The 72,089-nt window shown below is 35.3% G+C and overlaps 5 protein-coding genes across 7 annotated transcripts in view; 3 read left to right on the forward strand and 2 right to left on the reverse strand.

Annotated features, from left to right (window-relative positions):
* The first annotated feature begins 351 nt into the window (after positions 1 to 351).
* LOC138329146 (uncharacterized) lies at positions 352 to 22,134 on the forward strand. Its single transcript, XM_069275909.1, has 5 exons — positions 352 to 902; positions 4,976 to 5,090; positions 18,259 to 18,333; positions 19,146 to 19,225; positions 21,991 to 22,134. Exons 2-5 carry the CDS (start codon positions 4,987 to 4,989, stop codon positions 22,032 to 22,034), a joined length of 303 nt encoding a protein of 100 aa, XP_069132010.1. The 5' UTR covers positions 352 to 902; positions 4,976 to 4,986; the 3' UTR covers positions 22,035 to 22,134.
* Positions 22,135 to 32,142: 10,008 nt separating this feature from the next.
* Positions 32,143 to 39,275, reverse strand: LOC138329147 (molybdate-anion transporter-like). Its single transcript, XM_069275910.1, has 2 exons — positions 39,170 to 39,275; positions 32,143 to 34,093 (listed from the first exon to the last, which is right to left on the reverse strand). Exon 2 carries the CDS (start codon positions 33,999 to 34,001, stop codon positions 32,643 to 32,645), a length of 1,359 nt encoding a protein of 452 aa, XP_069132011.1. The 5' UTR covers positions 34,002 to 34,093; positions 39,170 to 39,275; the 3' UTR covers positions 32,143 to 32,642.
* A 2,651-nt stretch (positions 39,276 to 41,926) lies between these two features.
* On the forward strand, positions 41,927 to 47,494 carry LOC138329149 (tRNA (guanine-N(7)-)-methyltransferase-like). Its single transcript, XM_069275914.1, has 6 exons — positions 41,927 to 42,302; positions 44,396 to 44,559; positions 45,300 to 45,484; positions 46,016 to 46,129; positions 46,995 to 47,096; positions 47,317 to 47,494. The coding sequence occupies exons 1-6, from the start codon at positions 42,211 to 42,213 to the stop codon at positions 47,461 to 47,463; spliced, it is 804 nt and encodes a 267-aa protein (XP_069132015.1). The 5' UTR covers positions 41,927 to 42,210; the 3' UTR covers positions 47,464 to 47,494.
* A 3,966-nt stretch (positions 47,495 to 51,460) lies between these two features.
* LOC138328906 (nuclear pore complex protein DDB_G0274915-like) lies at positions 51,461 to 52,258 on the reverse strand. The gene has a single exon (XM_069275622.1). It carries the CDS (start codon positions 52,256 to 52,258, stop codon positions 51,461 to 51,463), a length of 798 nt encoding a protein of 265 aa, XP_069131723.1.
* Positions 52,259 to 55,642: 3,384 nt separating this feature from the next.
* Positions 55,643 to 72,089, forward strand: part of LOC138329148 (bile acid-CoA:amino acid N-acyltransferase-like) — an 18,001-nt gene continuing 1,554 nt past the window's right edge. The window contains exons 1-9 of one of the 3 annotated variants that reach the window (XM_069275913.1): positions 55,643 to 55,793; positions 60,211 to 60,547; positions 61,714 to 61,977; positions 62,419 to 62,588; positions 62,705 to 62,818; positions 63,305 to 63,390; positions 64,179 to 64,263; positions 64,648 to 64,897; positions 71,252 to 72,089. The exon at positions 71,252 to 72,089 is cut by the window's right edge and continues 1,554 nt beyond it. In XM_069275913.1, coding sequence (XP_069132014.1) covers positions 60,211 to 60,547; positions 61,714 to 61,977; positions 62,419 to 62,588; positions 62,705 to 62,818; positions 63,305 to 63,390; positions 64,179 to 64,263; positions 64,648 to 64,897; positions 71,252 to 71,352 — 1,407 coding nt within the window. In that variant the 5' untranslated portion in view covers positions 55,643 to 55,793 and the 3' untranslated portion in view covers positions 71,353 to 72,089. Of the gene's footprint in view, positions 55,794 to 58,750; positions 58,956 to 60,193; positions 60,548 to 61,713; positions 61,978 to 62,418; positions 62,589 to 62,704; positions 62,819 to 63,304; positions 63,391 to 64,178; positions 64,264 to 64,647; positions 64,898 to 71,251 lie in introns of those variants that run through there. The other 2 variants (XM_069275912.1, XM_069275911.1) reach the window with 2 other exon arrangements.

The following is a 72,089-nucleotide window of genomic DNA, read 5'->3' on the forward strand; positions in this document are numbered from 1 at the left end:
AAATAATCAAACTTCTGATGATCCATTTCAAACTAAAAAAAAATATTATTTATTATACAAATTTTATAAAACCGGTAATTCTTAATATATCACTATGCCCAGTGAAATCACGGCGATGCATGCCTGACTTGTATATTACAATATCATCTGACATGCAATATCCGGAATTCCATGCGGGTCTATTGAGTAATGATTTTATTGCAAATCAAATATCTACCAATAATAGACTTTTCTTTAATTGTCAGGACTCCGGTTTATCACTTTCCTGTCATTCAATACTTAATTCCGTTGGAAAGGAAAATCCTAGTTTTGATCAATGACAGGAACTTGTGTTGCATTAAATTCAAAATATATTTTCTATCTCTACAGGACGTGTTTTTGTGATGAAAACTGAATCTGACAGTCTGGCTGACGGAGGCAGACTTAAACGCACTCCATATATAATGTACATGTCGATGTACATATCATGGAATGTAATGGTTGTAGACGTTTGTCAGTACTACGTTCAGCTTAATCTTCTTTAAAAAAGTCCAACTCTTCAAAAAGTCCCATGGATTATTCGAAATGCGGTATTTATAAACATCACATGAGATGTTAATGGAAGGGGTTGCCATTGGATACTTACGACGGTTGACAGGATCTTACGCCTCTACTGATGCATTAGTAGGATGAATAATTTACTCTCGACTTTAATTGTTGAACGTATCGGAACAAAAACAGGACGGGCTCTCCCGAAGACAATATAAAGTCTTACTGAAGGCTGCCTTCCAATAGAGTAACGACTGTGCGGCTAAGACAGCACACCGGCTATAGATAAGGTGATTAGCTTTGTGTGATCAACCAGCCAAAGTGCAATTTGTAACGGAAACTCTTACTGTGTGGACAAGTCGCTACAAAAGAAGGTATGTGCTATCAATTAAATTATTCGTTTAATCACTAAAATAATCGTTTATTGTTATCACTTTTCATAAAATTTTACGTAGTTTGTAGTTTGATAAAACATATTTAGAATTTTACTATTTATTTGATAATGTTATTGATAATACGTTTAAAACATAAAGTAATATAATTTTATATATTATATATTTCAATAAAACACAGAAAATATAAAATAGATGATCGTTAAGAGCTTTAAATTATAATTCAGTGTTACATTGGTAACCTCACAGTTATGCTATCAGGGTGAGATATTTATAGATATTATTTGCGCACCAAACAAATTGTACTATGTATTATATACAGACTGAACGTTGCTGTTATTTTCTAAACATGCCCCAGATTTCGGTTTTTCTCGAATGATTTTATTTGTTCTCTTGTGTACTTTTGAAAAATACAACATGATAATGCAAATGAATGCAAACATTATGCGGAATCCTGTTGAAATACAGCAGTAAATTTCATCAATGTCATTTCGAATTCAAATATTCTTATTGAACAGAAAAAAAATATATAGTCGACATGCTTGGAAATGAAGAGTGCTGTTGACTTTCCAGTGAAAAATGCAAGTACTAAAGAAAAAAATGTTACTGGCGAAAAGTACATGAAATCAAAAATAAATAACTGTGTGACAAATTTGTTTTTTTTTTAAATCAGCCAATCAATTTAACAAAAATCGTTAAACCGTTTCGAAGCAAAAAACTAAAACATACAAATTGAGTGTAAGTGTCAATTAAATCGGATTTGAAAGTAATACTTAGTTGGACAGAAAGTTCAAAGAAAAGAAATCTTCATCACAAAGTAGTGCCGGACTTCATTACAAAGTAGTGACGAAGTTCAACACAAAGTAGTGCTGAACTTCATCACAAAGTAACGACGAATTTCAACACAAAGTAGTGCCGAACTTCGTTTCAAAGTAGTGACGAATTTCAACACAAAGTAGCGACGATTTTCAACACAAAGTAGTGCCAAACTTCATCACAAAGTAGTGCCGAACTTCGTTTCAAAGCGATTTACATTATCTGACTAATTACAAAGGGAAACAGGAAAAAAATCTTATTTTCTCAAATATAAACCTCTCAAAAATGTAAAAGCATGAAGTTTACTATGATAATTTGTGTAATTATATATTTCATTCATAACGTACATTTATTATTTTGACCATGTATTTTCACTAATATCTGATGATTGAAATAAATCGTACTTTTTCGACAATACATTTTACATGCGCTGTGCCAAAAGAGATTATGAAGTAAACTGGTATCTAGTGAATTAAATTCATGAATATTTTCTTTAAATTCGAAGGGTTTATTTGAAAAATGAAACAAAACTAAATTAGATTATATTACATTGTTTACAAGCCTTTGATTTAGATCTATCAACTAACTATGAAAAGCGTTAAATTAAGCTTAGCTAAACTTCAGACAGTTGTGATCCATTTTGGTTTACGAAGGGGAAGGATAGCATAGTTGTATCTATTAATGAGCAAGTCGTTTTGTGCACGAGAGATTATCACTGGTGTGTTCATTCAATTAAACCAATCATTGCCGCATTTACTAAAACACCATTGCACTGCTCGGAAGTTTTTCATTATTTGTTTGCAAATGTTTATAAACATTTCTATATTTACGTACCATTGTGCTGACTAACTTCTAAAACCAGCTGTTTTCCGGATCTAGTCGTAACGTGTGCTGAAAGTGTGTCATCTGCACTGGAATATCAGTCACTTCATTTTCGTGTGTTACCAATTTTCATGTAATTTCGGGGGATGGCTCAAACGCGAATTCTAATTGTTCAAATAATTAGTACAAACGTATATATGAATGCGATATTGTCAGTAAGATTATCTATTTGCAAATTTATGTATTCGTGAATTATAGAAATACGAAGTTGCGGTGGCCGAATGGTTAAGATGTTCCGACATATGACCACAAGCTCTCCACCTCTGGGTCGCGAGTTCGAATCCCATGTTGGATAGTTTCCATGTACTGATAGCTAGTTGGTAATCCGGTTTTCCTCAACCATTAAACCTGGCTCGTCCTTACATGACCCTTGCTGTTATTAGGACGCTAAACTATTAAAAAAACCAAAGTAGACAATATTAAATACGCCATATATTGACGAAACATAAGTGGTTGACAATGTGAAGTAGACATTTTACTAAAGCGTCTAACAATCAACACATGAACCAATGTAAAATAGTTACAAATGTTGCTTGTCAAAATTAAAATGTTGCATGTTATTTTGTTATTGCATCGTTGATATTCAACATTGATATAACTGAAATATGCAATACGACCTAATGGATGCTATACTGCTCTCAAGACAATATTGAGATACCCATCCATCATATTAACCTTATATCGTTTAATCAGACCTTATTTATTTCCAAAACGTAAAACGGCCATGTCTGGTGCCCATTTACAGATTGTTTGTTTGTTTGTTTGTTTGATTAATTTTTTATTAAACTTAATTTTGAAGGTACATTGAAGAATATTAATTAGTAGTGGGGCGAACCGTCTGGAATATGTCGTCACTCCATGGCTAATTTTGTAAACATTCGTGTCGTCTGCTACTCCAGTTTTTAGTCAAGATTTAGAGTAGACTATTGATATTTTTAACACAAGTTTGTGATTAGAGAGTCAAGTTTATCTCGAAAACGTTCATCACTGCCCGCTGGAAACTTTATTAATTATGATTATGTGTCCCATTTTAAATATTTCGCGAAATTCGATGAAAAAACACCAAGCACGACCATAGCTATTTTGCTCATTCTAATACAGTTGATCGTACACATCTTATCCACTCTCAGTGTACCATTGGTCAAAAATCCTCCGCTGAAGCGCTGAATACAAACAGTTCTAATCTTTATTCACCCATGCAGGAGAAAATTAGCGTCAATCATGATCATGTTTATTCCAAAGAAGGTTGTTAAATTGTTTATCTGACAAATCACAAATCATGTAAATCAACACATCGCATAGGTGATCATGTTCATTCCAAAGAAGGTGATGATAATCTGACGAATCACAAACCATATCCATCAGCTCATCGCGTAGTTGATGTACCAGGTGATGGGAATTGTTTCTTTTTATGTATCAGTTACTTACTGCATGGGAATTTCAATCACTCAAATGACCGAAGGGTCTTGATTTGTACACAACAGCTGGGATTTCTTTAATTGTATCTGTTGTCAGTTTACGGTTTGGGATTTTATTCTATGGCAATATTCGCTTTTGACGTATTTTATAAATTCTTTCAATTTGTATAGTTGGTTACTCAAACATCTGGCTGCGCCCTTCAAGGCATTGCATTCAGTCATATTACAATTAATCAAGATAATGAAATCATATTTAAATCTATACCTTCTATGTAAATATGTCACTAAACCAATACTGTAAACCAACTTATTTTCGTGTCGAGTTACTTTAGCGATTTCTTGTCTAGCGGCGATTTGATGCCGCGATATCACTTTAGATATTCTTATTTTAAACCCCTTTTCGAAGCGAATTATTTTCGCAATTTTTTATCATCCGTGAAATACAACACAGTTAATCACACGGGAAAGTCGGCTTTTACTACAGATACATATCACTATTGACATTTATGGAAAGGAATTTCATGGACAATGTTTTATCATTGTTTATATAGAACTTTATTTTACCTTTGTCGACAATAAGTAAGAATTAAAATGTGTTTTATGTCAATATAATGGAAACAAACCAGGAGATTACAATTCCATAGAAAGATTTACTGTAATTTACATTACTGTAAATGACGTATTAAATTACTGGGATGATGGTGATTCATTAGGTTTATCGTTGCTTTTAATCACAATAATCTTGCTTTTCGAACAACTAAGTATAAATATCAAAACGTGTCGAATAACAGGAAGACAAGTGGTGGAAACTACGTGTGGCACCAGACAGACCACATAAAAAGAGGAGCCAAGTTGATACATTTCATAATCTCATTGACACAAAACATACATTTGTAGTATACGCAAGTTTTGATGTATTCTGTTTATTTCTGTTACAAGATTCTACGGAAATGCGACTACAGACTTGGGTGTTGTTGTACATCTTACTGCCTCTAGTTGCCATGGTTACTAGTATACCTCTTTATGGAGATATGCCTATATACACAGACAAACGGTAAGTCTTATTTTGATGTAAAATGGTATTCTATTTTTTAATGTATGACACTTCTGTTTGACAGTACCAGTGTTAATATATATTGGTTTAGTTGGTTCCTTTTGGTTTGCTTTACTACAAATAAACAAAATATGAGCGCTTTATCATCTTATCAACTGATTATTTCGTCTTTTCATCAACACAACATTGTGCATGAGTTTTTCTCATGTGTTTTAACCAAAACTATTTTATCCCATGCAAATCTATTTTGTATAAAAGCAACATTTACAATCTGTGTTTTAGTTCTTACTTGCTTTTTTCTTATCCCGATCTTTTAGATGCAGTTATTGTTTATATCCTGATATTAATGACTGACCTGCAGTTTGGCACTAAATGACCATAGTTGTCGATGGGCAGTAAAACTGAAACAAACAAAGAAACAAACAATAAAGTAGACATGCCTTAAATTTTATCAAAACTTTCTATGTTTAAATATATGGAGAATGATATAGACAGCTAGTGTTTAGACAATTATAATTCTTGTTGGCTTCCTGGCTTCACCAATTCCAAAAGTCCAAAAAATGAACGAATACTCTGAAAACGAATTAAAATGTCGATGTCGAAATCAAACACAAGCCAAAAAATAAGAATATCAACCAAACAACAAATAGGGTTTAGCGAGTATGATTTTGAAAGGTCTATGACACTTCAACAAAGGCTTAATATGATAAAGCTACCATGTATTTGTTTGTTGTCGCGTGTTATGTTACCCTGATCAGTAATTTTTTCAGCGATCATTTTATTACAGTACACTATTCCGTAGACTGTTCAGTATACCCTCGATGCATTGAGTAAACATAAGATGAACAAGTTAAAGACATCGACGTATACATTCGAATTCCTTTCTGTATTGCGATGCCTTATAAAACAAATGTCATTTGAAACTACAAGGACAAATAAAACCGGGTAAATCGGAATATTGAAAGGTAAACTTTTCCCTTGTCTCGTTTTTAAATACAAAACTGCGGTGATAGTATTTGAAAAGTGATGTCGATCTAAAGTCAAAAACATTTTAAAATGGTATACTATCAACATATAGATGCAGATGTACTTAAGGTACAAGATCGACCTTAGTTTGTTACGATGGTGAATGTGTAACATTTGACATGATATCAGAAGTATCGTAACACTGATATCAGTCAAATTACTCCGTCAATGGCTAGCGAACTGAACATAGAGAACAGCTGCCATGCCGATGCATTCGTTTGCTCTTTAGATCCTTGGTCACGACCTTTGTTCAGCAAGTAGGGCATAAGATGATGATAAGATGATAAGATCATGCAAATTTATTTAAGATTGTTTTATAAAATTGTTATTAAATGTAGGATAATAACAACTTATTCAGTTTCCAATTACAGTTTTCCAATTCCAGGTAAAGCCACTTTGGCAACGACACATTTAATGAAGCACACTTACGCTACATTTGTTGCATTTAATTGCCGTTGTCCAGTAAGCATTAATCCTCCCATAACTGTCAAGATAATGCAATTCATTGCTAAATATTTGTTTTAAGATAAAATGAATGGCAATTCATATTTTATTTTCGCAAGACTTTTGTCTGTAGAAACATAAGTAACAAAACATCGTATAACAAATCAATAATGCGATTGGAACTTCATTTGACACAACATGTAAAAAACTGCTTTTGTCAGTTTTCAAAACCGTCGTTTGGCAGAGCAAAAAGATAGAACCCTTATTTTGTTTCTCTTCCTTCTATCACTTACGTCATGGCATTAACTTTTCCAAGGCAGCATAATTAACACCCTTGTTTCATTTCACTACCGTCAAAAAGTGTCAAACATTGCATTGGTGATTTCTAAATCGATTTATATTTACAATTAGTAATAGTTCTTGTTTTACATTTGCATGTCATGTAGTGTAGTTGTGGTCGTAACTGTACAGCTGGTATGCTGCTTTAACAAACAGGACTTTATATAATCGCGTGTTTTAAATTACTCGCTGATAAAGGACACGTAGTACTCGTTGTATTTAGCTGTAACTTTGTCATCATGTAATCTATTTAATTATCTCCCTTTTGTTTTTTTGAAAATTTATTCTGACTTCAGGTTTCCGTCACTACAGTGTGTTTTATCAGTGGAAAGTCTCACGAATCCTTAATGCATTTTCTTAATCTCACTCCTTTTGAAAGACTTAAATAACAAATCCTTAAAACTGTGGCCTATCAAAGTATCGGATTAAAACACTTCCGCTTCATTTGATAACCAACCATTAAACCGCGCAAATTAATTGATTGCAATCTTTCTTGATGCGTTCAATTAATACATATATCAAATGGAGACCTGCGGTCGCCTCTCTGCTAATGATATATGATTCTAACTCATTCGTTGGTCTTTTGGTCTTTATATAGTAATTCACAAGTCCTTGGTGAAATAAGTTTAGCATTTTTGAACACTTTATTAGAAATAAAATATTCATGTAAACATTTAATCCACACTTTGACAAGAACATTAAGCTGGATTAAAAGCAACTGGCAGCAGCACTTTGCGAAACAATAACCTCCATTTGTTTGCACATTGCTACAAATGGTACAATTGATTTTATCACATGAACAATTGATTATGAACTTTGTTCAGACAAAGTATGGAATATGTATACCAATTATTAAAAAACACTAATATTAAAGCCTATGTAAATGATTGTATTAAACTGAAATTGCGATTTTTAAACATTATGTGGATTAAGATATGCATGGAAATTACAATCAAGGTGTATTCCTGCATTGTCTCAGAATTTCTGTCATAGCAACATCAGCCATATTTGTAAAGTACGGAGCGATGTGTCAATTTAGATAGGTATCGATTGTGACGTTATTAGTTGTGTAATACGTCATTTACTACAGTATATATGTGTATATATATATACAATGTATGATGTTATACTTATCAAGAAGGGTTTCCTAATAATTTGCAAAAAACAAACGATTTTATTTTACGACTTTGACTTTGATGTGGCATTATTGACAGTATATCTGAGTGAAAATATATCGATGTCGGTAAATCTTTCAGACGGTTCTTGGTAATGTCGTAGAAATATCGTGAAAATATGAAATACAGATCGTAATCATTATGGAATCAAAGTTATATTTAAAGTACTACAATGTGATCCTGTGAAATTGATCACAGGCAATGATAAAACTCCTGGATTATGTTAATAAAATTTCAACTACTCAATAGGCTAACCATCTGTAATTATCTCGACAAAAACAGCATGGCTTCCGTCGACTTAGAGTGAAAGAAATTTGACCTACTCTGATTTATCAAAGACATCCTTGATGTGTAAAATATGCCCAGTATCAATGTTGACATGAAATAGTTAACCATGTTGGTGTTTGTTGATATATTATACGTATTGTAGAAATATATAGCCTATTTATTATGGTATAGATGTTTAACTCAGACAGTTGATTCTGGTCCGTGTGACATTTGCTAATGGCACTGTACCCAGGGGAAATGGAATCTTCTTGTACATGTCACTAACTATGTCTTCTTAACACTGATCAATAAGACATTGTGATTTCTATCTTTCGCTTACCTGAACATGACGCCGTAAAAATGGAGATTATTGTGTCGATCTGGCACAATCTGGTAAAACAAGACCCCTATGCTAGGCTTTAAAATGCGCTGGCGACGCGTGGCCACGTTCCATTTGACCATATAAACAGAAATGTATCCTGGTAGCTGTATGTTAGGTCAGTAAACCCGCATGTCCGTCAGTGTTGGGATGTCTGACAAATATTTATTGTGTGGCAGTTAATTTTATTACGACGGATGAAGAAGGTTTTCATGTTTGTATTGATGTGCAGGTATATAAAGACAGGAAAGCAGGGCATTATTCGTGACACGGGTGACATTAAGAGACGAATTTCGATAACATGTCATTCTGATTTGACTTCTTCATTTGCCTTTTTTTACAAACCTTCATACTTTGACGGTAACGAACCCTTATGTAGTTCATGATAACATCAAAGAAAAAAAATAGGCGGTTTTATACACAGTAAGCCCTTGTGTTCGGTATAAAAAGATAATTAAAAATCCCCCACAAAAAGTATCACCGCACATTACTGTTTCATGATAACGCGTTACGAATTCCAAGGACTATCTGACCCTCTAATTGACTTTTACGCCTCACGTTCTAACACGTTAAATACAAACAAATTGCTTGTGCATTGATTACAATCAATGATGGTCTAAAACAGCACCGTAAGCTTCATCCGGGTAGTATTGTTTCAGACATTGCTTTTTTCGCATTGTTTTCAAATGTTTTACACCTGCAGGTAGCCTGCGATATATCTGAACTCTTTGTGATTTAGTTAAATAACACGGTAAAGGTTGTTGACCGTGAAGAATTGCTAGCTAATAACCTACTCTCTTCCGCTTTGTACATACTTCAGTATGTTATTTATGTATTTTTGCTACTTTTTGTTTGTTACACATGTTATTTGCCGTCTCTAACATCGTTATTTTAGATATCAAATTTCACCCTGACAACATTTCCAGTTAAGAGTCCACTTTTTAAAATTTATTACATAAAAGAACATATTCATTATTTCAATTACATATATGCCTTTTTGATAATCAATCCTGAGTCATATAGATGGTTATTTATGATTATAAAAGATAGCCCCATACTTTATGGAAAACCGATGTCATTACTTTCTAATAGGACTAGTTTTCTTGCATTTGTCATGTAGATTTCAAGTACGTAAAATCCAAATTGGAATTCTTGAACTACTGCTTGAGATATTTTAGCTTGAATTGTACCATCTGTGCAAATTTGATGACCAAAAATAGAACAAAAATATGATAAAATTACGTTTTCTGTGTTATTTGAGTGAATGAAGTCTCGACCCTGTTGATGTTTTGTCTTAAATTTCAAATGATAGAACAAACTACTTCGTATAGAAGACCAACTAATTGTCTTTATTTCCTAAGGCCGTTTCTTTACGTAGTAATAATGTTTTCCGCATATTTCTCACCAAGAAAATCAGTGAATTGGCAAAAAGGAATTGAGAATCCATGTCTATTTCACAATATTTGCATATAATATGCCAAAACAATTTCTTTTTTTTTCAAATATCATATAAAAACATGAGCTCCTTGATCAAATTTCCACAATTTTGCCACTTTAAAGTTTGTAAATTATAACTCTACCAACATTTGACTATTTAAAAAATAGTTTGTTTGTTTGATAAAATTAAAGTCCTATGAACAGCCAGGGTCATGTAAGGACGGTCTCCCATGTATGCGGTGTGTTACGTGTACATGAAGTGCGGTTGTGTGTTTTGGTAGGCTATTGTATATTTGTGTTGTGTCTTCTTGTATATTGGAACTGTTGCCCTTTTTCATAGTGCTATATCACTGAAGTATGTCGCAAAGACACTAAGCACAACACCCCACCCGGTCACATTATACTGACAACGGGCGAACCAGTCATAACCAGGAGCAGAAACTAAAACTTTATAAACTTTACTCCAGAGCCTACCTCACATGGGCGAGCGCTCAACATAAAGCCAAATCTGAGGTCGTGTCAAAGGAGACACCAAAGAAGAGAAGAGATAATATCCTAAATTTAGTCGCCTTTAACGACCATGCAATAGGGGCAGCAGGTACAATTCTATCGCCCTACCTGCAAAACTCTAACCGCAAAACACCATTCTACATTAACATCAGTTAATATATTTTTATCTGATATTACGTCTGGTTACATTGTCTGTTAATAATTTTCTCCAAACTTTGGATTTTTAGGAAATCCGTATGTGATGTTTTAGAATTCCGAAATTTCGGACCGGACGGGTTCTCTTTTAGTATTCCTTCCAACCAACGTTGCTTCCGGTGTTTGAAAATCCATTCCCATTCACAACAGGCAAAGTAAACCTTTAGAGACCTCTACTTTTCACTTAATAACTTTTATTTCCTTTTTTTTATTGCAGACATTCGGCATTATATGTAGGCGCTTTTCAGTTGTTGACTAAATATCCAAGAGAAATGTCGCAGTTATCGGGGACCCTTTGAAGTTTTGTAATTCGAAACAACCTCCGAAGCGTTCGGTATAGTGTCATGGTGCAGTTTTCAAAAGTATAGTCCTACCTTAATTGCCTAAAAATCGTTTGCAATATCAAACTTGTTTTCAACCGATTATAAGGAATTGAAGAATATTTGTGTTGTGTCTCCTCCTAATAATATGGACTCAGTAGTCAGATCGATCCTGTGACTCAGTAGGCAGATCGATCCTGTGACTCAGCAGGTAGATCAGTCCTCTGACTGAGTAGGCAGATCGATCCTGTGACTACGTAGGCAGATCGATCCTGTGACTCAGTAGGTATATCGATCCTGTGACTCAGTAGGTAGATCGATCCTGTGACTCAGTAGGTAGATCGATCCTGTGACTCAGTAGGTTGATTGATCCTGTTACTCAGTAGGTAGATCGATCCTGTGACTACGTAGGCAGATCGATCATGTGATTCAGTAGGAATATCGATCATGTGACTCAGTAGAAAGATCGATCCTGTGACTCAGTAGGTTGATTGATCCTGTGACTCAGTAGGTAGATCGATCCTGTGAATCAGTAGGCAGATCGATCCTGTTACTCAGTAGGTAGATCGATCCTGTAACTCAGTAGGAAGATCGATCCTGTTACTCAGAAGGCTAATACTGAGACTGAGTAGGCAGATCCTAAGTCTTAGTAGGCAGATTCTAAGACTTAGCAGGCAGATTCTGATTGACTGAGTAGGCAGAGTCCGAGACTGAGTAGGCCGATTCTGAGACTGAGTAGGCAGATCCTGAGACTGAGTAGAAAGATCCTGAGACTGAGCAGGCAGATCTTGTCGAAGGCAGATCCTGAGACTTAGTAGGCAGATTCTGAGACTTACTAGGCAGATTCTGAGTCTGAGTAGAAAGATCCTGTGACTGAGTAGGTAGATCCTGAGACTGAGTAGACAGATCCTGAGACAGAGTAGGCAGATCCTGAGACTGAGTAGACAGATCTTGTAACTGAATAGGCAGATTCTAAGACTTAGTAGGCGTATTCTGATTGTCTGATAAGGCATATTCGGAGTCTGATTAGAAAGATCCTGAGACTGAGTAGGCAAATCTTGACACTGAGTAGGCAGATCCTGTGACTGAGTAGACAGATCATGAGACTGAGAAGGCAGATCCTGCGTCTGAGTAGGCAGATTCTGAATCTGAGTAGGCAGATCCCTTGTCTGAGAAGGCAGATCCTGAGACTGAGTAGGCAGATCCTGTGAGAGATTGTGAGACTGAATAGGAAGATCCTGCGTCTGAGTAGACAGATCCTGCGTCTGAGTAGACAGATCCTGCGTCTGAGTAGACAGATCCTGCGTCTGAGTAGACAGATCCTGCGTCTGAGTAGACAGATCCTGCGTCTGAGTAGACAGATCCTGAGACTGAGTAGACAGATCCTGCGTCTGAGTAGACAGATCCTGCGTCTGAGTAGACAGATCCTGCGTCTGAGTAGACAGATCCTGCGTCTGAGTAGACAGATCCTGCGTCTGAGTAGGCTTCACTCGTTTTACACTAATTGAAATAAATGAGATACAGCTGATTGCTTAAAATCTTCTTCTTAATCTTCAGGACTCTGTATTTCCAATTTCATTGTGTATTATATTTCAATGTCAGACCTTTTTTGAGGTCCTTATGGTGTTATATCGCCCGAGTAAACTAAATAATGACCGAAGGCGAGTCAATATGCTATATTGCTATCGGCCGTTAAAAAACCAGTTTAACGTTGAGTAGGTATTGGATTATGTCATCTCCGTATAAAAGGCATATCATCACCGTTTTATATTCTTTTATGACACGTATTCGTGTTTATGGCTAGTTCTGTCGGTTTAAGTTGTTATAATCCTATCAAATGCATAAAATGATAACTGTAATCACGATAACTGAATCATTCAAAGTCAGATGTAAGGTTTTGAGGATAATGGCTTTGCTTTCACATAGACAAAGAATCACTGAATATATCTCTTTATTCACAAGTTCATTTATTGCACAAACTTCCTCGTAGAAGGCTTTTTATGTACGCTCATCCTATGCAACCTTATACCGCCTTTCGGGAGATTATTGCTATTAACGGCTATAACACCATTCAGCTTTTGGTTTCCCTGTATAATTGATGTTTATAGTATTACATTAAGTCTGGTATATCCCCTTCCTGGGATAATGATTTTTTGTATCGGATATAACTATTTTATATCTAAATAAAATTTAGCCACACCGGGTGATACCGTGTACTTTAATGTCAAGTATTTATGTTATCTGTAAACTTCACTATGACATTAATTGATAGTTTGTGAAAGGGCATCAACGCAAATACACAGACTACTATAACACTGAACACACATATAGACCCTAGTGTCACTTTAGAATGGAATCTAGAACAGTACTTCAGTTTTTGAAGTTACATTTTATGACAAAAACGTAAAATTCTAGGCGACACTCTGTGATGAAAATCGAATAAAAGTGAAAACATTCATGTAGTGTTTGTTCCCTTTACACTAAACAAAGATCATAACTAAAGAAAAGGCAGGTGCGGGTTGGACGCCAGGCGGATATATCGGATAAGCATTTCTTACGTAATGACATTCTACATATCATTAGGAAGATGTTGCAAACGTTTGGCTTGTCTGGACAACACGGTACAGCACTTTCATACTAGTTAGCCAATTAGTCTATATTTCGCTGTTTCCTAAATGGCACTTATTCGCTGATCAATACAGTTGTAAGGATGTAAATGTAAGTAATATATTCATTGTAATTAACTTTCAATATAATCGCTCGAAATCTAGAGAGGACTTATTTTCGAAAGAGTACACAATTGAGTGAACATGTTTGATATATATCGTTATGTGGTGGTCTATTAACCTGTATGAGGTTTTCCCTCACCTTTGGTAGGATAGCTCCTCGTGCCATCGATCTGTTGTGTTTTTTTTGGGACAACTGGGTTCAAAATTGTCACTGAGCGACCATCTTTGATTTTAACAATAATAAACATGAGAGTTTACTGTTTAGAGAAGAAAGTGGAGTATCGTTCTCAGATTTGATGGGATGACTTATCATGTCACTTAGATATGTTGTGTAGCTCTATGGACCAACTGGATTAAAAATGACGACTCAATTTGAAAATGACAAAAAGAGATGAGGTTTGCACCTTAATGATATACATTCTATATTAATGACTATTTATATACAGTAGAGTCTGATACCTTGGTGACTTGTCAGTCCTCTATTTTTTGTGTTAGATTGATCGATTTACATACACCAAATAACATATGTATTAGTGTGTCATCGGAATTTAAGGTTGGAAATAGGGGAGAGTGCTTGTATAACAACAGTGTAAAGTACAGAACCAATAATGATGCTTTCAGATAGTCGTCATGCTATAGCAACCTTACACATATACATACTTTATCAACATACAGCTATATTGAATCACAAAGTAAGACACATGTATTATGAGACTTTTTCAAATGCTTTTTTAATATTTTGTGCTTCCGATGATAGAATATCCCTTTCCATCATATCCATGTAAAATTACTTAAAATGAACTATTTATAGCTCACCTGGCCCGAAGGGCCAGTGAGCTTGTCTTGGCGCAGCGTCCATTAACATTTCCTTTTAATCGCTACTAGTCAAAGAGCTCTGCATGGATTGTAATCAAATTTTGTAAGAAACATCCTTCAGGTCGGTAACAGAATTTGTAAAAATGTTGGTTCTGCTATTGCTTTCTTCACATGTCTTTGAAAATACCTGTGTCCTTCTTTCAAATGAAAATTCTGGTTGGTATCAATAGATAATCCGCGGTCGATCTGTATGTGTGTGATTTCTGGAGTTAATATTTTACAAAAATAATTGGAATTTCCAGATTTTCTTACCGTGGGCTAAACCCCGATAGGTTTCATACGCTGAAAATTACAAAGTGAACCTTATAGTTTACCGGCGTACAGTTACATAACTGTTAGAGTCTATCTCCCGACAGAGGTTGTTATAGCTACAATTGTATAACACTATGGTCACTAACAATGTCTTGATAAGCTAAGTTGGTAGCATTGACGAAAACTAGCACAAGATACAATGATTCAATGATTTGCCTTTTCTTTAAAATGAATAAGCCGGATGAACTTTTAATTTGTATTTTAAGTGATATTGGATTTTAGCGGCGATCTGTGAAAATTATCCCATCACTGTAATCAAGAAATTGCTGTGTCAGAGCATTTGCAGATGGAGAAAGGTCTTGGGAGTTGTTTTACATTTAAATCAAGTCATTAGCATAGTGTAATAACCTCGATACCGAGATAAGATTAACACAGAAACGCATTAGATTTCATTGGAATGTACCATGAACTAGCTATCATACCGAGATAAGATTAACACAGAAACGCATTAGATTTCATTGGAATGTACCATGAACTAGCTATCATACCGAGATAAGATTAACACAGAAATGCATTAGATTTCATTGGAATGTACCATGAACTAGCCATCCGTGATGTCTGTATTCATTCTAAGTCAAATACGATAAATAAAGTTATTGTTTGGTGACAAAGATAATGCGAGACTGTATTACTTCAGATATTATGTTTTGCCTAAATATCCGTTAGCTTATGTTTCTTCAATTAAAATTTGCTTGAATAGCTTTAGTTTCAGATCGCCATGTAACAAGCCGTTAGTTTTTGTCCGTCGTGTAACAGATATTTCTTGAATAATGTGTAAATGATAATAACTTTCACTCGTTACGACTATTCACTTAACAATCGGAAAAGTGGACGTGCGAATATTAGTAGCATTTCATTCCTTAGAAAAATTGCTTTATTTTAAACCACTCGGTCATTAGTCATATCTAAATGAAATTGGTTACAAAAACAGTCAAGTGTTTAGATTGTCATCATTAAGCTCAATCAATACTTCCGAAACAACCCGAATGTTCACGACAGCACATCGTCACATAATTTAATGTATTTAGTTTGTTAATTAGAGTACTCTTTGTTTGGAGCCCTGAGTTAATCTTTGATATTTGAATACATATGGGAATTATTATTGTAATCAATATGATTTATTTCCCATTGTACGGAAAAGGGCCGTACGCATTTCACCGTATTTATTTTGCCGTATGTTCGGTTATTATCGCGGGGATGATGTTTTCTCGATTTCACGGCACATTGCTATGATCAAGAAAATGTGATTCGCGAAATATGGAGAAATTCTTGTATTATATTTACCTTGATAAACACATCGTTGAAATTTCAAACCGCTTAAATTGGATTATCCCGTTTGTAGATGAAATAGCGAAAAGTTGACCCGCGTGTATACCAAGCTTTACGTTAGTCTGTTATTTACAAAAGTAACATCGCGTTACATTGTATTACAACCATATCTCCATAAAACGTCTTAAGCTCACCCCTACAATCTTCTCACATCAATGCTATGGGTTCTCTTGTCGAAATGAATCCCTATCACGGTGCGTGTGGTCACTGAAATGGTTTCATGTGATATGTTCTGTTCTTTATCGGGGCTTATAGTTGGTGTTATTCTTTTAGTCATTTCCTTCAAAGGAAAACCGCTATAATCAAATTACCATCCAACGCGCCAATGAGGTTTCATATCATCCGTAATATACAGTGATCCCTGGAAAAAACCATTTCGATCTGCCTCATGTAGTGTATACATAGTGGGAACAATAGTATGAATATAAAGCTGATGACATTTTGTCTATTGTTAATCACTGTTAAAACAAGTATCAAGTATTGTTATTAGTCGTGAAAGGAAATCGGTTATTACAGATACATTTAATTTCATAAAGCAATGTCGCGTTGATATTAAACATTTTACGTAAAATCTCATCAATATTAAACGATAATATAAAACGTCTGTGTTAATTCAGTTGTGGAATGGGTTTGCTATGCACAGCAGTTTTAGATGTGTTGACAACATCATCAACATATTTGGTCAGCTCTGGGATCCGTCATAGATGTTTGGCTCCGATATTCCCGTCCTCAATGCGAGACATTACACGTCAGTACGCTGTTCGGCAGTCACTGGGGATAGAGGTCATAATGATTTCTTGACTGCCTTTGACAAGTTTTTGATTTGATATTTCCAACACCTTCTGCTCGAAATATGTAAAGGCCAATAAACATACAATCCAAATTGTTCCAGTAAAGATATTTTCTTTGCACGAATAATTATCACATTTCAGGGTTAATAATTTCCCGAAGAATACAGTAGAATTTTTGACATATGCATTAAGAAGTTCCAGGTCTAATTCATTAGCACACACTTTATTGGAGGACGTGTGTCAGATTATAATAGCAGAGATAAAAAAACGGATAATAAACAACCTTGAAGAGAGCTGTTTTTGTTATTAGTTTTAACGCATTTTATTCGGTAATGATTATTAGTGTCAGGAATTAAATGACACAGAAAAATATTTTTCATTAGGGACTTCAATCTGCCCACCTTGATCAACACACAATATTCCTCAAGGTCAAAAGAAATGGCGATATTATCACCGCCCATACACGTATGCCACCCTGTATCACCTTTACAGCATGTTTCTGTACCAAGTACTTTGATTTTGAAATTTCTTTCATTGAACTGAATTATTTTGTATCTTACAATATTGTTTGTTTTCTCGTTAAACAAATTTTACAACAAACATGTACCTGTATAAGAAATGTCTTTGTTTATCTGAAGATGTGAGGGAAGTTATGATTGATGTATTAACTAGGTGTTACTGTTAATAACTTGATGGGATACAATATCAAAAATAGTATATCTCAACTAGGTACATGTTTGACACGATAGTAATGTGATTACAGTACAAACAGAAGAGTACAAATATGAAATGTTGCATTTTCACTTTTTTATTTCCTGATACAATAAAAATTAACTATTTCCAAAGAGAGGATTATCCATCATTTCCGTGTTGCTTAAAGTGATTATTTTTCCGTTATTTGTCGACTTAATTGAGTTAAGGATAATCTTTTTCTATACATATTATCCGGAGGGCTATAAACCAAAGTCTGTTATCTTGTTATCGTTACCATGGTGATGTAAAACCACTAATCCATGACTCTGTACTTTTATACATTCAGGTCTGTGAGCAGAGAATACGCTGACAGCATTAACGATATACTGAGAATGCTAATAGCTAACCAAGATATAGAAAGGTGAGTCGAAAATTGATAATGCATGTGATATGATATAAAATTGACGGTCACATGGTTGTTAAGGTGGCGATAACACGATTCGAGATCGCATGTGAAGAAATAGATGTTCGGCAGGATTATGTTACCGGGTAAGGTGTGTTGTTTATTATTTTTTCTTCGATTCACTCACAAAAAAAGGTAAAAGTGAAAAGGCACTATGAAAATATATCGGTACATTACGTGTAGTGATGATAGCTGTATAATATGACTAAACATACATTTATGGTTATTTATTAATACACGAATTAAAATATACCTTATATAGGTTTGGGCTTGAAATGTAAAGAATAATTTTTATAACTTAATATTTTTTGTTATTCTCACAATCTCTTTGGACATTAAATCGTGATATTATACTTGACTCTTATTTTTTCATTTGTTATTAAAAAACGTGCATCGGGGTTGTCATACCTTCCTGCTTTGCTAACACATAGATGCCGGAACACATGAGTTCCCAAGTTCAATCGCACTCTCGTTATTGTGTGTGCTCTGGCTTCTGTCTCTTTGTGTTGACCAGTGTGTTGACTTTTGTGTTGACCTGTTTGTTGACCTATGTGTTGACCTATGTGTTGACTTTTGTGTTGACCTGTTTGTTGACCTTTGTGTTGACCTGTTTGTTGACCTATGTGTTGACCAGTGTGTTGACATTTGTGTTGACTTTTGTGTTGACCTGTTTGTTGACCTATGTGTTGACCAGTGTGTTGACATTTGTGTTGCCTATGTGTTGACCTTTGTGTTGACCTGTTTGTTGACCTATGTCCCGTTGTTTACAGAGACAGACGTGGGTTTACACCAGACGTAGGTTTAGGATCCAGATGGGCGTCAATAGAACAGCTCACCAACCAGCTCCTCGGTACGTATCATCAACCGACAGTCATACAACCAGCTCCTCGGTACGTATCATCAACCGACAGTCATACAACCAGCTCCTCGGTACGTATCATCTACCGACAGTCATACAACCAGCTCCTCGGTACGTATCATCTACCGACAGTCATACAACCAGCTCCTCGGTACGTATCATCTACCGACAGTCATACAACCAGCTCCTCGGTACGTATCATCTACCGACAGGTACGTATCATCTACCGACAGTCATACAACCAGCTCCTCGGTACGTATCATCTACCGACAGTCAAACAACCAGCTCCTCGGTACGTATCATCTACCGACAGTCATACAACCAGCTCCTCGGTACGTATCATTTACCGACAGTCATACAACCAGCTCCTCGGTACGTATCATCTACCGACAGTCATACAACCAGCTCCTCGGTACGTATCATCTACCGCGACAGTCATACAACCAGCTCCTCGGTACGTATCATCTACCGACAGTCATACAACCAGCTCCTCGGTACGTATCATCTACCGACAGTCATACAACCAGCTCCTCGGTACGTATCATCTACCGACAGTCATACAACCAGCTCCTCGGTACGTATCATCTACCGACAGTCATACAACCAGCTCCTCGGTACGTATCATCTACCGACAGTCATACAACCAGCTCCTCGTTACGTATATCATCTACCGACAGTCATACAACCAGCTCCTCGGTACGTATCATCTACCGACAGTCATACAACCAGCTCCTCGGTACGTATCATCTACCGACAGTCATACAACCAGCTCCTCGGTACGTATCATCTACCGACAGGTACGTATCATCTACCGACAGTCATACAACCAGCTCCTCGGTACGTATCATCTACCGACAGTCAAACAACCAGCTCCTCGGTACGTATCATCTACCGACAGTCATACAACCAGCTCCTCGGTACGTATCATCTACCGACAGTCATACAACCAGCTCCTCGGTACGTATCATCTACCGACAGTCATACAACCAGCTCCTCGGTACGTATCATCTACCGACACCAGCTCCTCGGTACGTATCATCTACCGACAGTCATACAACCAGCTTCTCGGTACGTATCATCTACCGACAGTCATACAACCAGCTCCTCGGTACGTATCATTTACCGACAGTCATACAACCAGCTTCTCGGTACGTATCATCTACCGACAGTCATACAACCAGCTCCTCGGTACGTATCATCTACCGACAGTCATACAACCAGCTCCTCGGTACGTATCATCTACCGACAGTCATACAACCAGCTCCTCGGTACGTATCATCTACCGACAGGTACGTATCATCTACCGACAGTCATACAACCAGCTCCTCGGAACGTATCATCTACCGACAGTCATACAACCAGCTCCTCGGTACGTATCATCTACCGACAGTCATACAACCAGCTCCTCGGTACGTATCATCTACCGACAGTCAAACAACCAACTCCTCGGTACGTATCATCTACCGACAGTCATACAACCAGCTCCTCGGTACGTATCATCTACCGACAGTCATACAACCAGCTCCTCGGTACGTATCATCTACCGACAGTCATACAACCAGCTCCTCGGTACGTATCATCTACCGACAGTCAAACAACCAACTCCTCGGTACGTATCATCTACCGACAGTCATACAACCAGCTCCTCGGTACGTATCATCTACCGACAGTCATACAACCAGCTCCTCGGTACGTATCATCTACCGACAGTCATACAACCAGCTCCTCGGTACGTATCATCTACCGACAGTCATACAACCAGCTCCTCGGTACGTATCATCTACCGACAGTCATACAACCAGCTCCTCGGTACGTATCATCTACCGACAGTCATACAACCAGCTCCTCGGTACGTATCATCTACCGACAGGTACGTATCATCTACCGACAGTCATACAACCAGCTCCTCGGTACGTATCATCTACCGACAGTCAAACAACCAGCTCCTCGGTACGTATCATCTACCGACAGTCATACAACCAGCTCCTCGGTACGTATCATCTACCGACAGTCATACAACCAGCTCCTCGGTACGTATCATCTACCGACAGTCATACAACCAGCTCCTCGGTACGTATCATCTACCGACAGTCATACAACCAGCTCCTCGGTACGTATCATCTACCGACAGTCATACAACCAGCTCCTCGGTACGTATCCTCTACCGACAGTCATACAACCAGCTCCTCGGTACGTATCCTCTACCGACAGTCATACAACCAGCTCCTCGGTACGTATCATCTACCGACAGTCATACAACCAGCTCCTCGGTACGTATCATCTACCGACAGTCATACAACCAGCTCCTCGGTACGTATCATCTACCGACAGTCATACAACCAGCTCCTCGTTACGTATCATCTACCGACAGTCATACAAAACGTTATTATATCATCGGGTTATAATGTGTGAATCAGTTATATCCAATACAACGATCTTGTTTGTCTTGTTTTTAAAACTCGATTCATGATTGCTGGGATTGAACAATGTTTAAGATGGATACGCGTATCCCTGTGCATTTTCGAACAATTTTCTGTCCCCGCAAATTATATTTCATTTATTTTAATTTGGTTTATGAGTTATGCACTTTATGCGAATTTATTTATACTTTGTAAAGTGTATTTATTGAATAAATCAGGATAAATACAAAATAATGTAACATGTTTACGGAGCAGCAGAAAAAACCGCAAATGCGCGGAAACAAGTTCTTTATTTTATTGTCAAAATGCTTGATAAAGGTTTTATTTTCGTTTCAGCCCGTGAACATCTTCATAGCGGTAATTCCCCGGGAAGGAGGTAGAGCAAGTTGTAACTGAGGTCAATTGTAGACAAACACATATTTTTTTCGTATATATATTATAACATGCAACATGTACCAGTAAAATTGAATGTTTTCACAATTGTTTTATTTCTGCTTTTATTGCAATTGTAAAATCGAAAGCTGGATGTCATGGAAAGGTACCTATACATTTATATCTATATCTACAAAGAAAAGTTTAGCGTGATCAATAGGTTGACTCTGGCTATTACTGGACGTAAAATAAAAACAAACAAATAATGGAAGATTGACGCCATTGTCGAAAGGTCACTCAATATTATGACGATAGTCGTCCATAAAGTAGAGTGCACTGTTAATCTATTCTGGTGCAATATTAACAAGTAGCTCAATGATAAATTGAGGTATTTTTGATAACTGCAATATTGTCGACACCTACACGAAATGTGGAAAATCTAATTAGCGAAATTCTATTTGAGGGCAATCATTTCTGGGGCGAAAACAGTCTAATACTGTCATTTCCTTCGTTTTGCCCGCGGAAAATCGCAATCATAAGATGTCTAATGTGAGCTAATTGTTGATATGGAAATTATAACCTAATTTAAAAAACATACACTACATGTTTATACTTGGTTATATGTTGTTAGGTTTTTCAATTTTACAGAACAGCAGGTTTTCCTGACCACAGTTCAAAAAGCGGTATTTTTAAATGAATTTCATTGCATATAAAGTTATTCGAAAACAAATTATACATCACAGGTACTTTTATATTTCACGTCCTTGTATGTCAAATCACGTTATCAAAATAGGCTGATGTGCTGATGTACACACTATACTTGTTATTCCGTTATCGACTTTTTTAATCTCCCTTTTCAGAAACCCAATGTGCGAAAGGATTTAAGTTAACTTTTAGTTTTTTCTTCAAAATTTCGATTACTATTTTCTTTTGATAAGGTCGTTACCTAGACAAACGTTTAGTCAATGTATATATAGGTACTTGACATGCTGTGTATTGTGTACGGTCCTATAGGCCGCCCAGCTGTGATGGTTTATGTGAAATGACGCGACTAGGGGACAATATGTTAATAGATAGGATTGCTAGTATAGGCGGTAACACCAGGGAACATTTTCATCTCATGAATTTTTATTCGCAATCGTGATACACGAAATGTAATATCCATCTTACCTTCTTACGAGTAAACTTACAATATATGTATGGTTACACGTTTTGAACGACTTTTACTTTTTTAACACATGAAGTGTGGTGTAGCTTACCATTTTAATATAAACAATGCGTGTAGTTGGTGAATAACGATTTATGAAAGTAAATACAACAAAGTAAATTACAAGATTGAATTATCAGTTTTGGATACAATGTAAACATACATTGTCACACGTTTGACCAATTGACCGTCTACAAGTAAAGCTCTGGGCTGTGGAATATATAGTAGAGCGGCATATGGGCAAACAAATGGGAAATTCGTGCATTTTTATGATAGTAGCGCAAACCTTGGGGTGCAAGTTGTTATGAATATCTAAAAGAGAATAAGGGCGGGAGCCATCGCAAAAAATGTGCCTACTTCCGGTATTTTTCAAGATGGCCGCCATTTTCGTGGTGAAAATAAGAAAAGTAATGAATTAGTAAGCTGCAACTTTTGATAAAATCATGAAACTTGACATGGGAGTAGCCAAGACAACCAAAAATAGAAATTAAACAGCAAGTTATTGAAAAGGGTATCACTTTCGGTATTTTTTAAGTTGACCGCCGATTTTTTATGTGAAACTTAGAGAAGTAACAAAATTACACTCTGCAGGTTTTGATAAGAATATAAAAATATGCATGAGAGTAGCCAAGACGATCAAAATAAGATTTAAATCGGTAGACACTGAAAAAATTACCTACTTGCGGTATTTTTCAAGATAGCGTTCATTTCTTGTAGGCAGACCTAGCTAGAATTTTAGGAAGTAATACCCGGAGAAGTTATGAAATAACAGATAATTTTTTTTTTATAAAAGCATAAAAATGCATGAAAAGCTCCATATGGAGGTGTAATTCACCTGAAGTGAAAATAATATGAAACTCGATAATATTTGCAATTTTAAACTAGTTTTTATTGGGATCATTGGTTTTACGCTGCCAAGTATGATGTTTGGTGATCCTGCTGTATTGCAATGTTTGGGGAGGACCCTCGGAAACATGGCAACGCTGAGAATGTTACAAGCTGAAGTTGTCTTCAATCTATATGTGGTCACTGCAGTTGAGTTGGTTGACGATGCAATATACCCCCTCTTACTTTCACATCGTTCGGGTTAACACTTATTTAAAACAACAATACTTATATAGAAATTGAAACTAATTTTGAATATATAACTGTATTATAACCAAACAATTAGTGTCAGAAATTACTGCACAAAAGGAACAATACTACAAATATATATCATTCACATACCGATATACTGTTAAGGATAACACTATACTTAGAAGATAATTAAACAAGAGCCTAAAACAAAGGATCAAACGGCCACGCAAATGCTTATGTGTATCGATGAACATCTCCATTAAATTATTGTTTTACATCTAAACAACAATGACTAGCTAACATTAATTTTGCTGATAGTGCTTTTCAATGCAGAAAGGAAAAATTCTTTAAATGTGTTAGTTTTGTTTTTGTTTAGGTAATATCACTTATTGTAATTGGTGAGAGAATCAATCAATGTAGCGTATGTAGCTTACGTTTAATAACTGATCACAAAAAAGATGTTTGACATCATTACAAACGTTATTCAGAGTATCAATAAAACTCGATTTCATTACAATGAGATTTGACCCATATACCATCCATGTGATAAACCATGTTTCTGTTTTAAGATCACCCGTATAGTATGCTGTTGACATTTATATTGACAGTCAATATCGTCAGAGTCCGCTCAGGAAAACAACGATTTGATTGTAAAGACGGACGGATTCTCCTCATGTCAAATTATGGTGATGTTGGGGCAGCTGTAAAGTTCAGTGGAGTTCGACTCAATAATTCTACGAAAGTTGAACGGCCGGTTCTCGGGTTGGTCTGTGTCATCGACTCATATAAATTTCTAAAAATTATGTCGATCTGTAAAGGACTTGGGTTTGTTTCTTATAGCAGAAGACACCATGCATATCCAATAGCTAATACCGAAGCCTCATTGTCGAAACGCATTGCGGCATATGTTTATTATATTATAATGTGGTCAACAAAGAACTTTCCTTTGCTATCAGAGTAATTTTAACATCCAAGGTACACGCATACAATTCACCACCCAAGAACATGAAATGATTTTAATTGTTACATATTAAGTATAATGCACACTAGAAATCCAAATATCCCTTATAACTAAAAGTCATTACTTTGAGTCCAGCTAAAACACGGCAACAATAAACATTGAGTTTGAGGTTGTTGAATCCACGCGATGGGAATCATTTAACAACCAAACCCACAGAATCGTTTTCTCTCCTTAAATCCATGGCGTGAAATACAATAGCTGCCATTCATTCAATATAATGTATTTCTGTGAACTGTACAGAAGATGCCGTTTTGCCCAAAGGCATACAACTCGTGTTTGGATTTTTGCTTAAAAGGCAATATACAAGAACTAAAAATAATATTAAAAGTGCCATCGAATGAAGTTTAAAACCTGCTTTTGCGATTCGTAACATTATCTCTAAATGTCAAATGTCATAATCCGCAAACAAAACAGTCTTGGGGTATTTGATGTGAATCAGACAAGAGAATGATGACAAAAGCAGAACTCCAAATTAAACACTAAGAACTAAATGGCTTTGCCCTTTGTACACGTCTGTCAATTAGTGACAGTGGGAAGAATGTGTTAATTGTGAGGAACAATAGTTTTCACGTTTATTGTTCTTTCACTTTAAAGCCCAAAATAAGTTACTTGTAGTGTAAGAGTATATTTATCTGAACTACTACTACACACTGCAAGCCTCTCCCGGGATCTGGGATGTTTTCACGATTTCGAAGGATGCTGCTATGATGAGAATTTAGTTCCCGAAATATTGAGAAGTTGTTGATTCATAAATAATTTGAAATCCAACTCGCGAAAATAAAAAAAAGTTTCAAATTAAACATTCTCGTTCACAAGTTGATAAAGCAATTCTCATTGTCGGAAACTTTTATATTATATGTTGGCCAAGGGTTTACTAGACTGTCAATCTTTACAATAACATACATCAAGGACAACAACCCAACTAAAGAAGCATTTAACAGACATAGTAAAATATTAAACAGAAAATACTGCTGCTCCAAAATAAAATTAAAGGCATCACCACACCATAAGGTCGATCTATGTATACATACATGTTTATACTTGGTACAGTTTTTAGTTTTATTTACTTTGGGTCTGCTGACTCATCAGTTTGATGTTCTGAAATTATTTTACATATTTACATTAAAAAGTTGCATCAGTTTATACATACACTTGTTCTTGGGTTTTTTTTTTTTAAATAATATTTTTTTGTGAATCTGTTACGAATATTAGAGAAACATGGACATTTCAATACAAAATGAAATTCATCTTCAATATCATATAAATTATATAAAGTACATGTTCTTGAATGTTGTGGTATATTTTGGTAACGACCATTTTCTACATTAAGATCTTATTTTGGAAAATTCTTTGAGAAGATCTTTTTAACACGAGTAAAATAATTATTTTGCAGATGTTCTTATCTGTTCAAGACAACCGTGTTTATATATATCCATATACCTTTGTTTGATAATTCAATGTCATCTATATTATCTGTTTGTCAAAGTTAATCTAAACCTATTCTATACCATTCATTTTTTTATATTCATCACCCATACATCATTGTGGTCTAACATTTCTTGATAAAATGATTTCAAAATACAATTTTGAGTTTCTATTAGTTTCAGCCAACACATCAATTAAGAGCACCAAAGGATATCTACCAAATTCTAAGTAAACCATAGCATTACAAGTATTTTTACGTACGCCAAGTACACGTTTAAACATAGTATGTATCTTTTCTACGTCAGCTGCTTTATGAAAACCCCATATTTCTGAGCTGTAACTTAAAACATCAGTGACAGAAGTATAAAAAACTGATAACTGAGTTTCTATATAATAAAATAATGTTAACGACATACGTTCATAACTGCAAATAATGCTTTTCTGCCTTGAGCTGCTATTTTTTGTTGAGTTTTTCTAAACTTTCCATTTAAATTTTGTAGCATCCCAGGTAATGAAATTACTTAACAATATTCAAATGGCATCCATTATATGTCCATTTTTCATTATTTCCCAAAATTTCATCAAATACATTAACCCTTGAATAGTAATTCATAACTCAAATAAAATGACGATTAGTTATTTGTTGATATTTGAACAGGTCGGTCGTGCGATCGTGACATGATAGGATTGGTTTTGGTTTTATTATTTTAACGTCAATTAACAGCCAGGGTAATGTACATGTAAGGACGTGCCAGGTTTGTTGGTGGAAGAAAGACGGAATACTCGGGCAAAAACCAGCGACCAGCGGTCAGTACCTGGAAACTGCCCCACATGGGATTAGAACCAGCATCCCAGAGTTTCGAATCTCGAATTATGTTGGGCAGTTGCCAGATACTGGCTGCTGGTCGCTGGTTTTTCTCCGGGTACTCCACCCCACCAACATGAAAAGAACTCAGAAGAAGATGGCATATTGGCTGTTAATAGCAGACAAAGCAAACTCAATTCAAACAACATGAATGGATTAAGTAAATTACGAAATTGACACTTAAATGGAAAGGAAGGATATCACGAGACATTGCGGAGACGGAGAAGAACATTTGATATTAAGCACAGATGAAACACAATAAAACAAAAAGAATAAAAAGGTGGAGTACACCCCTGGTCCTTGTTGTAGGTGCAGGCTACAGGAAACTTAGTGTATGGACACTTTATATATGGAGGTGATTGTTTGTATTATTGCTTAGCAAGGTAATTTAATGCTTGTGTTTCTCGGGAGTTTTTCCCTGTGAGTTTGAAAAAGGTATAATAAGTACGCTGTATAAATCTAAGAATGATCCAAACAGTTATCGAGCGATATCTTTACTTCCTGTCACTTTAAAAATCTTTGAAAAAACTTTTTCCTAAGAGACTTGAGTCCACTAAACTTTTTGTCGTAAATCCGCTACAAAATGGCTTTCAGCCTCGTGTTAGCAGTACGATGACCTCATTTTTGGTAAATGAAGCGGTAACATATGCCAATGAGCAAAGTAATAAGTTATTTACAAGTATTCTTGATGCCACTAAAGCATTTGATTGTGTTTGGCAGTACGGATTATTTATGAAAATATATGATTTAGGGTTTTATATAAAATTTATCAATTTTTTGTTTCTAACATGTTCTCTATATAACAAGGTACTAAGCAGGGTAGTGTTTTATCACCCTGACTGTGTACATTGTTTATGAATGATCTTTTGGAAGAATTATGTAAATCAAAGGTTTCACTAATGATAGAAAATGGTATCGTTACCTGTCCCACTCAGGCTGACAATATTGTACTTTTATCTTATACTAAATGTAATCTAAATGTTTTGATGAATTTATGTTATAGATATAGTTGTAAATGGTCCAAAACATGCATTGTAGTTTTTAATGAATCGAAAACATGTTTTGCAAGATCCGCACGCAACAAGAGTGTGTGTGGTTAAACTGTGAATGAGTCTGCACATACGACACATGTTGGAATATTTTTAGACAAATATAAACTTGGTTGTCCTGATATTGAAAATGTACTTGAAATAATTCAACATTTTTGTGCCAAAGTCATTCAGGGGTTTCCTTTAAGAACTAGATAGGACATGGCACTTGGTATGTTGGGCCTTATTTCTTTGAAGGCAAAAGTCGAACAGTCTAAACTTCATTTTTGGTTCGATGTGTCGTCTGAGATCTTAAGCTGCTGTAAAACAGCTAATTCTGTTAAGGCCAGAAACACCTCTGTGTTTATAAAATACTAAAGGTGTCATTACCGACATCTGGGTTATTATTTTTAAGTACGGTCTAGAAGAAGACTTGAACATATTTCTGGAAGACGGAGTTTTCCTTCCAAACAGTCTTGGAAATTGTTTGTTAAAAATGCTATTTATTGGAAAAAACTATCTGAATGGCATGTGCGCCTTAGCAATTGTGACGATTTTAGTCGATTTAAATGTTTGCATGGATCACTTCGTCCGTCGTCTCTTTGGTTACTTTAGAAACACTTATCTTCTGTTCAAGCTAATATTTGCAGTAGAGTAGCAAGTCTGTGGTTGTTAAGCCCACGTTGTGAGCTGTTATGTGCGAAATGTAATGTGATATCTCATGATGCTTTAGCCCATTACATACTTGATTGTAAACATCATGATCTATTTGATCTACGTGATGAATTCTTCACAAATATTGTCAATAATTATCCAGTTGAGTTATACGTAAAATTAGACAATTTAGATCGACACCAACTAATTATTTGTGTCCTATTAGGGTACATCCCTGATTATATACAGGAACTATTACCGGATGATGGGTATTCTATAAGATTTGCTTATGTTTGTTGTTGTTTTTCTGTGAAAGCTTTCAATAAACATGTGTACATTCTTTCATTTATATCATGATGTCTTTGAAGATGTCAGTTTGGTTTTAATCATTTTTCCTTATTGATGTATTGAATTTATTCCCTCTCTCTCTATATTTTTTCCTCTGAATTTTCTTACAATAATGTCATGATTTAGGACGTCAAATATGTGTAGCTTATGTAATCGCTTCCATTTTTCTTATTGTATTTATGGAGGAATAAAGTCAAAGAAGAAGAAAAGGGAAAAGACTAAAGCCAGCTACAGTTGGGTTAGAGGGTGACGGGAGATGACACACACACCATCACAGTAAAAGCTACTTACTGTCAGGATTATATGTATAAACAATTACAGAGTCTGCATCTACAACATTGTTTTATGGTGGGCTTATCACAGAGCCTGTATCTGTTAAATTGGTTTATGGGACTATAAAACAATACTTAGACCGACTAGTTTTTGCTGTGTTTAAAACATAATGCTTAATCTCTTCCAACTTAAATCTATTAAAAGTATTTTAGGGATTACATAAGTATTCCAGACTCTGTACCAGATATGACGTTAAAGCGCTTATGAAAGACAGTCTTGATCTGTACAAGTATATATACATTCATGATTTATATTTAGTGTTGTATGTGCTTACTCAACAAATTTCTGTATTTAACCAATAAGTTTATATGTCCTTGTTGGTACCAAACAAGATGCTTCTATGACCTTTAGTCATCTGAAAATCAATTAAATTTTAGCAAAATATCCTTAATTGCTAAATGAATATATCTTCTAAAAATAATAGCATCAGAATACTAGCTATAAACAAATGTACTTTAGTGGATCAGTAGCAGAATTATTTAGAAGTTATTTCTGATACTGTATATTTCACAATTGTAACCTTGAATAGATCAAGGTCATTCAGGCCAACAAACAATATATGCCCTCACTCACCGCAACATACTGCATGCCCAATAGTATGTATCTAGACCTCTAAATTATTAACAAGAAGTTATTTCAAAGATTTTAGCCCATATGACCTCTTATGAAAGTCGAAGTCAATTACGTGAACAAAAGTGGACTTTATACCAGCATCCTACAGGCCAAATATCTAGTACAAATGTATCTAGGCCGCTCTATAGTTATTGACAAATCCTTTAAAGATTTTAGCCTTTTAACGATTAAACATGCATCTGATACGTAATTATTGTCATCTTTAATATACATGTATTTTCATTACACTGTTACGGTGATTTTTTTGGATGTATAACTTTACAAAAACAGCGAGTAAAATTTTCATATGATTTTCACATGAAAATCACAACGTTATAATGCAAAAAATCATTAGATTTTGGTTTTCGTCCACGGATAAGTCGCACTCCGATTTTCAGAGAAAAAAGTCTCTTATGTATTTATCAAAAAAATTGCTTAGAATATATAATAGTCAATGTCTATCAATGCAAGTTAAGAAAGCTTTTAAGACTTCACCTTAGCATTCTGCCGGCCCAAGTCTCTATGTGTCCCAGATTTTAGCCTGTTTGACCCCGTGACCTTAAATGAAGTTTAGGGTCATATAGGTGAACAAATATTATAAACCTTTATTCCAAACAGGCCCAATATCGTTCATTTTAACAAACTTGGTTACATTTCATCGAAGCATGCTACAGCTATAGCTATGTATCAGTTCTTTCAGATTATTTGGGGTTATTGAGAAAATGTTGTTAAGTGAACTGGAGTGGATGAAGCACAATGGCAATATAGGTCATTGTGACTTAAAAATTAAGAACATAAGAGCTTAAATGAAATTAATATTTGCAAATGAAATAGAACAAAGAAATTGTAAGGTATTAATAATTTCAGTCTGTATTTTAGTTAAGATTTTTTAAATCAAGGCAAGTGAACTTGAGCTCTCATAATTGGAAGAAGGTGCTTATAGGGAGAAGAGGTGCTTATTGTGTCAAACATGGTTTTCAATATCATAAAATAATTAATTTTTATTTGTTTTCATACTAAATCCAACTCTCTGATTGGCAGATTCTTTTTCTTCTTATATTATGAAGAAAAATTCCGAGAATGGCGTGGAAATCTGACGTAATCATGACGTCACAATAGAGACGTCGATGTTGCGTATTGATTTAAAAAAAAATTATCCATTGGAAAATCAAAAGAATTGTACGTTTAAACGTACTATATGTTACCAATTATAATGTCTGAAAAGTTGATTATAAGCATTGATTATACTGTTTTTTAACTTCATATGGGTATAAAATTAATTTTGTTTGCAAACTTTTGTGAGAATCCCCCACAGTTTGAATCCGTCTCTTACACTACTAAACACCGCGAGACGCTTATGACGGATAAAAACGTTTTCACAATACTTGTCTATCCACGAAACAGCTTTTTGCAAACAAAATGCACAAACACAAAGCGCTGCGCTTCTTTCATATCCCCATATTAAGTCAAAAAATAGTAACATCAATGCTTAAATAATTCAAAATAATAAGTATCTTTCTGTTTCTGCAACAAATGATTCAGAATCTTATAACCAACAAACAAATAAGATTTTATTGAAGACACATATTCCACACAAACTTAAACAATGATCCCTTTTGTTCAAAGCAGGTTTATACAGTTCAGTTTTGTTTATAATAGAAGCAATACATAACAACCTAATCAAAATAGTCTTTTCTGTCAGATATATTTTCCTTTAATCAAATATGCATTTATCGTTTTTATGTATCATTTTCCTGAATAAAAAAAAAATAATTGTTTTAATTGATAAAGATCTACTACTATCCCACTTTGATACTCAGATCACAAGTGAGATCTATATCTTAGCACACTTCATTCTGATTGTATTTCAAATTTGCAATTTGTAGCACAAGAATATTATAATACATAGATAGTATTATTTAAATAATTTAAACGAGTCCTAGAATTCATCGGGACTACATATTTACTATACAAATTGCACCAGGTAGTCTCATATCATATCACATTATCCATTAGTTAAAAAAATACAATTTTTGGAGTAAATATCTAAAAGATGTTATGTATGTGGTCACTTTCTAGCCATGCTGCTTCTTGTTTCAACCTATCATCATCTTTGGTGACCTTGAGAAATCGAGCTCCACTAGCCACCGCAAGAACGAGGAGGAGAAGGCAGAGGACGAAGATCATCCTGTTGCCATGTTGGAAAATATCCTCATGTAATAACATCAATATGACACAGGCAATAAGGTTTATAGGAACACGGAACCAGTTAATTACACCCCAACGATGAGTATCTGGAATGATTCGACTCCGGAGATGTCCCATGGCTGGGAAATATATTCCCACAGCGACCTCGAATAATGTTAGAGCAGAGAAAGAGAGTGATGTGTCTCTTTTTTCTGGATGAGTGGAAATAATGAGAAGCAGGTTAGCTACAACTGCCATTGCTATAGACAACATGAGTAACACAGAGGGCTGGAAACGTCTTGATGTTGACACTATGTTGAAAAATCCTTGTCCTACTAAAATACTTGCCATAAAACTTGAAAACACAATTCCAAGTGAAGGATTTCCAGCTTGTAGGATGGGTGTCCAAAGAAATATCACAATATAAATGACACTTTCAAATAGAGCCTCAATAGCGCCAAGCATGAATATTTCCTCTTTTGTTACAATCATCTTAAACCCTTCTCCACATAACTTTTTAAATTTCATTTTGTTAACACTGTAGTTTTCTGTCCAGTGGGCCGATACCATAATGCCAGAAAAGATAAGGAACGGAATGGCAAGCATATATGGAGCAACTGGTCCCAGCCCTAGACCTTCTGATACCAAGTTAGAGGAAACACCAGCAAGTACTGCCAAAACACCATTCCACGTGGAGGCTTTGGCAAATGTGACAGATATCCACTCTTTTGGGAAGTCGTGTGTTTCTAAATGTTCATGAATGTACCAGGCTTCAAATGCAGAAAACAACACAGACGTAGCGATACCGCCGATGATTCTTCCTATCAGTAAAATACCGTAACCGGTAGACAGTTTCATTAAACAGGATACAGAGTATAGAACTGTAAACAACAAACAAAGCTTTTTACGTCCAAATTGATCTGCTGCAATTGGGGTCCATGTTCCAAGGATAATCGTTGAAGCGAATCCCACAGCATACAGAGTTGCTATCTGTGGCTCTTGGTAGCCATAGTAAGAGTAGAGTTTATACAGGTAAGGTCCCTGTAACCAATCAGCAAACACCGCCATTAGATACGCAGCAAAATATCCCCGCTGGAATTTCAGGAACTGTGGATTGTTCCCTTCCGAGAAATCCTTTCTCCTTCGGTAAGCCAAAAACTGAAACCCTCCACAGAGGCACAGCATTATAAAGAATGTGATGTAGGTAATGGCAATCATCTTTCTGTTCGATTATCTCCCCTTGCCTAAAACTTTTAAATGTTGTTCACTTGTAACAATGGGAAGATTCCTGGTCTTCAAACAGTAGCAACCTGAAAAGATATCAAAAGGCACAAATTAATAAATCACCCTGGAGAAAAAGATTTTTAACTATAAATGATTTGTATAGATAATTAAATGCCTAGAAATAACCAGAATGATGGGCCCGGGGTAATCATCCTTCATGGTCTCAGGTGTGGGCCGCATATGCTGTGGTATCATGAATAATTCATTACCCATATCCTGGCCATTTGATTGGCTCGCTTAAAACCATGCGGATCGATACCATCAAATTCCGTGTCTCAAAACGTACTTGGAGTACAAATTGGTACACTTTGTTTATATATTTCAACGATTTACTAAGAGAATCTATACCAAATATGTAAGTACTTGATATTTTGTAACAAATTCAATGCTACTTGCAACTTATGCTTTCAAATGTGTGATTATAATTGTGAATTTTGTTAATTGTCTTCATTATTTCAGTTTTTCTTCTTCTTGTTTTTCAACTCAAAATACCTGCTACACTCTAGATTATGTACGTGAAGGCTGACTTACGTATGTCATGCATGAGTGCATATCCAAATCCGATATAGAGTTTTTCATTTTGTTTTGTTTCACTTTCACAAAGGTGCCAATAACTTGAACACACTTGTTCATCTGTGGGCAGATTTATGAATATATATTTTTGACCACATCATAAATCACCCAAATTCAGGGTTATGTGAGAAAAAAACTGCGTACAGTTTTCGAATTAAGGTGTCATAATTTTCATATGGCACTTTTACTAACATAACCTTATATATTAATTATTAGATTTATTATTCAAAACGGGGCATTTCATTATTTAACTTCATTGTCTCAATTAACTGCAATGTTCTAAAAACATACATTGTATAAAATCCCCTCCATGTATGCATTGCTTACTATATGGCTAAAATTAGAACACATTTAAAATCAATACGTGGGTTTTGAGATCCCAAAACGACAAAAGGTAAATTGTACATTACACACATCGTTTTCAAATCTCGAAACCCTGTATTGTCACCTAATTGCGACAAATGGTGACAATTAATAGAAATCAATAGTTCATGCGCAAAAACTATAGTCTAATAACAGTTTGCATGTACATATTAATTACTCAAATGCAGGATTGTTAACCAAATGAGGGATGATGTCCAACCTGTCTGTATATATGTACATTGTATATTAGTTGCCTACAAAGATATAACAGGAGGTGTACCTAAGGTATACCTTAGGTACCTAAGGTATACCTTAGGTACTTTTTTGGTATGAAAGACAAAGAGGGAGACTAATGAGGGGTTTTATCTAGTCAATATAGGTACATTTTAGGTATGTTTTAGGCACAGTTTAGGTATACCTAATATGTGCCTAGTGGCATGATGTGCCTAAAAAGTACCCGAAAGCTGCCTAGGATATACCCAGAGAACTACCTAAAAGATACCCGAAACCTACAAAGTACCTAAAACATACCCGAAAGCTACCTAAAATGTACCTGAGAGCTACCTAAAACATAACCGAAAGCTGCCTAAAATATACCAGAGAGCTACCTAGAATATACCTGAAAGCTACCTAAAATATACCCGAACTTAGCTGCCTTAAACATACCCGAAAGCTACCTAAAATGTATCCAAAATCTACCTTAAACATACCCAAAAGCTACCTAACATGTACCCAAAAGCTACCTAAAACATATCCAAAAGCTAACTAAAATGTACCCGAGAGCTACCTAAAACATAACCGAAAGCTGCCTAATCATACACGAAAGCTACCTAAAACATACCCGAAAGCTACCTAAACATACCCAAAAGCTACCCTAAAAGCTACCTGAAAGCTACCTAAAAGGTACCCGAAAGCTATCTATGATATACACAGAGAACTACCCAAAACATATATACCCGAAAGCTACCTAAAACGTACCCGAAAGCTACCTAAACCGTACCCAAAAGCTACCTTAAACATACCGGAAAGCTACCTAAAACGTACGTACCCGAAAGCTACCGGGTACCTAAAACATACCTGAATGCTACCGAAAACACATCAGCTTCCTAAAAGCTACCCGAAAACTATACTCAAAATATGCAAAAAAAAAATTCCCTTATAATTTCAATCATATATGTATAATTGATTACGAGAATACAACATATGTGCTTTATGAAAAGCCTTTAAATAGCTAGTATGCATCAAAATTAATGAAATTTCACGGTTGATTGCAGTGTACAAGAAATCACCTATTGAAAAACGAATATTTGCAATTATGAGAAAAATAAAGAAAATTGTGCATTGATATTTGACACAGTGATGTAAAATTGGATTCCAAATCTAACCATACCACAATCATTATTGTAGCTTAATTGTTTTTACATTGTTGAGCGATCTGTAATAAACATAATTCCTGGTACGGGGATCGCCCGGGTACAGAATAGGGGACGGGGTACACGAAATCACCTCCATCCATGTTCACTACATATGTGTTTATAATCACTAATTTGAATTTCATACCTTATATATGGATAATTGTTTATTTTGAAAGTACATCGATATCCATCTGGATTTCAACACACCAATATTACAGGTATTTTGAAGTAAAGCTGTTCTGACAGTCATCAAAATTATTTCATAATGTTCTAAACACGGTTTTATTACATCCTGTAAGATGTGAAACAATTCTAAAATTGGCCATGTTTGGGAATATTTAAGATAATGCCAATGCAGGTGTGAAAATTCACATGTTTAGAAATGCCCTGTGGTTTTGATTATTGTCATGAAGTAAACCAAGCATATTTGTTTCTTATAATTTTTCAAATAACTTTGGTTAAATGATAAACAGAAGATTATACAAATGTTGAAAAGAAAAAACAATGAATTTATAGTAATATTGTGTATAAACAATGATTATATATTTGAAGATGATTAAACGAAAATCTGAGGAAATTTGACACATCCAATTGCAAGACTCCATGTAATTCAATACACAGAAAACACAGGAAAGAAGTACATTTGAGAATGTAGAATATATTCAAGTCTTAATATGTACATCAATCAATTTATCATAGTCACATATTACTCCATCCTAACATATTCAGATACGTGGACCTGGCATGGAAAAATCCTAAGTCAAAAATAACTACGTTTTAGGTACTTTGTAAAATTCAGAAATGAAGTCAATATGAGGCACATTTTAGGTATAGTCTAAAAAAACCTAAGTTGAAACTATACATTACAGGTATTTCTAAAATATTCAAAGACCACCATAGGCACATTTTAGGTACTTTGAGAATTTCAGAGTCCAAACTGGGTATGTTTTAGGTACTTTGAGGATTTCAAAGTCCAAATTGGGTATGTTTTAAGTACTTTGAGAATTTCAAAGTCCAAATCGGGTACATTTTAGTATATCTCAAAAACCATAGGTATCTTTTAGGTATACCTAAAATGTACCTATTCTGATAGGTACTTTTTAGGTAACCTTTAGGTACACTTTAGGTATACTTCAAAGTACCTATTTTCCCCTGGGTTGGAACTATAGCCACGTACTGAACTATTAACAGGTCAAGGATGATCGACCCAGTCCAATCAAGCTACTTTCCGCTACACTCCTCCCTTTTTTTTTCAAAATCTCCGCCCTCGAAGACATATGAGACCATAATACCTGAATACCACCACTATCGGTACTTTAATTGGGCATCAAGTTTATAACAGGAGGGGACAAAAATGTAGCAGGAAGACTTTGATTCGAACCCCGACCTCCGAACACTAACTGAATGCTCTAATGCTGAACTACTTGCAGGTCACAATAATGATCGGCTCAGTCCAATCCCACTAGAGATACATATATACATGTATATGCATGTACCTAAGCAATATGGGTCACTACTCTCATTTATAACATGAGTCGACTGGTCGGATATTATTTGCTGACTGCATGTCGACACAACGTTATGTTTCAAAGGTGTCTCGTGGTGCTATACCTCGAGCTCTAACATTGTCCGAGTAATGGGCACCAAAGAATGCCTTTTTTGTTTAAATTAGGTGAGCAGACTTGCAAATTGCACCAGACAGTCCCTAGCTATAGATCATGATCAGTTGAACTTGACAACTTACAATACATTTATTAAACCAAGGACGTATATGAGAAGGATAAGTCACACTGGGTTTTGGGGAAGTCCAAGGCAGGCGCTTTTGTGTTTGTGCACTGACCGTGACGTTGGGCGACGACTGATTTTCCTTTGATATCCGCCGGGGAGCCTTTGATGTAGCTTGCGGGTGCGAGGGTTACCGTCTTGCTTTCTGAAGCGGTGCTGTCATTTCATGAGCTGTCGATTTTTTTTAACGAAAATTTAAGACATATCCCCAAAACATTCCGTCTTTAAAGCAAGTTATAAACGTCGTGAAATTTAATAAACTTTACAATGGTGTTTCGTTTGACTCGATAAGACAAGTATTTGTTGAGAAAAACGGTTTTTATTCCCAGTTCATAGGCGTCTCGCGTGGTGTTTAGTAATGTAAAGAGACAGACACGAATCCTTCTCACTTATAAATCCTTGATTAAACTAAACAATGTAAATGTATAAACATTCTCGGGCCCCCCATTGGCTGTCAAGCTATCGTTATACCAACTGACAGAGTGAAAGGAAGGGAAGTAACTCTGATGGATGAGAGTGATATATAAACTGGCAACAAAGACTGCATGTAAGCAGAAAGACACATAATTAATATATGTTTCTGGTGTAATGTACGTGATTTATTGTTGCCTACATAGCGGGGTACATCTGTATATTACGTTTATAAAAAAGTTGTACAATATTATCTAAACTCTAATATTATCCGGGTACCTACATTATATCGCACCATATATCATGTACAACTACATACAGACCTCTTTTAGCCAAACAGTTACATCACAGGGCTATGTATAGTTTCTATATGAAAAATAGCCAGAAATACATATAAATAACTAGGCCTATACATGGCCCTGTGGTTACATGACGTTATAGTAGACTTATTTACATGTTCAGGCTAAATAAACTTTTTAAAGCGAGTGGTATTTTACCGAAACAGTCAAATCTAAATCGCAACAATCTCAAAGAAACATGGGGTTGCATTGTTACCTTTCGAGCATGTTGAGGTATAAAAATATTACTGAAAATCGCATGGAACGTCTAGATCTGAACGTTGTGGTGGTTGGTGACATGTCACTTTCATACTCTCTAACATCAATTTTGAGAATGTGGAACTAATATATGAACATTTAATTCAAATATAGATAATAAAACTACAAATAATGTATTAAAATCTTATGTTATTATTCTAAAATAGAAATAAAAAGGTGAAAAGAACAAAATATATTTCAATATGATTTTTTGGGTCCTAGAGTGTAAAAACCGGAAGTTAAACAAGGTGGGGGCTAAACCATGTAGCCCGCCCCGAGCCCGAGCTTTAAAACCCGAGCCCAAGCTTTGGTTATTTTCGTTTTTCTACACAACGACAGCACATATTATAACGATTTTTGACACAACATTTCTTTGTGTTATGTTTTATCTTTCTATGTAAGTTATATTTAATCAAATTAATTTGAATTTCACAAATCGACCTTTATCACTTTTCAAGGGGCTAAACCATGTAGCCCGCAATGGAGCGTGACATTTTACGATTTTTCCAAATTATTAAAATATTATGCCTTTTTGACAATAATTGCCGTAACCCAAACACCAAGTAAACATAGCTGGTCATAAAGGTATAAATTTCAACATCAATATCAAATGATTTCATAACGAATTCTGCTTTTTTGTAACCTCGTTGACCTGTCTCGCCGATCTCACTGTTTACCCGAGCCGAGCCCGAGCTAAGGGCAGACAACTCTCCGACCCGAGCTTTTTTAATGACTAATTAATATTTGAATTTTAATTAAATGACATTAAGTACAAAACTTGACTAAATTCAAATGAAAAATAATTAGATAATTAACTTTGTCCATGTATGAAATAAACATCAGTTATTCATGATATTGTTTATTTGTAATTTCAATATAATGTTGCGTATTTATTTGGAAGATATTCTACAATTATTGAGGTTTGGTAGTGAAAGCGATTTTTTAAAACTATGTTAGATAAGGTCTCTGAGAAGTGGAGTGAACCATTTGTAGATTATTTCAATTCTAATATCAAGGGAAATATAGTGAAATATACAGGTTGGTGGGTACTAACTAACTGAATTAGGTATAGGAAAGTACATGGGTATAAAAAATAATATAGTTGAAGGTACGAATAGTTTGATAAAATCTTTAAATACTTGGAAAGAGATACCGTTAAATAGTCAGTTTTGTCATTTTATTATCTTCCAAATTACTATAGCAATGATATCAAAAGGGTATTAATAGGAGTAGGTACATACCAGCTGAAGGCTATACATAAAAGTGTTAAATTGCTGATTTTCAGATGAATAATGGTAAAAGTACAATTAGTTTTAAGGAAAAAAATAATATTTCAATGGATGAGAAACCTTGTGGAAATACAATGTGTTATGTTCAGGACATTTTAAAGAAGCAATTTTCTAATATCAATGGTATGCAGGCAGGATACGGGTTATGCTCTGGCAATGTTACAGGCAATTTACCTAATGTACAGCAACAGAATAACGGGGTCAACTGTGGGGTTTTTGCAATCGCTAATTTACTAGAGTTTCGTTTCAATGGTTTTAAAGGTTATGAAGAGTTAAAATTCGACATAGATTGTATGAGACCGCATCTATGGATTTTTCAATTAAATTTCCAAAGATGAAGTTGAATAAAAAACACTTTAATATATTGACTCTTTGTAGAACTGCGTCACCGTCGCAGAGCTCGGAAACATTCTTACTTGAAGAATGGCTAAATGTTCTACATGTACTAGAAAAAGCTCGGGAACGGAGAGTTGTCTACCCTTAGCTCGGGCTCGGCTCGGGTAAACAGTGAGATCGGCGAGACAGGTCAACGAGGTTACAAAAAGCAGAATTCGTTATGAAATAATTTGATATTAATGTTGAAATTTATACTTATCAGGCTAGCTATGTTTACTTGTTGTTTGGATTAAAACAATTCTTATAAAAAAAGCATAAATTTAAAATAATTTGAGAAAATCGTAAAATGTCACGCTCCATTGCGGGCTACATGTTTTAGCCCCCTGAGAAGTTACAAAGGTCTATTTATGACATCTCCATTGATATTAGAATTGAAATAATCTACAAATGGTTCACTCCACTTCTCAGAGACCTTACATCATTTAATGCATCTAACATAATTTAAAAGAAATGCTTTCACTATACATCAAACCTCAATAATTGTAGAATATCTTCCAAATAAATACGCAACATTATATTGAAATTACAAATAAACAATATCATGAATAACTGATGTTTATTTCATACACGGACAAAGTTAATTATCTAATTATTTTTCATTTGAATTTAGTCAAGTTTTGTACTTAATGTCATTTAATTAAAATTCAAATATTAAAATAAACTGCTATTACATTAATAACATTATACAATATTGTAATAATAACGTGTGCATTCTACACGTACAGTCATTAAAAAAAGCTCGGGTCGGAGAGTTGTCTGCCCTTAGATCGGGCTCGGCTCGGGTAAACAGTGAGATCGGCGAGACAGGTCAACGAGGTTACAAAAAAGCAGAATTCGTTATGAAATCATTTGATATTGATGTTGAAATTTATACCTTTATGACCAGCTATGTTTACTTGGTGTTTGGGTTACGGCAATTATTGTCAAAAAGGCATAATATTTTAATAATTTGGAAAAATCGTAAAATGTCACGCTCCATTGCGGGCTACATGGTTTAGCCCCCTGAAAAGTGATAAAGGTCGATTTATGAAATTCACAATAATTTCATGAAATATGAATTATATGTATAGATAACAAATACCTCAAAGATTCTTTGTGCCAAAAATTGTTTTAATACGTGCTATTTTGGAGGAGAAAAACGAAAATAACCAAAGCTCGGGCTCGGGTTTTAAAGCTCGGGCTCGGGGCGGGCTACATGGTTTAGCCCCCACCGTTAAAAAAGCGTTAACGTTATAACTTCCGGATAAATAACTGGAGAAAAACACGTGTGAGAATCGCTAAATCTCTAAACGAGCATCTCGATATCAAGATAGTCATGGCCAAAACAATGGAGACAAAACTACCACAAAAGAAGTACTACAGACAGAGGGCTCATTCCAACCCAATGTCAGACCATATAGTTGATTAGTGAGTCTAAATTCATTGTCAGTAATAACAGAAACACATGTTTCTGGTAATAATTTGAGCAGCTGGTGTCATGATTTCTGTCAGTTATTCAGTACTGTATCTGATTCAAGTTTCTAATGTATAATGTAGTCAATGAAACAATCACTTCATCAGACGGAAATTGGGTTTGATTCGGTGAATTCGGCAGAAATGTGTATTTTTCATGTTCTATAAATATGTAGTTTGCTCCCATTAATCAGGTCGGGCACAACCCTGCACATGGGTAATAATTACCCATTTGAGTAACAGTTACCTGTTTGTAGTAATCAATAATTTACCCAAATGAGTTATTCTGTGAAAAGAAATCACACAATGTTGTTTTAAAAATCATTATCAAAAAAGGGCGTCATACTTTTTAGAATGTCCTACAACTGATCTTAGACTCTATGTTTCTGTGGGTGAAATATCAAATTCTGTTGTCTAACTTTGTTGTAAGATGACAATTTACGTGCTCACCATTGACTTCAGTGTATAGCCATCAGGGAAATTCAGTGCAAATGCCATGGTTGAATGAGTTTTACCTGTGTTCTATTTTTAGCACCATAGTAAGCAATGGAAGTGGTTTAGTTTGTGACTTTTACCAAAATTGAGACAATGAAGTTTGTCCCATTTTGATTAATAATGTACTAAGTTATGTTAGTAATGGTGCCATGTCAAATTTATTACGCCCTTTTTTGATAAAAAAAAGTTTAAAACAGCTTCATGCATTTTTCTTGCACAAAATTCCTCATTTGGGTAACTTATTGATTACTCAAACAGGTAACTGTTACTCAAATGGGTAACTGTTACCCATGTGCAGGGTTGTGCCCAACCTGTTAATATAACCAGTTGATTATCAGATTATCAAATCACAAAATAAATTACACTTAATATCTGATTAAAAGATACATATGCTATAGTTTGAAAATCTTGAGTAAGAAAAAATGAAAAAAAAAGAAATATTAAGAGTACTAGGTCATGCAGATTCTATGTATAAAGGATTTCGACATTGCCAATCATGGCAATCAATGATGGTTTGATTTAAATTTAGAAATCATGACATACGTGTACATGTGTATTGTAACAATATAATGTTAAATTAGGTGTCTTGCAATAACATGTTCTGGATTGGCCATGCAGGTTGATCCCTGTGACCAGGTTGCTCAATTGCTCCCAGGTTTGACAATGATCTGGATATTTTTTTCCAGTTCTTCTATACATTTGGCACCTGTGGCCAAACCCAGTTTCAAGCATTGGGAATATAATATAATGTGATAAAGCCACTATCCATCTTCGGCAAGTTCGTAAAATTTCAACTCGCTAAATCAGAAATTTGCTTGCCACTTTGAAAGTATAATTAAAAGCAACCAGTTTCTTATAAATTGCATTTATGATACTTATTTCTTGTAGGTAAGAACAATCGTTGGAACATTTAGTGTCATTCAGTTGTGTAACAAAAATCTATTTTCAGAATATTGCACTTTGTGCAAATGAAAACTAGTTAAGCTTATAACATATGTTTAAAGTATAACTTGCTTTTGTCTAAAGCTCACATAACAAACAGCAGGATTGATAGTGTTAAAAGTAGACTAAATGACATGAAACAGTGATAACAACTGATGCACCTGCGTGCCAAAAAATGCATGTACAATATTTTTCAACTCGCCAATTCAAAAATCAACTTGCATTTGGCCAGTTGGCGAGTGTAAATTTCGAACCCTGACGCTTAACAGGAGATACTTGAACCTGAGTACAGCCCGGTTGTGGTAATTACATTGTACATGAAAGTCGTAGTGCGGTAAGAGTTTGCGACAAAGACTAAAAAAGGGAAAGAAGAATATAACTATGTATAGGTACATGTGTATACAATTTATATATATTGCTCAATTTGATCAGTTGGTAGAGTATCCAGCTAATGTCCAGAGGTTCAAACCTCAGTCTGACTGCATTTCTCCACCCCTACCACAGAGTCATTACTCATTTGTATAGTATATTTCAGCTTAGGATATATAGTGATAGAAAATGTAGTAAATATTTTTCAGTAATGATAATCCATGTTATTCAATGTGTTATAGCCCTCTTAGTCCAGACACTATGGATTGGTCCGAGTATTTCCCAGAGTTTTGTAAGCCTCCTCCAAACTGCAAACACGACGATAAAGAAGATGAGATTAATGAAAAGGCGAGACGACCTAGAGTGGAGTTTGCAGACATTGGATGTGGCTACGGAGGTTTATTGGGTAAATATAAATTAAGTGGAAAGCTTTGGTAGGCAATATGCGCAATGAATTAATAATGTTGAAAGGTGTATCCTATAACTGAACTGTTACATGTAATTCATTATTTGTCGTCTGGTTCTGTTTATAAATTAAAGTTGCTCCACCGCTGACAAACAGTATTTTTTCTCTATCAAAAACAGAAGCAGACACATTAATGTTATTCTCCAGTTACAAAAGTTTACCAGTGCCACTATTAAAAAGTTTGAGCTTCTAATTAATCTAGGATAAAAAATATTCAAAATGATTTAATTGCATCCCGCAAAAATTCCATGGCACTATCTTGTATATGGAATAAAAACTGAGTGTGCATGCTTCAAAAGCAGAAGAAATTATATAACATTATTTTTGTGTTAATTAGACATTTTTATACTCATTTAAACACCAATAATTGAATTATTATTCAAATGATAAGTCTCGCTTATGCTGTCGGCGATAGAGCATCTTAAATATACTATTATAAAAGGTCAAAATCTCAAAATTGTCTGATTTCAATGACAATTAGTATCTAATGGTGTTTTGGGTCACTATAGGTCAACTTAATTAGTAGGGACAGGGCCCTCTTCTGACAGATGTCAGTTTTCTAGTTACAATTTGTTTTAATAATGACCAATGTTTATTTACATTGTAATTACAGAAAGTATGTATTGATGAAGAAACATGAAGTTTTCTTAAATGTTTTATTTGATTTCTTTTGTTTTCAGTCCAGTTATCTCCAGTATTTCCGGACTCACTGATGTTAGGAATGGAGATACGAGTTAAAGTGTCCGACTATGTAAAAGACAGAATCAAAGCTTTGAGGGAAAACAGTCCAGGGAAATACCAGAATATTGCTTGTATCAGGACCAATGCCATGAAGTTTTTACCCAACTTTTTCTACAAGGGTCAGGTAAGCAGACCAGCTTAAATTCATGCATTACATGTATATTGCAAAATTTTATTTAACATTAAAACCTGAAAATGTGACTGGTAAATAATTATTCCCTCCCGAAGCAAAATTTTGAATGATATTGATATTTTGATGTACAGCCGACCAACAATAATCCAGACACGGATAGCCCGGAAAACTCTGGACAAGGATTGATTAAACAGATGGAATTTGACACTCTTGAATGTTCACAATTCAGACAGTTTGGGCAGGAATAGAATCTGACAGTCCAGAAAATTCACAATCTGAATGGTTTGGGTTCGAAGTGTTAAGATTGTTGAGGGTCCACTGCATATTTAAATGTATTCCAATTCAAAATGCATTTCTTTTTCATGTGACTTAATTTTTGACTAATATTTGCACAATAGCATGAAAATTATCATTTTTGAATAATTTGTGGAACTGTAAAGTAGTTAATTACAAAGCAGTAAAAAAATAGAAAATTACACACTTTTTAAGTATATAAATTTGTGAGTCTTATTTAAATTTCAGCTCACTAAAATGTTTTTCCTGTTTCCCGACCCTCATTTCAAGAAAACTAAACATAAATGGAGGATTATAAGTGAGACACTTCTAGCTGAGTACGCTTACGTTCTAAAAATTGGGGTAAGTTATAAAGTCTGTAGAAGTACAATTGATATCAAGGATATAAATTTAATGTATTAAAATGTGATACTATTAAAGCTGTACAGTAGATGGTGAATAATGTAGTTCTATGACAATCACATACAATGTTAAGTAATTTTTAACAGAATTTTCTTTTTTCTGTAAAAACATATAGGGAAATGTAATTGTTCAATGAAGAATGTACAGTAGAAAAACGTAATTGAGAGATAACAATTCTACTTACTAGATATACATAATTGACAAATTATTGTACGTTAGTTTCATGTATTTTAAAAATGTACAATGTTATATACAGTATATGCCACAGCTGCCATCTTGAAAACACATTCTGAACTGCTTCTCAAGTTCTACCAGTATAATTTGGCTGAAACTGGCCTTGAATGATCCTGACTGATCCTGACCAAGAGTTATTAATTTTTTTGTTCATTCCAAATACAAGATGGCCACCTCAGACGCCATTTAAAAACATATGTTGAACTTCTTCTCTCATAAGTTCTGCTAAGTGTGATTTTGCTGAAACTTGCCTGAAAGGATCCTGACTGATCCGTACCAAGTGTTGTTTTTTTTGGGTTGATTCAAAATCAAAGAGGCGCCACAGCCGATCTTGAAAAGACATTTTGAACTTCTTCTCAAGTTCTATGAACGCACTTTGGCCGAAACTTGCCTGAAATTATCCTGACATGGTCTCTACAAAGTGTTTGTTACAGTTGAGATTGATCCAAAATCCAAGATGGCTACAATGACATCATATTTAATTAATTTCCTATACAATTGTTGCCAAAGTTGTCTGATGACCATTATTACCCCTTGGCCTTTTGTTTCTTTATTTTATGAATGTTTACAGGGCATTGTGTATACAGTGACTGACGTTAAGGACCTCCACGACTGGATGGTACAACACTTCAATGACTTTCCTTTGTTTGAGCGAATACAAGATGAAGAACTGGTGAGATTTTATATAAGTAATTTTTTAAGTTTAAGCTCATGTATTTTGTAACTTTTAAGAAATAACTCACTCGTGTGGCATAAATTCAATATTCAACAATGACTCATTGTGTAACCTCTATTTAATTTTATGTAGATATGAGAGATATTCGAGACCTCTCTTATTGTAACTTATTAATTATAATGGTGGTGATTTACTCCTTGTTATTATATACACACAGAAAACAGATGTCGTTGTGGAGAAGCTGTACGAAAGTACTGAAGAAGGTCAAAAGGTCACAAGGAACCATGGCGACAAATACTTGGCTGTGTTCAGACGGATTCCAGATCCTGTAGTCCCAGATACATCATCACTACCACCAAGCTGAATATCTTAAATAAATGTTAAATTTAAATGTCCGATTTGTTTTACTTTATTATTTCATTCATAGTTAACCTCTTGATATGTCCAAGTCTCCAATCTCCCTTGATATGTCCAAGTCTCCAATCTCCCTCTATAATACACTGATATGTCACCAGGTTTAGCTGTGGCAGATTTCTGTCAAGAGGTATGACAGAATGCACCTACTTATCCTTTGACCTAAAAGTACATCCTTAATGATTACATAACGTTATTTATAACTGAATATTTATATTTCCATTATGTGTCTACTATATCACCTTACCAACGAATTTGATGCTCATTTTTGTGTGAATGTCACTTTTGATGTGTATTTATGAATTGGTATTAAATGAAATCAGTAAATGATTCAGTAAAATACATATCTTTAATGTCCTTATTCCAAATTTTGACAATTAAGTAATTCCTAAAGATCCAACTATAATGAATGTATAATTATCCCCCGCCCCACGAAGTTGGCGGGGGATATACAAATGGGTTCCGTCCGTCCGTCCGTCCGTCCGTCCGTACGAATGGTTTCCGGAGCATAACTCTAAAACCAGTAGAGATATTTCCACGCAACTTCAGACACACATTGGTCTTATGGTCTAGAAGTGCCTTTTGCTATTTTTAGGTTTTCATTTTTTGCATTTTTTCCGTAACCATGGAAACATTGCTGAAAATATCATATTTTTGTACCAGGTTCGTTTCCGCAGCATAACTGGAAAACCGGTTGAGATATATGCACGGAACTCCATAGGCACATTAGTCTTATGGTCTAGTAGTGCCTTTTGCTATTTGAAGGTTTTCACTTTTTGTACTTTTTTCTGTAACCATCAGGGGTCGAATTTCAGGCTGTTTTACTTGCTTTTTGCAAGTAGATATACCAGAATAGCAAGTGAAAAAAATATGCACTTGCCTATTTAAGCAAGTGGTTTTTATCAGGGACAACTGTAAAAATGGCATTATGATTGACAAGTGAAAAATTGTTGTTATGGAAAATATGGGGGCCAAGTTCTTACAGTAATATTGTTGATATTTATTATGTACTTATACACCTCACATCATGCAAAAATAAAGGATTTTATATATAACAACTGTAATTTGAATACGGATATTAATTATAAGTAAAACATATATTTTAGCAAGTAAAAATTTATGGCACTTGCTATTTTTAGCAAGTGGCAAAAAATGTAAAATTTGAGCCCTGACCATGGAAACATTGCTGAAAATGGCAGATTTTTGTGTAAGAATCGTTTCCGGAGCACAACTCTAAAACCAGCAGAGATATTTCCATGAAACTTCATAAGACACATTGTTCTTATGGTCTAGTAGTGCCTTTTGCTATTTTTAGGTTTTCACTTTTTGTGCTTTTTTCTGTAACCATAGAAACATTGCTGAAAATATCATGGTAATGGTAAATGTTACTTTGCAAAACTCCACCCATCTTTGTGTATATAGTCTAATATTAATGTCAAGGCTGAATACCTGATTCAACAATTGCAGCCCCGCTCTACTTGAATTATACTCCATCTTTCTTTAGCTCAACTTCCTTTTTCCTGTTTTTTTTTCAGAACTCTTCTGTTTTTCGTTGGCTCTGGATATTAACACAATTTCCCACGAAATGTTTTAATTGGTCGGCTGTTCCATTATTTCATTTGTTCCAAGGCTGTTACAACCATGCATATAGCATCAAATAAATGAGGGATATCTCATTGCAATTAAAAGTATCATGATAACCAATTGTAAGATTTTGTTGTTCATGTTGTTTTTAATGTATATGAACATCGTTTTTTTGACAGATATTTCAACATAACGTGCTAATGTGTGTTAAATATAAAATATCTGTTAAAAAATGACATTCATACACACACGTTCAGAGAAAAACAAAATATAACAATTATTTCTTCAGTAAAATGGCGGTTGAACTGTCAACAGCATCATCATTTTGTTGTCTTGTTGAGGGGTTGTGTTTTTACATGTTGCATTAAAATAATTCTTCTTTGACCATGCAAGTTTTAGCTCACCTGGTCCGAAGGACCGAGGTGAGCTTATGGGATATACCATGGCGTCCGGCGTCTGTCGTCTGTCATCTGTCAACAATTGACTTCTTCCCCATAACCGCTGGTAGGATTTCAACAAAATTTTACTGGTATCATTCTTATGGGCTATTAACTGAAAATTGCATAAATGATGGGGCTGACCCCAAAAGAGGCCTGAGGGGCGGGGCCAAAAGGGGTCAATTTGGCTATTTACATATAAACGACTTCTTCTCTGAAACCAAGCATGGGATAGCACCCATAATGTAATGGTAGCATCCTTATAAGGTGGGGATTCAAAATTGTACAAATGATGGGGCTGACCCTCTGGGGGCCTAAGGGGCGGGGCCAAAAGGGGTCAATTTGGCTATTTACATATAAACGACTTCTTCTCTGAAACCAAGCATGGGATAGCACCCATAATGTAATGGTAGCATCCTTATAAGGTGGGGATTCAAAATTGTACAAATGATGGGGCTGACCCTCTGGGGGCCTAAGGGGCGGGGCCAAAAGGGGTCAATTTGCCTATTTCCATATAAATGACTTCTTCTCTGAAACCAAGCATGGGATAGTACCCATAATGCAATGGTAGCATCCTTATAAGGTGGGGAATCAAAACTGTACAAATGATGAGGCTTACCCCCTGGGGGCCTAAGGGGAGGGGTCAAAAGGGGTCAATTTGGCTATTTCCATATAAACGACTTCTCTGCAACTAAGCATGAAATAGCACCCATTATGCAATGGTAGCATCCTTATAGGGTGGGGATTCAAAACTGTACAAATGATGGGGCTTACCCCCTATGGGCCTGAGGGGCGGTGCCAAAAGGGGTCAATTTAGCTATTTCCATATAAACGACTTCTTCTCTGAAACCAAGCATGGGATAGCTCCAATAATGCAATGGTAGCATCTTGATAGGGTGGGGATTCAAAACTGTACAAATGATGGGTCTGACCCCCTATGGGCCTGAGGGGCGGGGTCAAAAGTAGTCAACTTGTCTATTTCCATATAAATGACCTCTTCTCTGCAACTAAGCATGGGATGGCACCCATAATGCAATGGTAGTATCCTTATAGGATGGGGATTCAAAACTGTACAAATGATTGGACTTACCCCCTATGGGCTGGAGGGGCGGGGCCAAAAGGTGTCAATTTAGCTATTTCCATATAAAGGACTTCTCTGCAACCAAGCATGGAAGAGCACTCATAATGCAATGGTAGCATCCTCATAGGGTTGGGATTTGAAATTGTACAATTGATAGGGCTGACCCCGGGGGCCTTAGACGGCCATAGAAGTGGGGCCAAAAAGGTCAATTAGGCTACTGTTTTCATTATGACATATAAATTACTTACTCTCTGAACCTATGTATTGGATAGCATATTTGTATGGTAACAATAGCATCGTTATATGGTTGTGATTCAAAATTAAACTTTGGGAGTCAATTTTGCTAATTTTTCTAAATGTCAGAGTCTTTGTGATAATTACTTAAAAAAACCAGGTGAGCGAAACCGGCCCTCTGGGCCTCTTGTTTATTTGTTTCCAACATAATAGTATCAAGTATTTTGACATATTTCAATTCTCCTGCATATGTTTGGCAGGTAAACACTCGGCAAGCCGTATGCTAACCAATAAGATTGTTCTGGAGTCAAACCATACACTGATGTAATCTGTTCTGATGTCAAACCATACACTGATGTGGGCTGTTCTGGTATCAAACTATAAACTGATGTGGACTGTTCTGATGTCAAACCCTACACTGATATGGACTGTTCTGGTGTCAAACCATACACTGATATGGACTGTTCTGTTGTCAAACCATACACTGATGTGAATTGTTCTGATGTCAAACCATACACTGATGTAATCTGTTTTGATGTCAAACCATACACTGATGTGGACTGTTCTGGTATCAAACTATAAACTGACGTGGACTGTTCTGATGTCAAACCCTACACTGATACGGACTGTTCTGGTGTCAAACCATACACTGATATGGACTGTTCTGTTGTCAAACCATACACTGATGTGAATTGTTCTGATGTCAAACCATACAGTGATGTGGACTGTTCTGATGTCAAACCATACACTGATGTAATCTGTTTTGATGTCAAACCATACACTGATGTGGACTGTTCTGATGTCAAACCATACACTGATGTAATCTGTTTTGATGTCAAACCATACACTGATGTGGACTGTTCTGGTGTCAAACCATACACTGATGTGGACAGTTCTGGTGTCAAACCATAAACTGATGTGGACTGTTCTGGTGTCAAACCATACATTGATGTGGACTGTTCTGGTATCAAACCACACCCTGATGTGGACTGTTCTGGTTTCAAACCATACACTGATGTGGACTGTTCTGGTGTCAAACCATACACTGATGTGGACTGTTCTGGTATCAAACTATAAACTGACGTGGACTGTTCTGATGTCAAACCATACACTGATGTGGACTGTTCTGGTGTCAAACCATACACTGATGTGGACTGTTCTGGTTTCAAACCATACATTGATGTGGACTGTTCTGGTATCAAACCACACCCTGATGTGGACTGTTCTGGTGTCAAACCATACACTGATGTGGACTGTTCTGGTGTCAAACCATACACTGATGTGGACTGTTCTGGTATCAAACTATAAACTGACGTGGACTGTTCTGATGTCAAACCATACACTGATGTGGACTGTTCTGGTGTCAAACCATACACTGATGTGGACAGTTCTGGTGTCAAACCATACATTGATGTGGACTGTTCTGGTATCAAACCACACCCTGATGTGGACTGTTCTGGTGTCAAACCATACACTGATGTGGACTGTTCTGGTGTCAAACCATACACTGATGTGGACTGTTCTGGTGTCAAACCATACACTGATGTGAACTGTTCTGGTATCAAACCACACCCTGTTGTGGAATGTTTTGGTGTCAAACCATAAACTGATGTGAACTGTTATAATGTTAAATGATACGCTTATTACTATAGTTGACGTTATATCCACCCGTGGATTACCTTATAGTAAAATTGAAGGTAGTTTAGGGGGGAAAACCTGGCCATTCACAGGTTTGGGGAGACTTCCTCTGAAGATTACAAAGAGCTACGCTCCAGTTCAAAGCAACACAGTCAACCATAGTCTACCATTATACAATTCCGTTGATATATATCAAAGGATCAAATTACCTTTGTCTTCTTTTACCTCCAGATTTACTATGAGATAGTTCAGGGGTAGATATAATGTCAGGAATGGTAACCCCTGGATTTTTGAGGATGTCATATGGTGTGCTATTCAAATCATCTTTCCTTATTGGCACGACCTCCTTCCGTCTCTCCGCCCGTTAACAATTATTGTTACCGCTTTTTCTAAGAAAGTTCGAAAGCGAGCTGTCGTCTCAAATTTCATGTACAAGTTCCCTCTGTGTAGCTAAGTATATTGAATTTTATATTGTTACCGTTATTGCCCAGGAAGTACTGAAGGAATATATATTAAAGGGTATATATAGATTTATTATATATCTAGAAATGCATATTTCATTTTCATATCAATCGAAAAACGACATGGATGACCAGTAGTTATCATTGCTGTTAAAATTAAAGTTTTGCAAAATTCGACCGGGCCGGTTCTAAATACAGAAAGATGGAATTTCCATTAAATAATTATTGTTATTTCACACATCTGCACAATAGCTGATATATTTTGCTTAGTAAGGTATCTGACACGTCTTAAATATGTATTTCACTCAATTTTACAATTTATTTAGGTTCTCATTTGCCGACTATAAAAAATATTTCTTCTCGGGACATTGTAGTCTATATATGGATTTCGCCGTTACTATTCAAACGTGTACATCTGTGAACTTTTTATAGCCGGCCAATGAGATTGCAACAGAAGCCTTGCTCATGCATATTACATGTATATCGGCCACAAAGCCAGTATGAATTTTTAATTAGATGATCTTCAAGGTGTTTGTCATAATGGGGCTTTTTCCGTCTTAATGACGGCACTTTGTATAGATGTGTAGGATGATTTCAAATGGAAAATTATCGCTCTTTCCAATGGTAGTAGCAGTTTTTATGACGATGTACTAAAAATGTGTTTTAATTGCCGCTAAAGGTAGGCGTGTTAGAAATTTTGAGTCTGTGAGTATCCACCCTTCTCGTATAAAGTACCATGTAGAGTATGTTTTTTATCGTTTTTTAATCTAGACCTATAAAACGTCTAAATGATTATATAATCTGTAACTAATTCTCAGATCCCTGTGTTCTGGCATCTACCCACACCAATAGTTTACTACAGATATAATGCCGCAAAATTGCAGCTTTTGTGAAGCCAAAAACCACTTTGTATTCAAAGGCTTCGTGGTAGAAAATAGACCTTCAAATTATTCTACATCCTACATCGAAAAACTACGGCATATTACGGAAATATTTCCATGGTATTGCTGCAGTATAAGAGAACATTATGGACACTCCAATTCAAACCTTGACCTACTGTAACCTTTTTGCTCATGTGCTATGATATTTGTACCATAACAAATCTTCGTTCTCACCATTTTTTTCGAAATTATAATGGTGATTTGATCTGTGAAACGCTGTCAATAGTTTATACACTATTTAGACATTGTACGTATATTTGTTTTTATTGCTACGTTGTCAATAGGTTATAGTTTAAGTGTTTCTGTTAAATATTTATGTCTACCATTTCGGTAGTTCATGAGCTTTCACAACATCTGACTATCGTTATTTAAGCATGGATTGTTGACGGTATCTTGAAGGTGGTACATGTGTTGGTATTGTGTCCCACTTCATCTTGTGTGTATTGATCTTACCAATTTATGTATGAATTACCTTCGACTTTCTTATGTATTTGCTCAGATAGGTTGTTTACAAATGCACACGTAGTCATACCAGGTATTTATGTACTGAGTGGCGTGAAGGTGGTGTTTTTAGTATATAAAAACAGTTATAGGCACTTTCTAAGTGTACTGTATCATTCGGTATCATTCATAGTATACCATGAACACAAGCAATATAACGACAAACAGGTAGTGTTTATGTAATAAGTGGAAACTTACCGCATTCAAATTGCACACTGCTACTTTCAAATCACGGAAATGAAAAGAAATATCGCGATAACTTAGCATGATGACCTTAGGTCCTTGTACGTTTGTAATGGTTAATTACCATTAAATGGTTGATTTTATTATATTTTAAGCCCACAATCATTAGATGGTGGACTATTCAAATCGTTTGTCATCCGTTTTCCGTGGTCTGTCCGTTAAGTTAAAGATTGTTATCGCTATTTCTCAGAAAGTACCGAAGGGATCATTCTCAAATTTCATATGTATGTTTCCCTGGGGTCCTACAATGTAGTTGTGCATATTGCGTTTTGGGACCAATCGGGCAACAAGATTCCCACCAGGCAACCATCTTTGATTGTAAAATTTGTTATCGTTATTTCTCAGAAAGTGCTCAATGGATCATTCTGAAATTTCATATGTAGGTTTTCCGATGACCTTAGTTGTGAATATTGCGATTTGCGACCGATCGGTCAACAAGATTGCAGCAAAGCAGCCATCTCGGATTTTGATAGTGAAAGTTTGTTATCGCTATTTCGCAGAAAGTCCTAAAGGGATCGTTCTCAAATTTCATATATAGGTTCCCCTAGGGCCCCACTTGTGCATATTGCGTATTGGGACAGATCGGTCATCAAGATGGCCAACAGGCCGCTATCTTTGATTTTGATAGTTGAACTTTGTTACCGCTATTTCTCATAAAGTACTGAAGAGATCTATCTCAAATTTCATCCAGGTTCCCCTAGGGCCTCAATCTCTCCCAGCGTGCATTGCGGTTCACACAATTTTACCTCTGTAAACGGCCTAACGAAATTTCATGATTCCTGAAAAACGTATTTTGGACACATACTTAATTTTTAATATTTATCATAAGTCTCTTTTGTTTCATTTACCTGTAAACGACTGTCAGTTCTAACATAATATAATTCATTCAATAGCAAACCAAACAATAATGGATTCTTTTGTGGATACACTAGATTTACTTGAAAGTAAATAGTCACGATTTGCATACGACGTCCGCCGTTTCAAAAACAATCACTTTGACGTCATATATAAAGTGTCGCTATGTAACAAACAAACGTCATGACGTAATATTTACAATTGCCACTGTTTCCGTATCGATATACTATGTTGGGGCTTTTTTGAATGGCTGTTGTGCATGGATCAAAATGACGGCAGTATAAATCTGACGGCGAATAGCACAGGTAAATTGTTGTATCTGACGTTTTTGTTGATTTTATTGTTTGAAGAAAATATTGTAAATATAAGGATTAACCTCTTACTTTGCTTAGTTTATGAGATGATAAACCCAAAGGAGCAGACGGTAAATTGTACGTAAACGCTTCGCATTTACGCAATTCACATATAAATATGTACCTTGTGCTCTATTGGGTTTATCATTTTATAAACTAAGCAAAGTAAGAGGTTAATCCTTAATAAATCTGTGATCCGAGGTCAACAGACGGCCTGTTCGTGAGCCGTTGAGAAAGGTGAAAGTGTGAACTGCAATGAACCCTGGGAGAGACTGCTAGAGCCTTAGTTTAGCATATTGCATTGTGGGATCGAACGGGACCAAAATGGACAACAGACCGCCGCAATCTTGGATTTTGATAATTGAAATTTGTTACCGTTATTTCTCAGAAACTACTGAAGAGACCTGTCTCGAATTTCATATCCAGATTCCCCTAGGGCCATTGTTTTGCATATTGGAATCGAACGGTGGCCAGGATGGTCACCAGGCCGCCGCCATCTTGGATTTTGATAATTGAAGTTTGTTACTGCCATTTCTTAAAAGCACTGAAGGGATCTGTTTTAAATTTCATGTGCAGGTTCCCCAAGGGCCCTAGATGTGCATATTGCATTTTGGGACTGATCAATGAAGAAGATGGCCCGCAGGCTGCCATCTTGTATTTTGGTAGCTGAAGATTGTTTCCGTTATTTCTCAGAAAGTACTTAAGCGATTTGAATTTTAGATGTAGTATGGCTGAAAAAGTTTGAAAAGCAGAGAAAAGATCCCTCTTTCCTTTGTCAGACGTAGATCATTTTCTGGTTTCTGTTTCTGCTGCATTATGAGTCAGTACTTTCAGTAATAAACTGAACAAGATCTATAGAACATATATACTACCAATTTTAGAGTATTGGTGTGAACTATGGGATGGGTGTAGTGTTGCTGATGCTGACAAATTAGAGAAAATTCAACTAGAAGCTGCTAGGGTAGTGACAGGACTACCTTCATATACTAGTAGGCAATCTCTTTATTCTGAAACGGGCTGGGAAACATTATCTGACCGCAGATCTAGACGTAAAATCAACTATTATTATTATCTCTGGAACAGTTTAGATACTAATATTAGGCAGACAAACATATTTAGCACTTTTAGAGATACTCTCCGTGAAAAAATATAATTCATGTCCATGCTATCTTTTATCTTCTTGGTGACCGGAAAACTAATTTCTTGTACTGCAGACTAAGGAATAAATCCATTATCCTAAAATATGATTCTAACTTAACACATAACGACAATGAATTTATTATTTATGAAACTCAAAAAACCATTCATGACAAAAATATCTTAATCTCTTTCTCTCTCTCTCTCTCTATCTCTCTCTCTCTTTCATGGAGTATGTAAGAAAAATGAAAATTTACATTGTATGCTTAAAACTACTACGTTTATTTATATTGATTTCGAGTATGCATGAGATTTCGTTTTTGAATAATATTTTAAGTCTGCCATCTTCAAATGTTGATTATGTATATTTGTAATATTGTTGGAGAGTGCTTGATATAAGTTGAAATAACTTGTGCCCTATCCTTTTGTTTCAATAATAATAATAATAATATTTATTCATGAAATTTAACAAATAGACGTAAATATGGCGGTTTTGTTGGACATAAAGATACATGTACATCACAAATGTACATTTAGATAGTTCACCGTAAAGTTACAAATAAACAAACATTATACATGTAAATCTTTACCTAAGATAACCCATCAAAGCCACGAAGGCTTTTTTCCAATGGAGTCCCAATAATAAGTTTATGAACAACTATAAAATTAACTTGTCTCTTACTTATAACATAGTAAATAATATGTTTTATATGACAATGAACAATTTTAAAAAAAACATGCTTAGCCTTTACACTTGTCTATAGGACATTGGATAAATTAAAAATGCACATACTGACACCTATATTGATATTTAGAAACATCATGAAAATGTTTTTTGACAAGATCTTTAAAACGATGTTTGTTATTTTCTCGTTTTAAATTGTCAGAGAGATTATTCCAGTCTTTTGCAGCACTATAAAAGAAAGTGAGGGATTCTGGTCCTTTGACGTTTTTGATATTAAAGTTCATAGAACTTGATCTTGTGTTATAATCTATGCCTATGGGTGTAAATTATGATTCTTTTAAAAAAAGGACATTTATTTTGTACAAAATTAAAAACATGATTGAGTTTCAGCTGTTTAACCCTGAATGTAATATTAAGCATATTGAGTTGTTCGAGTTCAACATGGGTAATTCGTGTTCTAGGTTCAAGCTTGGATATGAATCTAACAACTTTGTTTTGGATAATTTGCAGTTTTTATTTGAGACTTTATGTAAGCCCTTTAAACCAGGATGTACATGTATAGTCAAAGTGCCATTGAATGAGTGCTGAGCAGAGAGTTTTTCTGGCTTTGAGTGAAAGACATCGGCTGTTCCTATACAAAAACATCAGCCGCTGGTTTACTTTCCGGATAATGTTTTTCACAGTTCCTTCACCAGAAATATTCATCTAAAATCATACAAAATATTTTACTTCGGGCTTTGGATCTATTGTAAAATCCCTGCAGGCTACAGCAAGGGAGTTGTAAGGGAGGCTCCTAATTTTCCCTTTGGGTCCAAAAAGGATACTTCCCGTTTTACCCAAGTGAAGAATAATATTGCACTATCAATAAAATATGTTTAAATCAAATCAAAAGTACTTTCAGTACTTTGATTCTTTGGTAAATGTACTAAATTTACATCATGTACTTTTTTCCGACAAAGATCATGTCACTGATCACAAGTTCAGATTCAACGATGCTGTACAAATTGCTCGTGAATGCGTTCTTTTAAAGCAACGCGTATTCTACTTTCACATTCGAATACGAAACTATGGCTATTTTTAATAAGGCATTTTAGCCTGGTCAAAGTTCGCTAGTATATAGGCCTATATATGTAGCCACGGTACAATAAATGTATCGATACAAGCTAGCAACGTGATCTAACATGAATGGGGTTCTACATTCTGCATCGTTGTAAAGAAAAAGGTTCACAATGACAACTTGGTGTTGTAAAGCACTACGGCTTGGTGTGCGGCGTGCATGGATTCATTCGCAGGCAAGTATACACATAGCATTAAGTACTGTGTACTATATATATGTACATGTGCAAGTAGAATGTACGTGTGTGCCACTGTACATAATTATGTGTGCCTACCGCTTTGTTGATTTCACACATGGATTATATGTACCTGTGTGTAATTGAATTGTTATACTGCCTAAATAACGTCCAGATTCGACTGCACAAAAGTACTAATGTCTCAATTAGGTAGGCTAGTGTATAAGGTACACTTCAATTTTCTATTTCAACAAATTTCATCGACATACATGTATATAATATACAGTCAAAAGGAATAGACAGCAGGCAAGGCCGATCTCAGTCTTTTTAAAGGTACACTTTCGGCTACTCCCATAACATGATCGAGTCGACTGGTCAGCCGTTTTATTGTGCTGACTGTCAACACGACGTAATGTTTCGAAAGTGTCTTGTCTTTCTATACCTCTAACATTGGTGGAGTAACTTTTGGCATGTAATGAGAAAACGCATCTAAGGGTTCGATATCACAGACGTGTACATTGTAAGACATAGATCCATCATATATATACTCTCCATACTCGTATATATGCACACACATATGTCCTTTGCACGTAAAACTACTTAATTATTAATTTATCAATAAGTACATACAGTATATAAATGCACCATGATTGTTAGAAGAACGTAATTTGTGAATGTAGATTACCCACTAAGTATAAGAGATTCAGACATCTAAATCTCTGAATGTTGTACAACATAATGCGTCACAATATATTTTGTATCTCCATGATCAACAAATGGTCACTAATTCATTAAGATATGAACAAGATCATCTTTATTCTGGTATTTAAAATCCATTACTTTAGAAAAAGCCAGTCACAATAGATGTGTGAAAAGATAAGATACTACTGAGAAATAAGATAAACTTGATCGGAATATTATTACTTCAATATTAGTTTACTTTAAATCATACAATATAAAATACAATTATTGACTTTTGTGCTGGTTAATATGATGTGAACTAGAAAAAAAATATATTAACCAAGGAGGAGCCGAGGTTAATATCTCTTTTTCTAGTTCATATCACATCATACAATGTAGTTACCAGCACAAAGTTAATAAGTGGATTATGGTCAGAGAAGTAAATTTAAACAAAACAAAGCCAAATATTATGAATTTATAAACTTTTAATAAAACGGTATTAAATTATTTCAAAACAGAAACAGGACGATAAATGACAGTGCCAATAAAATGAGCAGTGATACATATGTTTCAGATGTTGAAGACAACACGACACTTGATGCGCTTAGTGAGTCATGGACATGCCGCATGCTCACCGCAAACACATACGCATCCATCTTTTTTAACGCAATCGATGGGATTTGCGACCTCTTCAAATTCAGATGTCAAACTGGACGTGGATAAATCCGATTGTCTTATGGATGAAGATATCGTTGTCAAGGTTACCGGGCTACCTCCTAACGACAGGGTTACTGTCCTGGCAACTGCGGATCATGACGGGAATTTGTTCTGGTCACATGGTCTGTTTCGCGCCAACGATCATGGTGTTGTTGATCTGAGCACAGACACACCCCTTAGTGGCAGTTATGACGGTATGACGACATTATCTAATGCTCTATTATAAGTATATGACAGAAGAACGAAGTTTTACAAAATTGATAACAAAGGACTAGGTATGGTAAGGGTCTTTACGCCATTACCACCATTGAAAAATTTGAGCTTCTAATTTTACTTCAAGTTAAAAATATGAAAAATAATTATTTGCATCCCGAAAAAATTCCGTGGCACTTTATTCCATATGAAATGAAGTACTGATTGCCCATTAACCAAAGGCGAAATAAATTATTTTATATTATTTTTTGTGTCAATAAGGCATAAATATATACGATTAAACACAAATTATTGTTCGAATGATGAATATTATTTATGCTCTGTCGGTGGTGGAGCATCTGTACGATGTGAATCTTGCATTTTGAATATTAGCTACATACCTGACATATTTGATAGTGTTATTAGGTCATATAGCCGTTCTAGTTGCCATGGATACCATTTTTATTATACATAAATTATGCAAAATGTGAAAATTTCATCAAAATTGGCCCTTTTTATGCAGTTTTTCATCTAGTTAACATAGAGCGCATTCTAGAACAAACTTTATATTTCTCAAAATGATGTATTCTTCGTGTCTGCTCATTCCCTTATTGTTTTTAAAAGAAAAACTAACAAAAAATATGGCAAAATTGACCAAATTTTCAAACTTGCATAATTTATGCAAAGTTACCATGGCTATATTGCAAAAACCTACTATCTGTCAACACAAATATCATTAAGTTTTTATCAGGGGCGTATTCAATATTTCAAAAGCAGCAACTTAATTTCTAAATACTTAATTTGAAATTTGGTAGATTTAGGGGCCAAAAACAGCCATTACCATATCTAGTCCTTTTGCAGTAAGAGAACAGAATTGATGCAATGATATACATGTATATATGTATATTCTAGTTGATATGCAATATTAATTGCCAATTACTTTTAAACACTTTGTTTTCGCGTTTTCGATATTTCTCGCCTTTTTTATATACTTCTATGTGTAAAACATGAACTTGCGTTCTGGCTGACACATGCAATTATGCGAAAATTTGAATCTCGCGAAAATAAAGTGCGAAATAGCATTTTCATTTGACATCGGTATGCATCAGTGTGGGCTTCTATATCTTAGTGGGATTAATCTTTTAACACACTTTTATGGGACCCATAGAGGCTGATCCTGTGGGTTTGATCTGGAGCATGACAGCGGCACCATGGTTACCGGAACACACGCGCATGTTCCAAGCCAGAGCCACCACACCGAGGAATGTCACATACAGCGTATTCCCGGAATCAGCTACTCCTGCAGACTACCTTAAAGACAAAACCCAAGTCATGACATCAACTGAGCACAACCGATGGTACAAATCACAGACTGTAAGACGGATACCTATCGAACACCCTCGTCTACAAGGAACGGTATTCCTACCGGAAGGTAATTACCGTATAACTCGGAGCCTATTTTCCGGGATTTCCTTTTTGCATTTATGAAGCAAGTACCATGTTAGAGCATTGCGTATTCATACAAATTGACAAAGTGTTGTAACCAAACTTATGTGTAGTATTATTGACATTTGGTTTTGTAAATTATCGATGGATTCTCGCGTCTTTCCATTACATATTTGTGTTATTTTTGAAATTGTTCCAGATTTTTGTAGGTGATACTATTCCAAAACTAACTTTGGATTTCACAAGCAAGTCACATTTTAAGGCATTGGTTTTTCATTGAAAATGATAAAGCTGATTTGTAGCAATAATGACACAGATTGTTGAAATTGACTCTTCTTTCCCTTTTATTAATGTACTTGCATACTTTAAATTGCATTGTTTGAATACTGAAGATTGATCTTGATAACATTATTCTTATATCAAACAGGACCTGGTCCATTTCCGGGGGTCATCGATATGTATGGCGGCCTGGTGACGATCCTGGAGGGGCGAGCCGCTCTCCTCGCGTCCCGCGGGTTCGCCACGTTGTCTTTGACGTACGTCAATGGGAAGAATCTACCAAATACAATGGTGGACTTTGAGCTCAACTATTTTGAGGTATTAAATGAATGGTTAGGTGTCGCTAATATTTCTTCCTAATTTCAAAATGAATATTTTTGTAAGCTGTTTGTCAATGGAATATGTTTTGATCCCCTCCTTTATCTGGTGTATAGGAAGCGGCCGAATGGTTCGCCAGTTTACCGGAAGTTCGTTCGGAAGGACTCGGTATCCTTGCCTTGTGCCTTGGAGGAACTATGGCGCTGTGGATGGCTCAAACTATTCCTAATGTTAGTGCAGGTATCTCTTATTATCTATAAACTTAATGAGACGATACTGTGTGTCTACAGAATTGAATATGATGTTATCGGAAACTTGGGATAAGTTTCACATGCTTAACATTACATAATATGGAAATTAAAACAGTAATATAAATCTCAGTCAGAAAATAATAATTACATGAAAATGACAAATTAAGTAACCAGTCGATTATGAAGTCATTAATTTATGAAGCTTAAACATTCGCCATGAATATTCCTAATGTAAGTCATTGTAAATCTGAACTTAAGTAGACAATTAATTAAAACCAATATGAACGTATTTGAAATGTTAGTTACGATTTCTGTTAATAACAAAAATAAAGGAAAGATAATATGACATAGATTTAGAACATTCAAATTGCCTAAGTTTTGTTGGTCATATCATCTTATTTAAAATATTGGTTATATAAATCATGTTTATTGACGTGTATTAATAATAACCTGAATATTTTCCAGATCCGAGCGGTCATCAACATCAACGGTATGCCATATAGTCACCGATACTGGACACATAATGGTGTAGATATTGGCTGTAAAACAAGGTAACTATAAAGAACACTTTGAGAATCCTTAATTGTCAAATGGTTGATGTACATCATTCATACATATATGTCATCAGCTTTTTCAAATAACTTCAACTACTCACTTGCTGTAAATAAAAATATTAATTTGCAATTGGTATGCTAAAGATAGGTTCCCCGTTTTAGCGCTGATTTATCGTTTTTTCTACAGACCACTTATTTTCTTCTCCCAGTTGTGTTAGTTTGGACTTTGTGTCGATGCCAGCTGTGTAGAGTAACGTTTATAATAGAGAAACTTTCAATAAATTGTCATTCTTTGTTAAATTGTGTTTCCTTGATATGTCTAATTTATTAATGCATTAACTCTTAATGTATTGTGGATTTGAAGTAATGATGCGTTGTCGATATATATATATTTATCTTTTAACTTATATAGTGCTAAGCACTGAATGATGGTACGTAAAGGTTATAACTTCTACGACAGAGAACAAACAAACAAACAAACAAACAAAAAGATTTATATCAGCAGAAAATGAATCTTGAGCAGTTCAGAAAAGTTTAAGCTGATATGGTAATATTTTTTTACTCTAAGCCTTCAGCTTTCTTAAAAAAGAATTAGTTCAAACATCCCCATTGATATGTTATGTATTCGGACAGTAACATGTACAGGTATGAACCTACTAAGAGTACGTGTAGTTCAGAATTACAGTCAGTGCATGATATAAGTTACAATTGAACAAAAAATTATTTTCCTTGGTATTCTCTAACAGAATAAAATGGTATATTGGTTTAACTGTTTTCCCCTCTAGAACTGATTCATCGGGAATACATACTACGCCGGAGGGATTGTCGATAAAGTACATGTTTGTTGTGGACGATAGTTCTTATCTCAAGGTATGTTTAAATCTAGAATGTAGACTACTTGCCTTAGTACCAATTGTCTCCAAAAGGTTGCGCTGTTGCATTGTGAAGGCAGTGTCTAACAGAAAGAAGCAAAACAGTCAGACGCGTCACACTCTTTTTCAGTGTAAATGTTATTTTTAGAATTGATAAAGAAGCAATTACAGAATATTGTCGCTATTTGAACGATCAGAGAAATGTGGAAATCAATTAACTTTCAGTGTTAAAATATATGTAAAATACATTTGGTTCGGAAAGCGCACAAAATATTTGACAAGAGTATCGCTAATTTAATGTACTATCAAACTCTTGCGAACCCTGTGGTCTTACATATGCTTCTTTTATTCTACTGATTGATATTTGCCAATGCTGTTGTAGCCCTGGACACATGGCGCCCATCTGATGACGATATCAGGTGGTGACGATTTGATGACACGGATGGAACATAACGTCCGTCTCTATGAGGAGTTCATGCCGCAGGATTACCGCAAGCAGAAGACAGAATTCATTGTGTATCCTGGCGCAGGGCACCTGATACAGTACCCTAACACACCGGTGTGTCGTACCATAGCCGCAGCCGACAAACTCCAGGACTCTCTCCTCATAAAGAACCCTAAACATCAATATAGTGAGTGGTTAATGTCTCTATGGCAACAAGCTATATATTTATCACCTGAAGCAGTAATTTGATTTCACTTCTTGGCTATTTTGAATCTCTTTTTTTCCAAGTAATTTTAAAACTATTTCCCTTTTCTTATGCTAGGTTTACACTATGTTCCCGGCGGCCAAGGCAGCCCCGTTTCAGGCCACCGTCGACAAAACGTGGTGACCGCGAGACAACGTGAGACAACGCAGAAGGACGTAATAAAAAAACGTGAGCGGTCGTGATTACCGTGGATGCCGTGCCAGATTTTTAAACTGTCAAAAAATTTGCCACGGCAGTCACGGTACAGATGGTGAACGCCACAGGACGTAATAAAACGGGATTGACGTAACAAAACGTAACAGTGCGTACGAGGCCGTAACAAAACTTCCAGACGGTCCGTGGTGGAACGGGCAGCAAGCACGTTCCCCAGAATCCCAAGGTGATTTCAAGTTTTGTGACGTTCTGTTGCGTTTCTTCCACGTTTTATCACGGTTGATGTAGATTGGCTGCATGTTTTGTGCCGTTTTGTCCAGGTTTGTCAACGTTTTGACGGCAAGCCAAGGTGGATTGTTTTTATGAGTTCTGTCAAGGCACATCACGGCTTGTAGCTGTTGAAAGCCCGACGTGATACGGCGTGTTACGGCTAATTACAGTCTTACATTGCAAGCAATATATGATGGAGTAGCATTGCCTGGTCTGGTACATATTTACTATTTCATGGAATTATTTGTACTAATAGATAGGAATTGTCATTATCAAACACATTTAAACCATCAAATTATACCAAAGCTATTGCTACAAAAGGCAGATTATGTGAGAACCATTACAGAAAAAAAAATTTGCGTAGAAACACTTGACTATAATAATGATATATTTATACCAAATATAGTTAGGATTTTCTTCTCTTTTAACACATTTTGTAATCAAAATGTGTTTGAAATGACATTTTCGGCAATGAATATTGTTTTATTTGCTCTTTAAAAGTCCAGCATCAGACTTTAATCCCTAGTAAGCCTTGACGGACCGTGAAAAAAGTATCTAAGTTTGATCAAAACTTGTAAAACGTAGCAGACCTCATCAGATCGTAACAGGCCTAGTAGGCTAGTATATTTACCCCAAAAATAAGAAGTAATCTGACAAAATTGCAAAAGAATTTATTTATACACATTTTAAATCTAGAATATACTGTCTTACTATATTAAAAAGTCCCAAGAATTTTGAGAAGGGGAAAATGCTAAAAATAGCCTCCAAAGATGACAATAGCATCCACTATTTTCCATAAAAATGCAGCAAAACGGATAAGACGTTGATAAGTGTTTCTTATCAATAATAATTGCAAATCGTTATTTTTCTCTTGAAAACAATCTTTTTTGTTCTTGCTTGGTTTTACTCGAAGCACAGTAGACTTCATATTAGATTAATTAAAGATTTACAGCAGATGTCGCGATATGCGCATGCGCGTGCTTCCGGAAATCAAATCTCGATCATCCGTTTTCCATCGTCCTCCGTCGTCAGCAGTATGTAAACTTTTCACATTTTAAACCTCTTTTCTAAAGTTCTACTGGTGATATTGAGCTGAAAAGTTGTCTGATATGATCCTTACATGGTCCAAACTAAACATTTTTTTCATGGGTCGATACTAAATCTAAGATGGCCGCCACGGCTGCCATTTTGAAAACACAATTTTGATATTTTTCATGTTCTGGAAGTGCGATTTTGCTGAAAATTGCTTGAAATAATCGAGACATGATTCTAACCAAGTGTTGTTATTTCATGGGTCAGTACGAAATCCATGGTGACTACAATAGACACCATATTGCATAACAAATTAAATAAAAAACATCTTCGTCAGTTCTACTGGAAGGGGAACCTAAGAAGTGTTGTTTTTTCATAGACACTCAAAATATCTCAAAGTGGTCGAAGTGCACTGTATGAATTCCGGAAATAAGCGATCGCCGAAGTGAGATATATTGTTGAAGAAAGTGACCTAATTGGATCAATACGATGTTTACTACATATTATCATTATTATGAAAATGGATGTGAAATGATTAAGACTAAATTATCTATGAAATAAACTGAAAATATTCTAACAACAATACTAATTAACACATAAAAATGGACCGAATCAGCACAGTCATCTTGCCTTGAGTCGGTTATCCCGCTAATTTTCATACAAGAATTACCCGTAGACCTTAACTCTAAGAAAATGTATGTATTTTCTCGCATTTGGACTATTTCTCGTTTCAAAACTGGTATTCAAAGATAAAAAATAGACATTTAAAAGTAGTGTGAGATGTGATTTAAATATCACCCTTCGACAAGTTAACGTATGGTTTATATATCAAGGATTTATAAGCTATTTACGTCCTCGACTTTATAGCACCTTCACTGTATGTTGATAGCGATTTTGGCAACAAACCATACAGTAGCCTGAGATTGATTGCGATTGTACTCAATCCAGGCATTTCTGCGAGTAACTTCACGCCCATTACGTTTGATTGTTTCCCCATACATCCATTATTAAAAAAAACCCAGTTCTGAATCCTTTTGTAATTCATCAGATATACTATTAGAATTTTATAAATAGTAAACTCGAATGAAAGTTTTGGTGTTTAGAGGTGGATTATGTGAGTTTAAGAATAGGATACCAATATTTATCATATCATACCGGTTGCAAATACAATATTGTATCTAAGACAAACCTACAAATCTGGGTTTTTTTTAATCGCTAGCTTCGGCGATCGCTATTTCCGGAACTCATACACACTCCGACCACGGTCTTGAAAGCAACATACGTGTTTGACCTGGCCTTTGAATAATTTTCAGACAGTTTTCAAAAGATTACTGAAGAAAAAAATAGTATGTCAATATCTTCATCCAGTCATGACACATATAACTTTATAACCATTTATAGCCAAAGTCAATACTGATACAATGATGTTCGGTTTTGAATTAGCACTAAAACAATAAAAAAATTAAAATGCCTTTTCATTAATTTAATAAATATTATACGTGTATTCAAAAATCATAAATAATGATCTTCTATGAATCGCTTTGGAGGATGTAGACACTTGCACGCTCTATCACTAATTTCCAAGTGAGCGACCTATGACTCACGAAACACAGAGGTTTGAGAATAATTTACAATTTATACATTAAGTATGCATTTTCACGAATGTCTCTGATGTGTGTGTTACACCAGAGATAAACGGCAATGCATGTGTCCCGCAATGAGCATAACATCTTTCATTTTCAGTCAGCCAATGAGATTAAAGCGATTACCTTATACAAAATCCAATTGAGGACATTTTTGTGTCATTTTTGTTTGAAACGAGGCTGCTATCCTCTTAGGGACGACACTTTGTTGTTTAGGATGATTTTGAACGACAAATGATCGATCTTTCCAACGGTAGTACTGCAACCGTTTTTCTGAAGACTGAATATCCGCTGAGAACCGAAAGCCTTTAAATCAACATGGTGGGGGAGATTTTTTGTCTCGGCGAACTTTCCCCCTTCTTGTACTACGTATGATATATCCATGTAGAATATGAGTTTTACCGAGTTTTGATCTACATCCTTAGACCTAAGACCTCTAAAATGGTCTATGAACACTCTGATTGGTGGGTTTTTTGGTTACCGATGGCTTAATGATCACTTTTCTGTTCGTACTTATTCTTGACTATCAAGTAGTCCACAAAGTACCAGACGTACATGTACACTGAAAGTATTTCTAAAAAAATCAGAATTCAGCAATAAAACTTATTTTTCATTTTTGAACCTTTGTTGAGTAGAATTTCAAATAATGACCGAGGGGGTCCTTAATTTTTATTTTAGATATGTCGTTTCTTCAACAAATGTCGTAATTTCGAATGTGCATAGTAATCAAAAGAAAAGCGTTTGTCAAAGAACGGCACCCTGAAGAATGCAGCGTTTGTGCAATGAAGTTCACAAAGGAATATTGACCGTCACGTGACCATGTATTATCCAATGAGAATAGTGGAAAATAGGAAGGTATTTATATATATATATATATTCTGTTAAATAAACATACATTTTGCACATATCCTGTTTTCTTTATATCCCTGGTTGTGATATGCACGATCTTGATCATAAAAGCCGACTCTTCAATCATTTCCCATCCTATGGCTCAGGATAAAATTAACTATAAGTAATTGTCCCAAACTCGGCTCCATTGTCCTGAATACTGGAATGCGTCATGTATATTAATTTTCGAAATTAATATTTAAAAAACACAAACTCTACATACATACATATAATAAATGGTTATGAAAGCGCAATTCCGATTCGCTAAAATCTCGTAAACTCCTGTGAAGATGGAATCCAGCATATTTACGTTCAATGTTAAGCAAGCACTTTTATTTTTCTGTTCGTGTGCGTGTATGTGTTTTATTTTTCATTTTCCCGGTTTTTAGAAGTTTTGAGCTTTGTGTTAATGCCAATAATTTGTAAAGTATTAGCATTTAAGGGTTCATTTGCTATTTTGTTTACATTTTAGGTTTGAAATAATTATGAGAAAACGATAAATCTTTTAGTAACCGATATTTTGAATTACTTGATAAATTCGGTGTTAACTTAACACAAACCTTATAAGTTATACAGTTAGGAAAATACAAAACAGAAACATATAATACTTGTTAAGAATGAAAATTGAATAAAAATATGTCGAACCAATCGTTAAGTAAAAGAAATTCAATACAAAGAAATTCCATACATTTATATTAGACAATAACATAGACATATGTATACCTACATATATTAGTGTTTTAATGGATCAATTGAAGTAAATTTAAACTCACTTCCTGGTGTATATAACTTATAAAACTACCTGATTATTGAAGAAGATAACGTCAGAATGAGTTGTGAAGATACAACAGCCATGAGGCAACTCTTTGGTCATGTTAATGTATCTCCATTCATGACGTCACGCAAATCTTTCATGACGTCAAGTAATTCTATAGTGACGTCATTTCTACTAAGCAGTAATATTTTGCGAGTCTTGTGACAAAACAAAGAGATATTAATAAAATCTCGTATACAATACAGCACAAATTTATGATGCATGTTATTACTGAACTACAACAACCTATATATGTGCCCTGAATATCCCTTACCTTACATGTATGTGTACATGACGGAAAAGTATGTGCTGTCAGAAAGATTAAGCCAAAATGTTGTTTTCTTTTTCTTTTTAAATTCGAGACATGTTATACACATTAAAATAATTAAAACATAAAATTTATAAATTACATCTTATAAAAATAAAACAGAACATATTTAAACAACGATAAATGTCCTTTAAAAGTGTTATTTGATCTTGCAAATAAAGTACGCAAAACCTAAAAACGGCAAGGAACGGCAACCACAGGCTTCCATACAATATTTCTATGGCTGTGACCAACAACTTTTTATTCAATGTTTACATTTCAAAACCGCTAGTAATAAACATATCGTGACACAATTTCATCAATGTATGATTTGATTTCGTTATTACCATTCACTGATTTAATTTAACAAACTTACTATATCTAAGTCAGTAGGCCCTAATCTATTTTGTTTTGATAGTGCTCAAGCGGCATCACTCGGTCGAAGCAGACGATTTTTTAAAAATTGTTTCCACTATAGAGTAATAATCACATTTTAAAGTCATAGCTGTCGTAATTGCACATATAAACAGTTAATACTGACTTACTATGATAATCAAGATGTGATTTATAGTGTTTAGTTGCATTACAATCGTTTCAAGAGACAGTGGCATGTCGTGTCGTCGTAACCGGAAGTTCACCATTTCACATGTATGGAGGACCATACACAACACGTAAAATAAGCGAAAATAGGCAAACTTTGACAATCAATCTGACAACTTTCCCATTATAGATTCTTTTGGGACTTTTTACATATAATTCAAAATACATTTTTCTTTCGATTGTACTAAAAATAAATTCTTTTGCAATTTTGCCGGATTAAAACCAGTATCTGGACTAGCCTATAGAGAAAACGTAGTGGTATCCTTGATAGACCGTGCTAAAGCCGTAGTGTACCTTTAATCTCCGGAAACAGCACTTTCCTTTATATCCACGGTCCAGCACGTAATCCGTAAAATACCGTGGCAAAACTTTACAAGACGTAGTTCAACTTGAATACAGAGACAAAAATAGCCAAAATTCCACGGCGCACCACGTTTCGGGCAAACGGGGCTACCGTGGTCGCCGGGAACATAGTGTAAACCTAGCATTACATATGAAACGTTTTGATCAATTATTTATAAGTATTTTTAAACAGGTCAATAATCTATTGTCGTCCATGTTAATTATAGATAACTTGCTCCTCTCTGGGGGATATCCAAAGGAGCACGCAGCAGCACAGCGGGACGCCTGGGCGAGGTCGATCAGCTTTCTGAGGAAACATTTGTTGTGAGGCACAGAGAATCAAAGATAGTCATTATTCCTCAACATGACCTCACAACAACTTAACACAAACCGTTGATCTAGCTACTAAATAAACAGGATCATTATACAAAATACGGGCATATTCGAAATCAGTTATTATCTGGAGTATGTGAGTAAGTACTAGTACGAAGATCTGGATATGTTATGTATATGACCATGTAGCTGGTACTGGCCACCAGACCCTATATTTAAGTTGCTGATAAGACTTTCTCAGCAGAGTTCTTTACTAGATTATCTCCCCCTAGTTTAAAACTTAGGTCAGGCATGTACTAGAGACAAAAATAATCAAGCCAAATTTTAGTGATTTTTTAGGTCACCTGAGACGAAGACTCAAATGACCTATTCTAATCGCCTTTTGCCCGTCGTCGTGCGTCGTGAGTCGTATGTCCATACACAATTTACATTTTCGACTTCTTCTCAAAAACCGCTGAAGCAAATTCAATGAAATATTGCACAAACCTTCTAAGGCATAAGGCCAATCAAAATTGTGAATTATATGGTCCCCACCCCTCTGGGGGCTGTGGGAGGGGCCAAAAGGGGTAAAATTGACTATAATTTCAAAAATCTTCTTCTCCACTCACAGATATGATGGAATCAAGTACTCTTCATAGATAGAAAGGTCTAAAGGTCCTTTACAACAAATGTGAATTATATGACCCTGGGGTCTCAGGTTTCCCCTTGGGGAGGAGGTTAAGTTTACTATAG

This window comes from Argopecten irradians, chromosome 8 (assembly GCF_041381155.1).
Source record: "Argopecten irradians isolate NY chromosome 8, Ai_NY, whole genome shotgun sequence".
NCBI classification, from domain to species: Eukaryota; Metazoa; Mollusca; class Bivalvia; order Pectinida; family Pectinidae; genus Argopecten; species Argopecten irradians.

Bases quoted from the DNA above. Each gene is read 5' to 3' on its own strand.
- LOC138329146 (XM_069275909.1), top strand. From the start codon at position 4,987: ATGCGACTACAGACTTGGGTGTTGTTGTACATCTTACTGCCTCTAGTT. The intron at 5,091-18,258 runs GTAAGTCTTATT...TTATACATTCAG, and splicing joins CCTATATACACAGACAAACG to GTCTGTGAGCAGAGAATACG. The intron at 19,226-21,990 runs GTACGTATCATC...TTTTCGTTTCAG, and splicing joins GCTCACCAACCAGCTCCTCG to CCCGTGAACATCTTCATAGC.
- LOC138329147 (XM_069275910.1), bottom strand. From the start codon at position 34,001: ATGATTGCCATTACCTACATCACATTCTTTATAATGCTGTGCCTCTGT.
- LOC138329149 (XM_069275914.1), top strand. From the start codon at position 42,211: ATGGCCAAAACAATGGAGACAAAACTACCACAAAAGAAGTACTACAGA. The intron at 45,485-46,015 runs GTAAGCAGACCA...TTTAAATTTCAG, and splicing joins ACTTTTTCTACAAGGGTCAG to CTCACTAAAATGTTTTTCCT. The intron at 47,097-47,316 runs GTGAGATTTTAT...ATATACACACAG, and splicing joins GAATACAAGATGAAGAACTG to AAAACAGATGTCGTTGTGGA.
- LOC138328906 (XM_069275622.1), bottom strand. From the start codon at position 52,258: ATGTATGGTTTGACACCAGAACTGTCCACATCAGTGTATGGTTTGACA.